Source organism: Sinohyriopsis cumingii, chromosome 14, assembly GCF_028554795.1.
Source record: "Sinohyriopsis cumingii isolate HCF-2022 chromosome 14, ASM2855479v2, whole genome shotgun sequence".
Classification (NCBI taxonomy): Eukaryota; Metazoa; Mollusca; class Bivalvia; order Unionida; family Unionidae; genus Sinohyriopsis; species Sinohyriopsis cumingii.
In genome coordinates, this window is record NC_142974.1 from 128,460,653 (window position 1) to 128,521,957 (window position 61,305).

General features: G+C 37.0%; 1 protein-coding gene across 1 annotated transcript; it reads left to right on the plus strand.

Moving 5' to 3' along the window:
- Window positions 1–39,285: 39,285 nt before the first annotated feature.
- LOC149784825 (uncharacterized) lies at window positions 39,286–45,204 on the plus strand. The gene has a single exon (XM_089932827.1). The coding sequence runs from the start codon at window positions 39,779–39,781 to the stop codon at window positions 42,089–42,091; it is 2,313 nt and encodes a 770-aa protein (XP_089788953.1). The 5' UTR covers window positions 39,286–39,778; the 3' UTR covers window positions 42,092–45,204.
- The last annotated feature ends 16,101 nt before the right edge of the window (window positions 45,205–61,305 follow it).

The window sequence follows — 61,305 nt, forward strand, 5'->3', positions numbered from 1 at the left end:
TATTCTGTGCCGAGGAGCCGTTCCGTTGCTTCATCCTAACATTAAAGTCTTGCAAAACCCCTTGTTCACTTTCAGCTGTTCTTTCTGTTTCTAGTTTAACACCATTTCTCAGTGAAGGGTATGCTAAACATGGTGGACAATATAGCTGGTGGGGGAAGAACCCTGGAGGACACACGGTACTAATTATACGGAAGAACCCTGTAAACGCCCAGTACGAACAACTGACTAACAGGAAGCTAACGGCAGCTTTCCCACATGCCCGCACGGACCAGACTAGAGCCTTCAATCCACATGGACAGAGATGAGATGGCAATGATCGATGAGGCTTTAAACTACTGGGCCACCTGGGACCCAATACAGATTAGACCCTTCTCATTTAACAATTAGACCGTATGGCCTGTCCCAAAAATGTGGCATCTAATATGCTTGATAGAAACGTTGAACCCATTGGCTAAATGTTATATTTTTTTGAAGTTCTTTAAAGACACTGGCAAAATATTGATACTAAGCTCCCAGCTGAGCCTCATATTGGTTGAGTCCCTCTTCAGCAGAATGTGAATGGGTGTTAAGTGACCAATTGTATCATACAGGGGACCGATCATTTAACGTTTCTAGATCGGTTGGGTGTGTCAAAATAACTGAAGTAGAACAAAATTTAGTTATCTCAGGTAAATGAATTTTTAGTCAAGGCATGTGATCTTATAATGAGACTTGCCCAAGGACCATGTTTGATAAATTATTCGAACAATGGAGCAACTGGAAAATCGTTGACATCAGGACATTAAAGAAAGAATTGTTTTATGTGAAGTATGTTGAGAGGCAAATAAACACTTGTCAAAAGTTGACTGACGCATATTTCCTTTCATATTTATGCACAGCAATTTCAGTCTGAACATTGAATCGCATAATTTCACATTCGAGTGTTTTTGTGCAGGATGTATTATCCTGTGCGTCTTCAAATCACCTTTCTGTTTATACATGTTTACACAACTTCACACAGGAATGGTTTATTTTGTAAAATGTAGCCTCGTGCATGATACATTTACCACTGTGTAAAAATATTTTATTGCCAACTTCACATTTGAATGATTTTTCTCCAGTATGTATTCTTGTGTACATCTAAAATGTACCATACTGTGTAAACATTTTAATGCAAACTTCACATTTGAAGGTTTTACTCCAGTATGAGTTCGAATGTACATCTTCAATTTCCCAAATCGCTTGAACATTTTATGACAGATTTTACATTCAAATGATGTATCATTATGTATCATCATGTGGCTCTTCGTATCAGTCGATACATTTGAGCACAAACTTCACATTTGAATGGTTTATCATCCTTATGTATCCTCATGTGTAGTTTTAAATTACCATGATGCATACACATTTTATCATAGACTTCACATTCAAATGTTTTATGTCCAGCATGTACAATAAAGTGCCTCTTTAAATTACTTAACATTTTATCACAAACGTCATATTTCAATGGTTATTCTTCAGTATGTGTTCTAGTGTGTATCTTTAAATTGCCACAGTGTGTAAACAGTTTATCACTAACTTCACATTTGAATGGGTTTTCTCCAGTATAAGTTCTCATATTCCTCTTCAAGTGTCCACATCGTTTGAATATTTCATGACATATTTTACATTCAAATGATGTATCTGCAGTATGTATCCTAATGTGGCTCTTTAAATCACTATTCCGCTTATACATCTTAGCACAAATTTCATATTGTAATGGTCTATCTCCAGTATGTATACTCAGATGCATATGACTTTAAAATTTCCATTTACCTCTTTATTTTCTTTTCTGTATTTTTCCCAGTTTGCATTTCTCTTTCTCTTTTTCTTACTGTGTTTCTATCATTTCTTTGTGAAGCTTAATTGTTTCGACTCTATTTTTCATGGGTTTTTCTCAAATTTAAGTTCCGTTCATCCAGTTTCCGAGCCAGATTGCGATGTACTAATCAAATCCAAACCGTTTCTATCAAACGTTTTCATATCCGTCAAATACCGGATGAAAATATATTTTAGTTTTTGTTTCTCCAAAGATGTGTAATCGTCTGATATAGAATAATGTCTCGCAACCTCAGAGGACTCATCATTTCGCGAGGAATTTATAATTTCCAGTTTAAGATTTCAATTAAGATTGTCCACTTTAATTCACCATGTAAGAACGAGCAGTATTCACTGTGTAAAATCAAAATATCAGGGTCTAAGAAAATGTCCAAACGTAATGAATTTAAATTTCAAAAAGAATTTTAATTTCACTGACGTTTTCCTGCAATTTGTATCCGGAACCAAGCCCAATTTCTTTTACGACTCATTATCCTTAGACTAAGTAAAGGACAAGGCAAAATCAGCTTTTCTATGAGCTTAACAGCTCACTTGAATCTCACGATAAACAATATATTAACATTTTAGAGGAACGTAGAGAAACTTTAATTCAATCCCAATTTATGCGAGAAATACTGTCACAAGTCCAAAATGATAGAGTGGTGCAAACAAATTCCTAGTCCTGAAGTACCAGCAGTCTTCGAATATCACATTGGTACTGTGAATAACATCTTTACATGAATTCACAACAATTTTAAAATGTTGCTTTAGTGCAGACCGTTCTTTAAGCACTTTGTAATTCCAATAGTATAAATAAATAGTTGTTCTCAAACTATGTCCCAAACACAACAGTATATAAACCTTTAGACTCAACAGAAAAGGAAAACTCGCAATCGGAACAACTAGGTAAGTTTTCACCTCCCCCTCTCTCAATATATATATATATATATATATATATATATATATATATATATAGAGAGAGAGAGAGAGAGAGAGAGAGAGAGAGAGAGAGAGAGAGAGAGACGGCTTCGGTGGCAAAAGTGGTTAGCGTGTCTGACTCTGATGCATGACGTCGTCTTTTTCCAGAGTTTGGAGTCCTTGCCTCCACAATTTGAATTCCCAATGAGTACCCTAAGATTAGGGAGATGAAGTGGCTACATCTTTATCCTATGTCCACATTTCTCAAAATGATTTCTCATTAAATACGAATGTAGTTACCCTGGTATGCATCAATGGCCAAATAATCTGTCTCTGTCTCTCGTTCTCTGTCTGTCTGTCTGTCTGTCTCTCTCTCTCTCCTAAGACGCAATAACGGTAAGTGACATACGTGGCAACACAACTCACCAGAATTAATCATCCAATCAGAAAGTATGCCAAACTCGTAGACAGATTTATTACCAAGGCTGAAACAAAACGTTGCATCTATCCAATTTATAATCCTATCTAAATATGGAATCAACAGACATGTTGTTGTTATTGTTGTTGTAGGGTTTAACGCCATTTTTCAGCACACGATAGGCTATACATGGCGGCCAGTATTAATGGTGGAGGAAGAACCCGGGAAATCCCCGGAAAGAACCACCGACCCTCGAGAAGCTACTGGCAAGCTTTCTCACATACCCACATTGGCCGAATCCGAGACTCGAACCCACACAGACAGAGGTGAGATGTCAACAGTCATGTACCAAATCGAAACAGAAGATAAAAATAAACGTAGCAGAGATACGTAATTGATATTCAACACAGCTAAATAACTAATATCGAATGAAGATAAGTAATTAACATTCAATGCAGGGACGAAACTTGAAAACGTGTCCATTTGTTTGTGTGAGAACTGGAATTTTTTTAGGAAATGGTCATACACTAAGTTCCAATGTGGCTGATTTTCTCCAGGACACTCAGCTTAATTTCCTCTTGTTTTTATCTGATAACTGTATAGTATATATAACACCGACTACAAATATCTCAACTTCCTCTCTATATCACTCACATCCGTGTTTATTGAAGGCGCTCGTGACAATGTATCATAAACAATTCTTTTCCAGGTATATAAATAAGACGACGATCGTACCCCTGGATTCGAAGTCGTAATCGTTGAATTCGTGGATGACTCTCGTTGAAACCCTTGGAAATATTGCAAATAGTGGTTTATGATCACTTTCAATTTGAGCTGTTTGACCATATATACTGATGATATCTTTTACATCGAAATGCCAACCCAAGTGTTTCTATTTTAATCGGTTTTGTGGCGTTCTACGAACGTTCTGTTATGAGTTGGGGTGGGGTGCTCCCAATATTTATTTGAATTACTATGGAATTCCCACCCTGGCTCGTTTGTAGGAAGTGAAATTAGTGATAGAGAGAGGCAAAGCTCCGAGCCCCCAGTCAGCAATGCCGACAATCAAATTATTGAGAACACAAAGGTGAAATTCAAAGAATAACAATTTAATACAATTGAAACGATATTAATTTCTCAACCAATCTTCTTCCTCTCGACCATGTAACAACCTATTTCATCACGTGGTTATAGTGTGAGATGGCTTTCCCCTGTATTTGGTTTCTACTCATCTGTGCTCTACTCTGCCAATTCCTTTCCTCCTTCCGGCGTTTCCGTACTGCGATTCTTCCTATCCTCTTCCTGTTTGGTCTCCTTTTCTCCTCAACCTTCTCTCTCTCTTTCTCCAGCAACTAGGCTTGTTCTCTGCCTACTGCCTTGTTCTATTCTGTCTCTCTGAGACTCGGGACTTCACTACCCGGTAGTTCTGTCCCCAAAAGCTTCCTGCGAAAAACACAGGGACTTTAGCATGTTTCGTTAGCCATCTCGCTCACACTAAATCAACAATCAATCATCAGATAAAGGCTATCTACATCTTCGGTCACGCATTCGTGCACATCGAAAACCACACACGTTCTTATAGAAAACAACGTTGCAATAAAGAGCGGTAGCCTACTTCTTATACAGACATCACTAAATTGCGTCACATTAATATATTCTTAATCTCATTATTCTGAACAATATCACAACAATCAGACGCATTTCTGTACATTACACTCTCACACGTGTACACAACTATTCAAATATTATTTAAATTTACACACTGCAACCATTTCCAAAGTTACAATTTAATTCAACAATTGCAAAATCTAGAACATCACATAAATAAATACACTAGTTTACCACGAAGTAACCAGATAGCGAATTACAATATTAATTCTGACTACGAGCTAGCAATCTACATAATCATAGCTCATTTCTCAAGTACGCATGTAAATTAAACAATATAATGTACTAGGGTAGTTCTACGTACTAACAATTCTAGTAAGTAAAGATACATATTGCACATAATTACAATGCCGTAACATTCTGCAACAATCGAGCAAATAACTCACTGAACTTTACGAAGCCTTCTGTCCTTGAATGTACCAAGTTTTTTTCACGCCAATTCACGAGTGGATTCCTCGGAGTTATTGCTACAACTTCTCAGCACGATGCTTCACAATGACTAACTCGTTCCCAGCCCAAATGGCTGTTAAATTCTGGTTCGAATTGATGGCCCCACCCTTCCTCAGTTCCGATTAGATATCAATTCTACCCAAGTCGGTCCAGATTAACAGACGTGCCTCAGGCCATCTGTCAAAGCGGGGAGATTTACAACAGCATCGAAGGTCCTTTGTTCTAGAACAAAGCTTCCAACGTCTACATGTTAGTTTTGACACCTAACGATGCGGGGCTCTAGTACAAACACGAATCGCTTCGATACCGCAGGGTCTAATTATACCCATGACTGCTAACCCACTCCTTTGTTCCTGACTTACGTAATCGCGTACAGGCAAACGTGACACCCCCCCCCCCACGATTGAGAATAAAATCGGGATTTTATTCAACAAAATTACTTCAAATGCAAATGCGCGTTACTACGCGTAATAAAATAACAAAATTATAGCGTCACTACACGCTGACTACGGACACGAATATACACACAACATACGGTTAGCTACAGAGCGATCTATGACATTTCAGCGCTCCTACTCATGAAATCAGCGCCTACGTTCTCGGTTCCTTTTACGTATCTAATCTGCATCTGGTACTGCTGTAAGAACAGCGACCATCGCATTCGACAATTTCGCCTGCGCGAGATAGGCGAGAGGTTGGTGGTCAGTTTCCAATATGAACCTGCGCCCGTACAAGAACCGCTCGAACAGTGATATGCCGAACACGATTCCAAGGCATTCCCTCTCCGATACGGAGTAGTTCTTCTCTGCAGCAGACAATTTCCGTCTGCCGTACGCGACATGTACCGATTCCCGTGCGACTACGCGGGTTATATCGGTCCGATTAAGTCCATCGCGACGCATCGAAATGGTTCATCGATAAGGAGGGTACTCCCCAAGGGGACGGGTCGATGATCCGTTTTCGGTGCCATTCTCTGACACTTGTCACAGGAGAGACAGAATCGCTTGACATCTCCCTGGCCCCCTGCGCGAGTTTTAACACTTCGCCTCGCTTCTCTTTCGGCACGACGACTTGCTTAAAGTGTTTACTGCCTTTCCTGGCGTGGCGATACAAGCTCCTCTTCTTGTACGCAAATTTCACCGCGCCATTCGGAGTTTCTTTCTCCGTTAATTCTGCAGCGTATTTGTTCAACTGCGCCAGAGTTGCGTCCTCCTGCTGAAGCTTCCTCAATTCGGCCGGAAGAAAGTTACTGACCGGTGTCGACGTAACTTCTATCTGCATCGCTTTCGTCTGTCGACTCTTGGACCTGGTTTCCACAGCACTCACCGGCATCGGTGTGCAGGTTTCGGGATTCGGATGTGGCAACACATAACGACATCCCAGTATGACGTCATGTGATAATCCAACGTCTACATGTTAGTTTTGAGACCTAACGATGCGGGGCTCTAGTACAAACACGAATCGCTTCGATAGCCGCAGGGTCTAATTATACCCATGACTGCTAACCCATTCCTTTGTTCCTGACTTACGTAATCGGGGACAGGCAAACGTGACAGGTGCATAACGAATTTCTGTGTCAATAACAACTCTAGAAGCATTAGCGACTGCCAGTCATTTCTCACCATGGTTTTGCAAACATACAGCACCAAGTCCATTTTTTACTTGCGCTGGTAAAATTCTGATCTCCTTTGCACAGTCATAACATTGCAATACTTGTTCACTTCTACTAGATTATTAAGATCTTTGAAAACATGTTCATAATTTTGAGTCCAATTCCATTTTGTCTTTGTCTAATAGAGATCTCAGTATTGTTGTACAACTCGATAGGTCAGACACAAATCTTGGCTGGTAGTTGATCAGACCTATATATCTCTGCAAGAGTTTTTTCATGTTGGTAACTCCATACCTTGTATGGCTTTTACTTTTCTTTGATCTGGCTTCATGCCATCTTTTGATACAACATGACCTAAAAATGTTCGTTCTGGGACACTAACAATGCACTTTTCTTTATGTTGCTTCATCTTGACCGTTTTGGCTTTGTCAAAGCTTGTCTTAGGCGTGAATCATGTTCCATCTGGTCTTTTCCATATCATCCAATGACGTATCAATTCTTTCATGTTTTCAAAAAATGTATTAATTGTTATGTGATAAATATCTAGGGTACTGTATATTCCAGGCGGTGGTCGTTAAGTAACGATATTTCCCAAAAAGGTGTTTTAACGAGTTGAATCTGTCAAAACCTATTTGAAGCATCTAACTTTGTAAACACGTTTGCTCCTGCAAAGCCTGGCATAATTTCTCCACGTGTTGGAAGTTTGAAATGTTCTCTTCGGATAGCTTTATTCAGATTCCGTGGATCTAAACAAATCCTTAAATTTCCCTTTTGCTTGTGAACAATTACAAGTGAGTTAACTCAATCAGCAGGCTCTTCCACATTCTTTATTGCAATAAGAACTTCCATTTCCTCAAGTTCTACTTTCAAATTATCATGAAATCATGAAGTGCAAATATTACTTCTCTGCATGCTTCAACAACTGCTTCTGCATCTTCTCTTAGCTTGATATTAATCTTGTTTGGCAAGCATCCAAGACCATCAAACAGATCTACATATTCCTCAAACATATCCGTCTTAGTTTTATTTTCTTGATTATTTTTCTACGGTATGTGCACGTTTGACTAATTTCATTGTGTCACAAGTACTACGTTTAAGAATAGGTCTGACATTAGTGTAACACTAATGTCAGACATAAGTAACTTATGATAAATTGGGGTGTGTACAGGTAATGTTTGTGTCTTAGTTCTAGCACTCACTAACTTCTTAGTAGTATGTTTCCTCCGTGATTTATAATTAGATTACACGTGTCAAAATATGTTTAAAATCACAAGTACTTTCAACTCGATTAAAAGTTAACAGTGACAGGACAAGGACAGTTTTGAAATGTTGCACCTTATAATTTATTTAATCTGAGATTATGACTTTTTCCCCTCTAAATTGCGATTCGAAAATAGTTGACTTTTGAAAAAAACGAACAAAGAATATGAAAAAGAAATGACTGTTAAACAAAGAACCCTGTTTTCACATTACGTTTATATAAATCGTGGACCGAAAAGCCTAGCACATAATTTGCAGAGTACGCAATGGGACGAGTACATTAGGGTCGATTTGGGTAGGTCGAGTTCGTTATGGTCCAAGAATGTTAGTGGGCAGATTCTGCTATGGTCTAAATCGTCCTGGAACCCTTTACAAATCACTTGCCCAGGCCTACAATTGATTTTGCGCAGGCATGGGGACGAATACTTTTGTAATCATCATCGATTATAATCAATTACAGAGTGAGCTGTAATTACAATCGTTGAATTCTGAAGCGCTATAATTGTAATCTAATTGTCCTCATCGGGAGTTTAATTGCATAGGGTAATCATAATTATAAATGATTCCAACCAGGAAATTACTAGTTATATTCGTAATCAATATAAGAATAACAAATGTTTCCATAAATTAAAGACCATAAATATTGACTGCAACAATAAGGAATGGGTAAACAATTGTCAATAAACATTTAGAAAGTTAAAATCCTTATGTTTCTCTGTTATACAATGTATGATACATGCCCCGAACATAATAACATAATAAGGAAATACAAGCAGACATAATTATTCCCCTGTAATCATAAGCATGAAGGCGTAATAGTAATAATAAGTGCCAAACAATTCGCAATTGTAATAATATTTGTAATCAAGCAACTATAATTATCCCCATAGTGAACTTTAAGGAAGTGATTGAAAACGATTCTTGATTAAGGATAGTTGATTAAGTATTTTTAAAAATCTGCAATTACAATAATGTAATCGAGTTACTCTGTAAACATTCATTACAAGGAACAGCTTCAACTGCGTTCTTTTATAGTAATATCGCCAAAGTACACTGCATAGAAATTCGATATTCTTTAAAAACGTACAAATAATGACATTAATATATCAGAAAATTATCTCCTTCAAAATAAATAATGCATAAAAACAGTATTAGATGCAGATATGCATACGGAGAAATAGAATGCAAAATTCAAATAAGAGAATGAAAACACACACAGAAACACACGCGCACGCACATCTTTGTTCATATTTCATCCTATTTTAATATGCTCGGGTCTCATTTCTCACTGTTCTGTTCGAAATTCAAGTCTAGCTTCACCCCTGCATCACATAGATATGTTTGAATTTATTTAACTATCAATGCATTGCATAGTCAGCATGCGAAAGAGACAGATTGTGATTATTCATGCTGTTCAAGTGAATATTAATTAAACGTAATCAAGAAATTAATGAGAAAATAATTAGGACTGTTTCACCATTCATTGGTTACATGCTTCGCTTTGTTCACTCAAAGTGTATAATTTTTGATAGGATGAGCAGACAATCTTCCTAATGTGGAATGATCTACAGATGCGGCTCAGCTGGGAGCTTAGTAATAATAATTTACCTGTGTCTTTCATGAGCTTCCAAATGAAAATGGAGTATTCAGTCAGTGGGGTCAAGGTCTCTTGCAAGTAAATTAGATTACACTTGTTACTTGTGAAGTGGATGTCCAATCTAAATCTAGAGGGACAAGCTTGACTTGAATTTTAGGATGAAATGACTGTTCACTTTTGGATAGGACGAAGAGAAGCGAGAGCTGAAAATGGAGATGTGGGTGTAAAGAAGAAATACACAATAAAGCTATGTATAACTATATATTTTGTCTTAACTTTTGTACATGATTGTTAAATGTAAGGGTGATGTATAAACAAACACATTATGTAGCCAAATTTTGTCCAGGATTGTAGATTATACTTTAGGATAATGATCATTTATAAACAACATGTTTACATTTGTTTCTGAGTTCAAAACAGTTTTTTCCCTAGGAAAAAGCAACAAATTTCAGAATATCATCTGCTAGGTAAAACCAATCGCAAGGACGCAAACCCAATATTGACTAAGGGTCCCTTGCAATGAAATATGGGGCTTGGAGAGGCATCATATTTAGTGAGAATGGGGTCTATTGAGTCCACAACTGCAGCAGCCAAGGCGACGAGCACTGGGGATAACAATAATATTCAGAGTCCTAGACACTGAGGATTGGCGCATTGAAGCGAGTCGGACCCTATCAGCGATTCCCATCTCTACTAATTCTTGGGGAGAAGATATATGGAATCGATGGAACGTGTGTGGAGCTCGACATGGGAGGTGTGGCCACTAGGTGTTCTGGCGAAAAATAAATATTTTCATACCCACAAAATCGCTAGAAAAGACATACTAGACATTTTGACAAACATTTGTATTTGTACGTGTTTGTCTGTGCACATCATTACCCACTAAAATCTATTTCCATTATTGAAAATCGTGAGTTTGTATGTAATGGTACAGTAGTTACTCTATAAAGATTTATTAACTTTGCGCGCAAGCACGAGTGTGTGTGTGATGTAAGTTTGGTGTATGTATGTGCTAGTCTGTCTGTTCCGGAACAAAATTAATTTCTCTTATCCAATGGTGTGCTTTAATTGAGTATAGTGTGCTTGTATACATAAAGTAGAGAGAGAATTCCTTTTAGGTCCGCGTGATACGTATTTTCGATTTATTTATTTTTACCTTGTTTGTGATATCTATTTTGTGCTATGGATGCTTTTGTTCATGTACGTAATTTATGCATATGATGAAGACTTCACCCGCAAAGCCTTCAATCGGCTGTCCGAACGTTAATTTTAAGGGTTATTATTAACCAAATGCGTCATTATCCTAAGGGTTCCATTTTGGCTTGGAAACCCATTTTGTCTCGTTATGTACACCTGTACCAAGATTTCTAAATTACAAGATAGGACAATTTTCAACTTTTATTTGGATTGACTCTAATTATGATTGCGGCTGACACAGAATTGGCAATAGGTAAAGAACTATAGTATAACAGGGAAGAATTTGATTTTGTATACCTAACCCATTTCGGTAACCGTTCTGGTCGAAGTTTTGCCACCCATCTGATACGTATTTTCCCTTCCTCTTCGACATGCAAAGATGAGTATGTGGGCCCAATCCCACTGGTCTAATAACCAAATGCCCCGAAAATCATATACCCACGGAACTGGGATGGCGCCTTATGTGTGGTGGGTGCCTTATGTGCGATACAGACTGTATGATGTGAGTATGTATTGTGGTTCAATTTCCACTTATCTTAAAAATGATGTCACATGGGGCTTTATTATCCCGAAAACTAGACCAAATAAGTAGAATACACTGCATGCCTAAATGCGTGTTCGGGTGTGGTTCTGATCTCAGCGATACAATCGCACGAAAATAGGCCACCTTTTGTGGACATAAACAAGTCGTGCATTTTGGTGTATATGGCTCTTATATAAATTAAGTAAGTTAGTAAGTTGTATCATCATCATTCGATGTAGTCATCTACTAACAGAATACTGAACAGTATTATTATCAGCAAATACAGTCAGAGATGCTGACATTATTCCCACTCCAAGCCCCTAATACGATAAGCGGGCTTCACCTCTATGTTGATACAGGTGAAGTCTTTGCGACCAGGCAAATTTACATTGCTTTTGCTGATTTTTGAGAGTACTGCAAATGGTTTCGTTTGGAGAAATGTGTCCCAAAGAAGACCGTCACTAAAAAGATCAACGGAGGCAGCATATTACAACTTCGCATCCCATGTGTCGGTTTTTGTATTTTGGGGTATTCATTATTTATATACGTACTAGAGCTCAGCAGTTTCGTATTTGTGCATAGGGTTAGAATTTTAAAGAAGAAGAATTTTTCCTGGCTTCCTAGCTATATAAGTGTTGATATGATCTAAGAAAGACAACTGTTACTCTCTATTCTGTAGTGGTCTTGAAGGAGTTACCTTCGTGTGTGTTGATTAAACACGTGACTTGTGTATTCGTCTACGAGCTATTCTTTTGAAGATATCACCACTTATAATGATACAAGCATGCTATCAACATGGTGTCAGCGGTGAACGCATATCCTGATAACGTCTGCAACGTTGATTTTCGCTGGATAAACGCACAGAGTTGAAGAAACTCCGAAAATTTGACCAAGCCAGGTCGCGAAAATAGATCACATTTAATTGAACATTCGTCCCGATTTGATTCGTTCGACATGGCGGACTCGTTAAAGCCACCTGGGACTTTAGATATTACTGAAGGAAACATAAGTGAAAACTTCAAGAGATGGAAGCGACAGATAGAAATATATTTGACCGCTAGTGGTTCCCAAAACAAAGACAAGACCGTTCGAACCAGCATCATTTTACACTGTGCAGGACCGAAGGTAATTGACATTTATGACCAGTTTGTATGGGCAAATCAAGATGACAAAAACGATCCAGACAAAGTTCTGCAACAGATTGAAGCCTACTGTAATCCACGGAGGAATGAAGTTCTTGAAACCCACAGGTTCTGGTGTGTGAAATATGATGACTTTACATCGTTCGAACATTTCCTTACCGAAGTTAGGAGAAGAGCAGAGTCGTGCAATTTCAAAGAAAAAGACAGAATGATAAGAGATAAAATTGTACTCAGCACAAGTGGTAAGCTCCAAGAATTGTTGTTGAGAGAAGAAAAACTTGAACTTGACAAGTGTCTTCAAACTTGCCGAGCATTTGAACAGTCAAATAGACATGTGCAAGAAATCAGACAAGACAAAGTACATGATTCGGTGAACAAAGTTGATAACGCGAAACCACGATCACAAGCAGGTGTATCTGGTACTGGATTGGTAAGACCGAAACTTAAGTGCGGTTTCTGTGGACTGTTTCATGAACGAAGCAAAGAAAAATGTCCAGCCTGGGGAAAGAGATGTAACAACTGTGGTGTAAAGAACCATTTCAAATCATGCTGCAAGAAAGTGCAAACAGTTGACCAAAATGACAAGCCCGAAGAAGCTACAGAAGAAGAATTCTGGCTTAACTACATTGACAGTTCGATCAATTCAAAGGCAAAAGCCAAAATGATTGTAAATGACTGTGATGTAACATTTCACATTGACACTGGGGCCCAGGTAAATACAATCCAACAGAGATTTGTCCGAAAATCTCAGAGAATACAGAAAGTGTCACATCTCAGAATGTGGAACAAGTCAACAGCGAAATCCTTAGGGGAGGCAACTCTGACAGTGACAAACCCAGTGAACAATGAAACTTATAACGTAACTTTTGTAATTGTGCCAAATGAGCTAGATTGCTTGCTAGGTTTGAAAGCGGTTCAAGAACTGAAACTGGTCACAATTAACACCGATAATTTTATCGGAAGCGTCAAACGCCACCTCGGAGATCTTGGTGAAGTGAACCTCAGACTCACAGATGATGCAAAACCCAGGGCATTGCCAGCTCGCAACATACCGCTGGCAGTGAGAACTGAGGTGAAAGAACAAATTGACCTACTGACAGAACGCGGCATTTTAATACCAGTTACAGAACCAACTGAATGGGTTAGCCAGATGGCAATTACAAAGAAGAGCAATGGATCGTGGAGGATATGTTTAGATCCTCAACCGCTGAACAAAGTGTTAGTGAGAGAACGATATAGACTTCCAACTTTTGATGACGTAGTTCCAGAATTACATAATGCCAAAGTATTCACGAAACTCGATGTGCAAGAAGCATATTGGCATATTAGACTTGATGAAAAATCCAGTCTACTTACTACTATGATAACACCGTTTGGAAGATACAGATGGGCTCGACTACCGTTCGGACTGAATGTATCCAGTGAAATATTTCAGCGGAAACTGAATGAAGCTCTTAGCGACCTTGAAGGCATATTTACAATTGCGGATGATATTATCATCGTTGGTTGTGGTGATAATGAAATAGCAGCTCAGAAAGACAATGATGAAAAGCTGGCAAAGCTTTACAAACGCTGTGAAGAGAGGCACATTGTTTTGAATGAAGGAAAGAAGGATATGGGCCCTGAAATCACTTTCCATGGACACAGAATCACGCCACAAGGTATCAAGCCAGATAACGATAAAATCAAAGCTGTTCTTGAAATGATTGCTCCGACGGACGTTACTGAAATCAAACGATTTTGTGGATTGGTACAGTATATGGCTAAATTTGTGCCAAATCTGTCTGAGACTCTTGAACCATTGAGAAACCTGACTAGAAAGAACACACCGTGGAAATGGACAAAACAATGCACGGAAGCTTTTGAAAGAGTGAAACAACTGTTAAAGCAAACAGATGTGTTAGCAATCTACGATCCAAATAAGGACTTGGTACTACAAGTTGATAGTAGTAAAGATGGCCTAGGAGCTGCTCTGCTGCAAGATGGACACCCACTTGAGTTTGCATCAAGATCTTTGAAACCAGCTGAAAGGAACTGGGCACAAATAGAAAAAGAAGCGCTTGCAGTATTGTATGGGCTAGAGAGGTTCGATCAGTACACATATGGTCGCCCAGTGATTGTTGAAAACGACCATAAACCTCTGGAAACCATCCTGAAGAAACCACTCAGTCAAGCACCAAAGCGGCTACAAGACATTCTAATGAAGATGTTTAGATACAATGTTACGTTTCGGTACGTCAAAGGATCTGAATTAATCATTGCGGACACACTAAGTCGTGCTTATAGTTTGTCAGATGACACTGAACTGACTAGGCTGAAAGTATGTGAGGTCGAAATGTTTGATAAAATTCCGGATGCGCGAATTACAGAAATCAGGAGAGAAACTGCCAAAGACACAACTTGTCAGTTGTTGATTGACCGTATTATAGAAGGATGGCCCAAAAACAAAAATGACCTAAAGCCCGAAGTGAGACCTTATTTCTCTATCAGAGACACACTGAGCTTTTATGACGGTATAATACTGAAAGGGGAAGCTGTTTTAATTCCAAAAGCTTGGAGAGGACAAATTAAAGAACGTTTACATAGTGCCCACCTTGGCTTTGACAGTATGGTTAGGAGAGCACGAGGAACCGTTTTCTGGCTGGGAATGAATCAAGAAATAAGACAATTAGCAGACAATTGTGAACACTGCATGGAGAGAAAGCCAAAACTCCAGAAAGAGCCCCTGCGGCAACATGATGACGGCAACTACCCATGGGAGAAAATTGGGTTAGACTTGTTTGAAATACAGGGTAGAAACTATTTGCTGGCGATTGATTATTACTCAAATTTTATAGACGTTGATTTACTCACCACAACATCATCAAGTCAAGTCATTATCAAACTCAAGAAGCAGTTTGCGCAATTTGGAATACCTAGAATAATCATCAGCGATGGTGGACCACAATTTACGTCTGACGAATTCAGTCAGTTCACGAAACAGTGGGGTATTCAACATCACGTGACTTCTCCTCATCACCCAAAGTCAAATGGCAAAGCCGAAGCCGGTGTGAAGATTATAAAAGGCATGATGGTTAAATGCCTGAACTCTAGGACTGATCAGTACGAAGCACTGCTAGAACTAAGGAATACTCCAAGACAGGACACTGGTCTAAGTCCGGCCCAAATGATGTTTGGGAGAGAAACAAGATCAATGCTACCTTTGGTTCAAAAGAAGTCGCCCAGAAACAAGAAGCGAGATGCTAGGAAGGACTGTATCAAGAAAAGTTATGACCGCAGTGCTAGAATTAAACTAAAACTTGAAAACAGTCAGCCTGTATATTTCCGACACAAACCAGATAAACCCTGGAGAAAAGGTGTTATTACAGAATCAAACGACCGAAACTGTATTGTAACTTCAACGGATGGTGTTCAATACAAGAGAAATAGTGAACACATAAGACCGACATCAATCCCAGTACAAATCCGCGATAAATCACCGGAAAGAACAACTGTACAGGAGCAAACGGCTGACACGCATGTAAAGGAACCTGATCAGAGGCGTCCCGTACCAGAGTCGACATGCCTGGAATCAGCGACTACACCAGTTATAAGACCCAGGCGCGAAGTGAAGACGCCAACCTATCTCAAAGACTATGTGAGGTTTTGAGTCAGTTTTATGCAGTTGTGAGGGACATAATAATCCCCTGTAGTGATCTAGAAATGTTTTCAAGTGTTACAGTTATTGTTAGCTAAATTAGTTGAATTTATTTGCATTGCATTTTGATGACTGCATAGTATAAAATCCTGTCTTCTTTAAATCATTTTCAGTTAAAGTCTAGTCAATAATTTTTATCTAAGTCAAAAAATCCAAAGCCAGTACTTTTTGTAACTGTAAATTTTATAACCTGTTAACTTGTTCATAAATTGATGTTTTGTTTAGATCTCAGTTAGTTTCGTTAGAGAAAAAGGGATGTTGATATGATCTAAGAAAGACAACTGTTACTCTCTATTCTGTAGTGGTCTTGAAGGAGTTACCTTCGTGTGTGTTGATTAAACACGTGACTTGTGTATTCGTCTACGAGCTATTCTTTTGAAGATATCACCACTTATAATGATACAAGCATGCTATCAACAATAAGAAAGACTTTCTATATCTTAAGTGTAATTCAAAGAACCATTAATTCCCTTTATGTTGGTGTGTGATTGATGGGTGTAATATGGATTACAGAGTATACAGCTTGGCCATACTCCAGATGTGCTGTTTTAAAAAAACTGCTAGCTCTACTTGGTTATTTTTTTACTTCTTGGATTTCAGAGCTACAATTGAAAAACTGATAACATTTCTTTTACATTTTGTATGTTGGCAATTCATTCATTGCACTTTCAGAAAATGGTATTGTTAACTAGGAAAAATTAATTTTCCCTGTTTTAATAGCTGCTTAAGATAGTGTTCTTTAGGGTGTAACAGACAGTTTTTATGCACAAATTTAATGTTGCATAGACCTACCTAATATAGAAATTCATAAAAAATAAAATATATTAGTGAGGTCAAAAGGGTCAATATTTTTGGATAGGTATAAAAAAGCAAAAGAAAAGAATATGGTTCACTTTTCCTGACAAGTCAATGAAATTTAAAGATTAAAAGTTGATTTAGCCCAACCCCAAATTTATAAATGTATTTTTCATGTAAAAAGGACACTGTTGCGATCAAATTCACAAACATATCCATATATTTAATTATTACACCATAATTGCTCAAAACGTCACACCACATCATTGAGTTAAGAAATGTGACAGGGGCCAATTTACGAAACTGCCCCTTCCACCTTAAGACTAATTTGAGCACAAGAGACTGGTAATTTTAGTTACCGATGTGCTTAGATCATGTATAATTTCAGCACGAACAATGTCCAAAGAATTGCCAGCCACATTAGATCAAAACGTAAGATAACGATTTGACAATATTCTCTCCACTGTGCATGTTTCAACTGCAAACAACTTCACCTTACATCACTCTCTCAAAAGTACATAATAACTGATAAGCTGTATCTGGACGTTTCGGCCCAGAACATTTCACCCCACTTCAACGAACATTTCGCCCCACTTCAATGGATATTTTGCCCCACTTCAATGGACATTTCGTTCCACTTCAATGGACATTTCGCCCCAATTGGTACATGGACGTTTCGCTCCATTGACGTTTCAACCCAGGACATTTCGCCCCACATCAATAGATATTTCATTTCATACCCATAATACCCCCCACCTCTCTCTCTGTCTCTGTCTCTCTCTCTGTCTCTGTCTCTCTCTCTCCTCCGTTCTTATAAAAAGGTATCACCATTACAGTACACAATTGTCCCTACACGGCTGAGTGAAGAATCATAGGTATGTATGTATGTATGTATCTCTGTGTGTGTGTGTGTGTGTGTGTGTGTGTGTGTATTTGGACTTAATTACAGCCAGGTAGCTTTTTTGATTTTCATAGTTAAATAATCTACTAGATGTGGTTAGTATCAATGTAGCTAAGTTGCAGCCAGGGTTTTGAGCAAGTCACGGAGGCTTTTATGAAAAGAAAATTAAAATTTAGCACCAATATTCTGGCATTCGCTAATAACAGAAACAATGACATCATTAAAACAACGTTTGATCTTAGTTTATCAAAATCAAAAAGACTAATACTGATGATGGTTTTTCTATAGTCAATGGCTAACGAGCGTTGTTGTTTATACGTCTTCAAAGATCAGATTAATTGCACTGAGCTTTAAAATAACAATTATGATTTTTCAAGTGCATTGTAGCACGGGCTGAACCCTTGACCTCATTCCTCACCTCATGGAGGAATATTATGTAATTATTAATCCCTCCAGTGGCTAAAAAGCTATCTAACACTTTGAAAACTAACAAAATAACCAACAACTAAATTAATGGATTAAAAAAAAATATTTAACAGACTAGACCGTTTTTTCCCTCCCGCTTCCTGGGGACAGGGAACCGGCATGCTGGCAAAGTATGGGACATAGACGCTGCAGAGCCTCACGTGAAGTGAACAGGTCTACAGCAGAGCCCCATAAAAGCCAACATGCAAAAGACAATGCTGGGATAATAAACTTAATAGTCATCTAAAACTCGATTGATGCGAACTATAATTCGCATAAATCGGCTATGCGTCATACCACTTGGCCTGGTGTGTGGAAGGAAACTTCCAATAAGCACGAGGCGCAAGCCCAAATGTAAAACGTAGCATAGACGATGCATGGCCGAAATAACCTCGTGGTGGGTGAGAGCTGATGTCATTTCCCCAGCTTTGGAGAAATTCGGTATCGGGCACACTGCCCAAATGGTATGTATCAAGAATAAGACGGGCAATATCTGCACCAGATATACCGCGGAAATTTACAACTAAATTCTCTGGCCACTCTAAGGTAGATGTCTGTAGATACCGTTCAAGACGGCATACGAAGATATGTCCACAAATTAAGAGATGCATTGTAATACCTAATAAAGGTAAATGCGGCTCTTTATATAGGGCATAGCCTTTTTACCCCCAAATCAATCCGAGGGAAAATAAGAGTCGACACACCATATTCGTATATATAAAACACAAGGTTTTCTTTTTACCTTGACTTAAGACACCGACTCTTATTTCATCTCTGATAAATTCGGCCAAAATTATGGAAATTGAAACAAGGACAGAGTGAAAAGTCCTTATAAAAAACAAAAAAATTTTATTGTTTTTTTTTTCTTCTCTTCTCGCTCTCCCTTCTGAAATAAAGAAGAATATGATGGAAAACCTAAGTCAAATGAATTTGGTACAGACGCTGTCCTTACAAATATATCTATATCATACACATAATATAGCAAAATACACATAACAAACACAGGACGTAGGGGACCTCTATCAAAGGTCATTTTAACTTTTAAGGGGAGGGACTTCGAGTTAGGTAAATGGAACCTGACTCGGAAAAAACAACCCTGTAGAAAACACTAGCGACCAAAATAATAAATAAATTCTAAATCTAATAAATGTCTGATCAAAATTCCGTTATAATAGAAAACACACAAACATATCTATGGGGAAACATGTACGCATAAAACACATTTTTTGGCAAGTGGGGGGCATCTGTCTGGTGCCTCCCTAAAAAAAGAACAATGTCGTTGTGCATTTAATGCAGAAAACCTGTTGCCCATCGTCAGCAAGCCATAGGCTGATGTATATGGCAACATAGTCTGTGGAAATACTGGTAGGCTTTTTTATTTATTTATTTATGTATTTATTTATTTATGTATTTATTTATTTATTGCAATACATATTACGGGCATTCCGCAATTGAACGTCCATTACACTATTTTTGTTTTTTTATAATAATTGTATGCATCTAGTGTCCTTTTCTTGCAGGATATTGTTTGCATTTCAATATCTCCAAAGTCTTTAAAAATAAATTTTATCACAAAACTTCAATGGAATGAACTGAATCATCGGAAGAAAAGATTTACATTTACAGGTCTAACAAGCTGTACGTATAGTCATCTTAGACGTGGAAAGATATCCCTTCAGTCTGTGTGTCATTAGAAATAAAACATTTTAAGAATAGAGACATACAATAGCAGCTGGTTCCCATTCACATTAGATGTACTTAAGCCACGGTTAAATACAAATTGCGATCGAAACGTGGAACGCTGTATTCTATTCACAAATGCTGGAAGATTATTAGTAGCACTAGCACCTGTCCAGATAAATCATTCTGCCGTACAAATAAACTAAAGAAAATCCAAATACATCAAAAGAAAATAATGTTTCTCATCTAAATATTTCGTTGTTTTTCTTGTGCTCACTACTTTCATTCTAGTGAACTAGCTCCTTTTCAGTTTAGATGTAACACGTTAACGTTCTCAAGTGCACTTTTATAATGTTCTATTATTGTATGCTCATTTTTGTTTCCATTAACATTGGATTGTCAGAATCGTGCAGTATTTTACGATATTGCACTCACATGTAGTTCATATTACACTCATGTTCACGACACGCGTGCCCAATGGTGCATTAGGAACTGCTTTATAAACAAAATCATGTACACTCGACTAAAAGACGCTTTACGGTTCGGTTCATTAAACTTGTTTCTGAATGAATTAAAACATACGTTTCTTGGACTGCCGCTTACCAGCTGCTTTGCAATATTCCGCGTTAACATTGTTGATGTAATGTTTTGGTTTTAGGTTAGAGATAGATGCTAGACAGGTCATGCTATTGCTGGGTTCCTACATATAACATGCATAGACAAGGCACAAACGTGTCTTTTCTAGCTGGTAATAAGAATGGCAAAACTATACCTAGAGTTTTAAATCATGAATTTCCTACAAATGTACTTTCTTAGTTTGCAAAACTGAATTACATGAGCCTCGTAATGCGTTCTAACGCTCTCGAAATTATACTGTAATTTAGACTATATTCCAAGTGCAGTTATATCCTCCTTACCGCACTCAAGATGAAATAAACATTAGATTCCATAGCCTTTTTTGATAATTACAATTAATAGACTTCATATTTTTCCCATATTATGATTCAAAACATGCAACGACAGAACAGAAACACACTTGATGCTCCATCTACTTCATGCAGTATTGAAACAGAGAAATCCAGACATTATCACGAAATTTAACAAAGCGCCATACCAGATGTGTATTGGTAGACAGTCTCTGACGGTATACAAGACACGAGGCACCGGATAAACATCGTATTAAAGTGACCATTCCAAAAGGTACTTCTGTGATACATGGAGGAAAGGTGTGTCATGCTTTCATTACGGTGGTGGAAGTTATAAATATCTAACTAACTAACGCATATTAAGGTTAGGGTGTTGTCATTAGTTTCCCCGAGAATTAAGTGTTTGTGATATTTATGCCGATCAGTGCTTTGATGATTGAGGTAAGATAACATACTGGAGATAACCCATTCAAATGTGAATCATACTGTGAAGAAATATATACGCGCAGAATAATTTGAAGAGGCAAAATAGAATACATAGATGAAATGAACCAGTCTAATGTGAAATTGGTGGTAAAATGTTCAAGCAGAGCAATGATTTGAAGTGGCATGGGATGATGTCCAGGCAGGGAATGCAAGATATGATACAAAATGGAGACAGACCATTCAAATATGAAGTTTGTGATAAGCTGTTCATGCATTATGGTACTTTGAAGATACACATGAGGATACATTCTGGAGATAAATTATTCAAAAGTGGTGTTTGCGATAAAACGTTTATCATCATTAACTGATTTAATAGGCACATGAAAATAAACACCGGAGAAAACATATTCAAATGTGACGTTTGTGATAAATGTTCAGGTGTAATGGTGTTTTGAAGACACAGATGAGGACAGATACTGGAGAAAAACGATTCAAATGTGACATTTGTGATACAATGTTCATGCATAATGGTGCTTTGAAGATACACACGAGGACACATACTGAAAACAAATCTTTCAAATGTAAAGTTTGTGATAAAGTGTTTACAGAGAAAGGTGGTATGAAGATGCACACATTGATACATACTGCAAAGAATAGTAATTTAAAGAGGCACATGAGGATGCACACTGGAGAGAAACCATTCAAATGTGACGTTTGTGATAAAATGTTTACGCAGAATGGTACCATAAAATGCACATGAGAATACATACTGGAGAAAAACCATTTAAATGTGAAGTTTGCGATGTAATGTTTAGGCATAATTGTGCACAGAATAAACACATGGTCATGCATACTACGGATATTAGTGAATAAACAGTGAAAGAATAAACATTTTAGTTTTAGTTCCGACGATTTGCTTTAAAATTCAGCACTTCATTGTGACTATTGATTTATGTATATTATATATATATATTATTTTTATATATATTTTGGCATATATGCTATTAAGTATGACCATTAAATTATCTTGACGTTGGGAGTTGGGTTAAATAATTAGGACCTAAATAGCTTGAGAGAAATGTTATTCAAAATGAACAAAGAATTTGTTAGACACAGGCCAAGGGCAAAGGACTTTGAAAAATCATAAGCTGAGGATGAAATTCTGTGTACAGGAATTGACGTAATTATTTTACTGGTATTTAGACCCGATGTTGAAATTGCTGTGCAATAAATATCAAAAGAAACTAACTAAAATTACTTGTGTTTATTTGCCTCTGAAAATATTTCACATGAAACAATGCTGTCCTTCAAATGCCCACGTCAACCTTTGTCCACTTGCTCCATTATTCAAATACTTTATCAAACAGTGTACATGGGCAATTATTTTTTAAAGGGTAAATGGAGATCTTGGCCTATAGTGGAGATGGCCAACAACAAAGCTGGGCCAGAACAGATGCGACCCATACACATTTAATTAAGAACTTTCCCACAACATACTCTGCTCATACAGTCTGCCCACAACAAAAAGTCGGCCTTATCATTCATCTTGTTTAGCTTAGTAACACTTTTTGTTGTTGAACAATAAATAGCTACACTAATGTTTTTTTCTCATCATTTTTATCTTTGTAATACTTTTTGTTATTGTACATGAAAGATTTGAATGAAACGTGATATTTACTAATTAGTTAATCATTAATGATTATGCAAACTTATGGGGCTGGATATTTTGTAAATGGGTGTTTTGGGTAAAACATAATTATAAATGAAGTAACATTTCATCTGCTGTTATATTTATCTATTTAAAACTATATATTGTGTGTTGAACTTTTGTCCATTGCTTGTGGATTGTAGGGTTCTTTTATACATAACATTACATTTTTTTGTCTATTATTGTTAGTTATTAGATGATGTAGAAACAATTATTACATAGCTATGACTGTAGATTTTATGCTAGGATAATAATCATTTGTAAACATCATGTTTACTTCAATTTCTTTTCAGCACAAAGTTTTTCCCTTGAAAATAGGTGTATCTGATATTGCAAATGAGCTTTTGATCCACATCGTGATCATCGTATTGTGCCTTAATTTTTGTAATCTGTGGATGAGTTAAAAGAGTCTCTATTAATTTCTACTTTAGGTTAAGAATCTAAAATCATAGTTTAATTCAGATATAATTTGAGAGGAATCATTTATTTAAATATTATTTATTTGAATCACAAAGTGATCATTTACATTTTGGATTAAATCACTATTTTGAAATGATTGTAAATTCATTCAAAGAAATTCAGGATTGTTTGAGGTAAACGACATGAATGAGAAAGTCTTTGTGTTTTAATCAGAATGGCTCTAGTTTTATCATCATTCATCTGCATCTTGTTATATGTCATCCATGATTTCACATGGGAAATGCACATCTCTACACCTTGGATGGTAGCAACAACTTCAGTTGGATAGCTAGACTTTTATAGTTGCGTGTCATCAGCGTGCATTCGACGAGACACTGGATGATGATCTATGACACTTGAGAGTGCCTGAGTGTAAAGAATGAAGAGAACAGGTCCAAGAACAGACCCCTGTAGAAAACCACAACATAGATCAACTGGGATGGAGGGTATTCCATTTTCGGACACAATTTGTGTCCTGTTACAAATACATGCTGTTGCCAAATACATGGAGACAGTAAGTAATATATCATGGTCTATTTGTTTTTCAAATGCTGCAGACAAGTCAAGGAGGGTGAGGATTGTGATCTTTCCGCTATCCAAAGAAGAGAGAAGGTCATTAACTATTTTCAGAAGAGTAGTTTCAGTACTGTGGCAAGGGTGATATGCAGACTGTACATTGCTAAAAAGACTTGTTGAATTCAGATGAGATACAAGTTGGCATATATCAACTTTTGCGAAGATTTCGTCATGAAGGGGAGATAAGAAACTGGACGGTCGTTCTTTAAAATGTTATAGTCGAGTTTTAGTTTTATAAACATTTGCTTTACAATGGCAGGTTTGAAAAATGATTGGAATTCCCCGGATGAGAGAGAGGTTTAAGAACATGGCAATATTGGATATAAGCACTCAAGCGGCAGAAATGTCGGAATCGGATCAAGTTGATATGATTGGTGCACTCTTCATCACGATTCTATGTACTAAATCCATAGAGACCGGTTCAAATGCTGCTAACGGTTGCCGCTGAAATTCTGTTTCGCAAGTGTATGGTGACGACGAATCAATTGAAATTGTGTTATCAAGCTTATCTCAAATAGTTTGTACTTTGTCACGGAAGACATTTGCAAAGAGATCCAGAAGATCGACTGGAGAGAAGGTAGTTAGAAGTAGTGTACATATATTCATTGGCATTAGATTGTTAATAATCTCGAAAAGCTCTTTGTAGCTGAAGTTTTCGCTGACCTTAGTACTGTAGTGGGCTGATTTCGTTGCATTGACTATGTTTGTGACTTTCTTCTTAGCGGCTTGATAGTTGTGCTTAAGAATAGTGAAACTGGTCAAAAGCCAAAGCCAGCTTTACGTCTGATTCATTTACCATCGCGAAGCTGGTTCCTAACACTGCTATACCAATGAGAACACCTATTAAATGACACTCTGCACTTGGTTGCTGGGGCATGTTTGTCAAGCAAAAAACGCAGGCAGTTATCATGTTGTTCTACTGAGGTAACCAGGTCGTTATGTTTGCTTGGGTGTCATGCATTAGTTGGGTTCTATTGATCATACGGAGGTTTCTTTAGTAGCAAATAAAGGTGGAGGATTAGGGACTGATACGTGAAAATGGCATATAATGCAGATGGTTAGGGTGTCCGCCTCAGATGAGTGACATCCTTTTCCAGAGTTTGGAGTCGTTGACTCCACTATTTGAATTCCCAGCAAGTACCCTAAGATTAGGGAACGCAGTGGCTATATCTTCATCCGATGTCGACAATTCTCAAAGTGATTTCTCATTAAATACAAATGTAGTTACCCTGGTATGTATCAATGACACCCATCTCTCTGTCTCTGTCTGTCTCCGTCTCTATCTCTCTCTCTCTCTCTCTCTGTCTCTGTCTATGTCGCTGTCTGTCTGTCTGTCTATCTCTCTCCTAAGACACAATATGGTAAGTGACCTACGTGGCAACACAACTCATCTGAATTAATCATCCGATCAGAAATTATTCGAAACTCGTAGAAAGATTTTTTCCAAGACTGAAACATAAACTTGCATCTATCCTATTTATAATCCTATCTAAATATGGAATCTACAGTCACGTATCAGAAGCGAAATAGAAGATAAAGATATACATACAAATAGAAGTAATTGATATTCAACATAGCTACATAACTAATATCTCATGAAGATAAGTAATTAATTTTCAATACAACTGTCCTGCTTAATTGATGCAATGCTTCAAGGTCATTGACTCTAGATTACACGGTTAATCTCATTTTTCACGTGCATAAACAGTGCATTATATTCCGTAGAGTCAGGATATATGGCATTTCAGTGATCTATAAAGCTTTGAATATGTAATATTGCATTCATCTAAGACCATATGTCTAACCTTGCAAGACTTATTATCATTAGTCACCGATAAAAAGGCATTTATAGAGTAGTATTTGAAGTGATGATTTGCATAGTTTATAATGATATGTTGCATAGTTTCTAGTGATATGTTGCATACTTTCTAGTGATACGTTGCATAGCTTGCAGTGATACATTTCATAATTTGTAAAGATACATTGTAGAGTTTCAAGTAATATATTTCATAGTTTGTAGTGACACGTTGCATAGTTTGCAATGATGCATTGCAAAGATTGTAGTAGCTTGTAATGACACATTGCATACTTTGCAGTGATGCACTGCATAATTGTTGTGATGTATTGCATAGTTTGCAGTAATATATGACATAGTTTGCATTATTGCATTTCAGACTTTGTAGCAATACATTAAATAGGTTTTAGTGATACATTGTATAGTTTGTAGTGATACACTGCATACTATTATATTTACTATTCATTATTTTCTTAATATCCTCCTAGTCTGTTTTCTCCTTTATTGTCTGCCCTTACTCACTACACTGCTCTTCTTCTTCTTATATTCTTCCTACATTATCATTTCTTCCTCGATAATTTTATCTCCCTCTTCCTCATTCATATACCTCCCCATTTTATTCAGTTCTTTCGCATTTATTCTCCATTCTCACCTTATCGTTCCACACCCTATATCGACAATACCCCTATTTCTACAGAATCGTAAACTCACAGTTCTCGAGAGAATGTAGTTCTCATTGACGTCACAAACCTAACATTTGTTTACATTGATCAGCATCGAGTCACACAAACAGAAACATTTGAAGGAAATCCTATTATTCTCATTTGTGAAATTAAACAAAGATACATATCATTAAATAAACTGGGAACACGGATTCAGTTGAAGTATGTTTCTTTAACGAAGGGAATTAAACCATACTATTACTAAAGTTGTAGTTTAGATAACAAAATAAATGTAGGCCAAAGAAATCTTGAAAACATTCCATTTGTTTGTATGAGAATTTGAATTTATTAGAAAAAGATATTACTATGAAGTTCCAATCTGGGTGGGTTTCTTCAGGACACATGGCTTTTTCTGCGGGCCATCAGTTATTGCCAGTATCTATTCGAGTTTTCATTGCTCTGTCTGTAGCGATCTCAAGCTTAATTTTCTCTTGGTTTCTATCTGATACCTGTAGAGTAGATATAACACCATCTACAAATACCTCAATTTCCTTCTCTGTATCGCTCAGCTCCGTGCTTCTTGAAGGCGCTTGTGACAATGTATCAGCTGTAAACAGTTCTTTTCCAGGCGTATAAAACAAAATGAAGATCGTAGCTCTGGATTCGAAGTCGTAATCGTTGAATTCGTTAAGGTCTGTCATTGAATCCCTTGGAAAATATTGCAAGTAGTGGTTTATGATCAGTTTCTATTCAACCGAATGATACCATACGGGGACAAAAGTGCAATCATTAGCGGACTATGTCCCCCAACTTTGAAATGTTTGGTACCCTAATAGTCAAAACATATTTACGGGCAACTAAATATAAAAAAACAACTTTGTTTATGTGTTAATTAACAAAACAGGCTTAATTAATTTACGTTTAAAAATATTTAGAGCTTAGTTAGTCACATTTGAAAAATAAATAGAATCTTTGAAAAGTCGTATATATTTGCTTCTTCTGGAAACAGCGACCTTTTGGGTACCTTTAATCTTTTAACATTTTCTGTTATACAATCTGTATATAACATGGTCAATTTTTTATCATAGTATAAAAAGACGACAGATATTTAAATCCAAAGTGACAATTGAAAAGTCTTCGTCGTAGAAGAACTGTTCTAAATATGTTATTTCGCAGAAGGTGAACAAAACTTGGTCAGAGTAAAAAACTATTCGTCTTCCACTGTCAAATATTGCACTCATGCGTACTAGGCTAGCACAGCTTTAAAGCAAAATGGTGGCACACGGTATTGCAGATGTTGTGCTCCCTTGGACGCAGATTTTAGCCCTGGCGAAAGAATGGTATGTACCGTGTAAATGACATGCATCTTCTAATTTTATTGTTTTAAGTTTCGAATAAGTTTTGATTGTTAATAGTGATGGATACAATGCCATTTGATGTCATTCACACACGCGCGGCAGATGTTCCGAAGCCTTAGCCCAAGAGTTTAAACATGCTTTAAACTAAAGTATTTTTGAAAATCACCATTCTCTTTGATATAATTATTAAATTGAACTGCCAAACCCATTACAAAAGCGTCCTAGCTTAAGCGCTGGTAGCCGGGTAATTTACAAGCTTACATTCTATACTGGAGCAACCGGCTACTGTTGGGGAAATAAACACCTGTTACTTTCAAATATGTATGGAACGACCTATGAGTTAAATAAATTAATATTTGTTTTATTGTCAAATAAGTGTATACTGTTCATGGAGCACAGAGGGGTCGATCCTTTGCAATAAGCCTGCACCATTGCCAAATCATGGTCCTTAGTGTACCGTCAACGATTAATGCCTGAAAACACCCTGGCTGTCACCAGTCATCAAACAACCAACTTTGCCAAGCATCAGTACTCAGTCAAATCCCTATGCTGGCTACATTACTTGTGCGACGAGGAAGACAAATGGATCCAACATGCTCGCAACGGAGGAGGCGAAAAGACTATCGGAACGTATTCGGTGGATGGCTGGGACTTACAAAACCTCAAGATCGTGTACGAGTTTAACGGTTGCTTATTGCACGCATGTCCCCTCTGTTACCCTCAACGTGGCACTCTAATCAGTTTTTACAACGGACCATGGAATACTTATACCAAGCCACTTGTCAGCGACGCTTGAAGTTAGAACAGCAAGGATACCAAGTGGTGGAAATGTAGGAACACAAGTACGATCACGGTTTGAAAACCGATCCTGTGCTTAAACGCAGCGTGGAAAGTTGCAAGCTGGTTGACCCCCTGAATCCGAGGGACAGTTTGTACGGAGGACGGAAAAATGCCACCTGTTTGCTGTACCACGCTGATGAAGAGAAAGGAGAAGAAATCAGATACTTGGATATGTGTTCGCTGTATCCTTACGTATGCAAATATTGTCGCTTTCCTGCAGGGCACCCTCAATTGCTGACGGAATACAATGACCTGGACAAAATTCGACAATACGAAGGCTTGTACCATCCCGTGTTACCTCACCATTACCAAGGAAAACTGATGTTTCCCTTGTGCCGTACTTGTGTCGAAATGTGTAACCAAGATCAGCCTTGTCAGCACACCCTTGACGGGAACTTGGGTCAGTATGAAATTGTTTAAAGCTCTGGACATGGGATACCAACTGTTAGAAGTGTAAAAACTTTACCACTTTCCCAAGACACAAAAATACCACTAGGTCGACTAGACTCAAGCCGGCATTTTCGCAGACTACGTGGATGCTTTTTCGAAACTGAGACAAGAAGCCAGCGGCTATCCTTCCTGGTGTCAGACTCCCGAAGACAAAATGAAATTCAAAGAGAAATACTGGGAGCAGAAAGGCATCACTTTAGACCACATCGAGAAAAACGAAGGAAGGCGATCGTTTTCCAAATTAATGTTAAATTGCTTGTTGGGTAAAATGGCACAACGCCCGCGTTTACCTAAGACGGAGTATCTGATAGAACCTTCCCGGTACGTCCAGACGATTCACGACAAAACCAAATATATGAAACACGTGGAAGTCGTTCGTGAGGATTTGGTCTTAATCAATTACGAAGAAGATCTGGATTTTGTAGAAGCCGACAACTTTGGAAATGTCATCATTGCGGCTCACGTGACAGCCCATGATCGCTTAAAATCGTGCGAAGATTTAGAACTGTTAGGTGATCGTGACATGTACTTTGACACGAACAGTTGCATCTACACCGATCGCACGGGTCAGCATCACCCTGGCATCGAAGTAGATCTTTTAGTTGCCTGAACTGACGAACACCCCGACGAGAAGATTTTAAGTTTCGTTTGTGGTGGTCCTATAAATTACGGCTAGTTTAAACCACTGGTACCTAAATGCTATAAGAAGACTGATTTATTTGAAAACGTTCCAATGGTCAGACATTATTCAATTGGACAAGGACAAGAAGACTTTTGTGTCTACTCATCCTACTACTTACATGTTGACCATTCTACACAGAGTACCAGAGGAAGAGTTAGTGGATTACCAAAATCTTTTAAGTGATCGAATTTCGTCTCTAGAGGAACATTTTCTACGATGTGTAGTGTGTGATCTAGAGACTAAAAATTTGGTTTAGCTACTGGAGTACAATCAGTTTTGTGTAGAAAGTACACTTATTACCTCCGACAAAAGCGGGTATAAAAAATGCCACAACTTTTATCATAAGTGATACAACAGATTCCGCGGAAGGAACTCAATGACTCTATTCAGACAGTGGACGATTACAAACACTTATTACGAGAAATGTGTCCACTGAATTGGGGTCGACGTCTGGTGTGTGTTTTAGTGACTTGTTTTCTGGGATTTCGTTTACCAGCCGATTCCTTGTAGACTCTTTGCGAACAGTACTTGCCACCAAAAAACATGAAAGTGGTCCCTTTAAATGCCCACGAGAGACTCATTCTGCTCAAAACCTTGCGTTTTCATCTGGATACTTCTCGAGCTCTACGGGAAAAAAAGATTCGGCAACTTTTTGCTACCGATGATGTGTATGACGATGTGTGTGTAGCTTGTGACTTACACCCTCATTGGACAGATGTACGTGAGGGGAAAAATTGGGGTTTTGAGGCTTGGACAAAAGAAGTGCCCCATTATGCTAAAGAGTTGTGATCCTCCATTCAAACGTCCAAGGATAAAAAGTCACTTTTAAACCCGATTACCACTTTTTGTAACACCATACGATTCGTTGAGGTGGACAATCGATCAAATGATGTTTATGTTCGATCAAACGTTTGACAAATTCGGTTTTGCCTGCACGCCTAAGACCAGCAATTAACAGGTTAAAGGGATGGCGAAGATACAAGGCCTCCCAGCTGGCACGATCTAAGTGTTCATGGATGACTTTGAATGTGAAGGAAGAGGGAGCATGGACAGCAGAGGTAGCCTTAGTGTAGGGAATGTCACTTTTAACATGATGACAGACAAGACAAAAGTTTGCATACTTTTTTTCAGGGCACGTTTATTGAATTTTTAAAAATAAACATGAAAGAGAAAAATACATAAAAGCCAAATGGTTAAGTACAACGATAAAATACACAAAACGATCAAAGTGGAATGTAAACAAGTCTCTGTACAACATGTTGTTGGTTACCAAGATATCTTAGGGATAGTGTGTAATGTTCTTACAGGTTCTACATTGGGTAATGTAACACAGGTGTCCTCCAGGAATGTCCATGAAAGTCTTGTCCTAAAGGGAGTGGTTGTCCTCGGTGACGGGTTCTTCAAGCACCGTCACTAACACGGCGTACAGTCGCTTGCAAGAAAGTCAAGGTGATTCCATCGTATTTGTGGAAGGCATTCCTATCGAAGACGACGGAATCGTGTCTGACCCCAGTCAAACCCATCTGGTCATTTTCGACATGTTAGGAGAAGACAAAGAAGAAATTAATCTGTGGTCTACGCGCAAAGGGCGTCATCATAATGCCAGTTTATTTACATTACCCAAAAATTTGTTTCAACGATTTAAAGACCATCGCACCATCAGTCTGAATGCTCATTACGTGGTCTTGTTTAAAAGCCCTAGAGATAAATCGCAAGTGCAAGTCTTAGCCAAGTAGTTAGGAACACATTGGCTAACTCATGCGTACGATGATGCCACTCAAACCGCACACGCCTATTTACTCGTCCATTTGGAACCCACTACCCCCGATTATTTGCGATTTCGTACCCATTTGTTCACCAATGGTGTCACGACGGAAGCTTTGTCCTGTACATGTCTCCGTCGTCGACTTAAAAAGAAAATCTTTAAAAACCTCGGACACTTTGGAGCTGTCTCACACACCATCAACATGACGTCCATTCAGTCTCATCTTCCCGTCAAAATGATTCGTGCCTTGTACGGCATCGGTAGCGAAATAAAATCCACAAATACGTGCTCGTGTCTTAGAAGCCATTCTCAAAGAAGTCTTACGATGGTATGCGGTGACAGCACGTCAATTACCACAACGCATCATTCAGATTCCTCATCAAACCAAACGCGTTTGTGACAGAAACAAAGCAGCCTTGACACGAATAGCCGATCGCTGCATCGACACTAAAACCAAAAATCAAATCATTTTGAAACTTGGAGGGAGCGGTTCTCTACGAGTTGTCATCATTCACTCCCACTTAAAATGTGATCTAAAGTTCCCAAAGTTCTCCCCGAGAAAAAAGCCACTCCCAAAAAGCCAAACGAAGCTCAAAGAAGAAAAAGAGCAACGGTGTTAAGACCAGGTCACAGCCCCAGAAAAAGAAAAAGAAAAGTCCTTAGAAAAAGAAAATCCCACAGAAAATAAATTCTACCCGCAAGAGAGACACTTGGGCCATTACGCAACCTTACATTCGCAAACCACGACCTGCAACACGGCGACCAAGTATCCGGTAGCCTTAGGTTCAGCCACTTCTCCGTTGCTGGTGACGCCTGCCAAACCCAATTTGACACCCATTCTTTCTCAGTTGATGAAACAATGGAAACTCGCGTCTCCAAAACTTCACCTCCAGTGGTGACATTCCCCGCCTCTTTAGCTGCAGTGGCAGCTGCTCACAAGGTACCTTCTCCCAAAATGAAAGTCAAAGAGAGATCGGGCATGTTACAGGGTTTACTGGATTTATCCAAGCAAGAACTGTCTCGACTTAGTCGGTTGCGAAGCCCTCCACGACGCGTGATGCCTGTCATCAAGTTGATGCGACGGAAAGACAATCAGTGGCGACGCGTTCCAGTATAAAAAAAGCCTGAGAAAAAGCATGGTATCAGTGTTTTTGTGCTCGTGAAGAGCCAAAGATGTCACCCACCAGAAAATAACCCTTTTCTAGGCCCAAAGGAAAGAAAAGGAAAGGACCGCCTCTTCGTTTAGTCAAACATGGGGACATGTTGTCTGTCCTGCCCAAAGCTTCTCCACTCATGCGGGAAAAAAAATAATTAAAACTGATTCCAAAGATATCATCTATATCGTGTGCAAAAGATCTCAGACGTGACCCTTGAAATCTAATGGAAGGACGAACACTGGATTTAGTGCCTAACAAACGATGGATGGAATACCATCGTTGGCAAGAACAATGGACCCCGCATTTGCCTCCTAATCCAAATTTGACCGATATTTCCTTTTTGCAACACGAATTGCAGACATATATGGATCGCCACGAATTGTCCGAAACAGAAAAACCACTAGAGTATGGTCAATTCTTGCAATGACTACAACTCTTTCACCACTCTGAAAGATTTTAAAACCTTGCTGGAAAGTCCATCACCCACGCCATCACCACCAATCCCAGTGGTCATGAGAGACGCAATCCCACGAAAGCCCGAGGAAGAAGAGGTTCGAGAAGTCTTTCAAACGCCGTCCGAATCTACCATTCCTAGTGAGATTGCAGACCCCTTCGCCCACACCCCAACGAAAAGAAATGAAAGCTTCTGTTAAAAAATGATGTCCACACCTCCTTCGACAGAAGTGAAAAAGAAAGAAGGGAAAGAAGAAGTGAAAAAGTACAGAAGATCAAAGCCATTTCATTACCACCACCTCCTTCGATTTCTACTCATGTGGCCCATAGGACACGTAAATCCGTGTTCAAACTACCCTTTTTCCCCGTCCAAAGTAGCATCAGCGATGAGTGGGTGACTTATTAAAATATGAAGAAGGTGTTGGCCAACATTTACTACAATCCATCCCATCCGTCAGGTTAGGGAGGAGTTCAGAAATTGTATCTTGCTGCCAAAGCTCGACTGAAAAGTCTCCGTTTACCTCAAATGCAACAATGGTTAGAAGAACAAGCTACCTACACTTTACACAAACCCATTCGACGAAAATTTTCCAGAAGTCGCACTCGAGCGGAGGGCATCGATCATCAATGGCAAGCCGATTTATCCGATGTCTCTCATTTGGCCAGCTACAATCGTGGCTACAAATATTTGTTTTTTGTCATTTATATCTTTTCCAAATTTGCATGGGTCGTGCCATTGACTTACAAATCGAGCAGTGAGTTAGTGTGAGCCGTCCATCTGGTGTTGGAACAAAGCGGTCGTCACCCTCCTCGATGGCAAAGTGACAAAGGCCCCGAATTTCTGAACCAAGCTTTCCAAAAAGAATTAAAGAAACGTGATATTCATTTTGTCACCACCAGGAAACCCGAAACCAAAGCCAGCATCGTTGAACGTTTTCAACGTACCTTAAAAAAACACGCATGTGGAGATTGGATGCGCATTGGCAAAACCAGACGCACTTTCGTCAAAGGTTACTTACCCAAGTGGACCACCGAATTTGTTCGTGTCACTGGACGAGTGCATGGTCGTCATCCTGCCGTCTATAAATTGGAAGACATGAACGGGGAAGTGTTAAAAGGAACGCTTTATTTGTCCGAGTTACAACGCGTCACCAAAAATGAACACGACGTGTACGACATCGAAAGCATTCTCGAACGCAGATACCGTAAAGTGGGAAAACGACGTGTTAAAGAAATAAAAGTGCATTGGAAAGGATATCTTCCAAATTTTGATTCTTGGATCGACGCTTTGCAAGTCATCGACTATAAAAAGAAGAGACTATCATGCCCTTCCATACAGCCTCATCTACCACTACCACTGCAGCGACCATCCATCACCCAGTTCTTCTCTGCAAGATCTACAAAAGCAAGCCTTGTGGGTGTAGTGTGGAGAACGTGTGCTTAAAAAGCAAATCGTCTTTTTCTGTCAAATCTTTGTGGTGTATTGTGTCATCGGTGCGGTCATCGCCAATTTGAGTTTGCAACAAGGAAACAAACAATTGTGGACCATTTTATCGAGCAGTTGCATCGGTTACATTCTTCCCAATCCTTCCTTGAAATTCTCTTCGAAAGGCAACAACGGGAATCTTGCGTCCAGTGTCAGCCACCACTCTAACAACAACAATCACATTTTGGGCGGAGACACTCCTTCTGACTTCAAGCGACCCCTCGGACAACAACAGAACTCTGGAATTATGAACCACAACAACCAATTTTACTTAACCATACCCAGTGACAGTTCCATGGGGGTGTTTCCCTATAACACGTTGTGTTGTTACACGGCCAAATTACCTCAGACCATCCCATTAGATCACGAAGTCCATTGGGATGCGGCTTTGATGGAAATGATTTACCCTACACAAATCAAAAACATAACTGAAAAGCAAAACACTTTCCAGTTCGAAATCCTGAATGCCCAATTGCAAGAAGAAATAAATAAAATCGGGTTTTCAGGTGACACCAAGTCAGCAAGCAATTCATCTTTTAGTATCTACACGTTGAAAATTTCTTCAGGTTATTATTTTAGTGGTGAACATTTGGTGCACACCATTGCGGACAGAGCCAAAAGAAGTGTTAAGATTGAGTATCATAAAGTGGCTCGTCGCCTCATGATCAAATTTAAGGATATCGACACATTGCCCCTCAGGTTTGATATTAGTTTGTTTGAAGTTTTGGGTGGATATCCACATATGGTAGCACAAAAGTTTGATCCCAGAATCAACAGTAATATAGATTTTTACAGGGCTTTTGGAAACCCAGTAGAACTGAACGAAGGACTCAATTTGATCTTTGTGTACTCCAACGTGGTGGAGTATAACGTGGTGGGATACACCTCCGTACCGTTACTGCGTGTCATTCCTTTCAAAATGGATAGAATTACAGCCGATGACCAGGAAGGTGGAAATACCTATCACGTTTACCGTCAGTTTGTACATATACACTATTTACCTGTCAGCGTGTCGTATTTCGACACTGTCAACATTACTATAAAAGGAGATCTGGGACAAAATATTCCATTCTCCAAAGGGAAAATAACGGTGAAGCTCCATTTTCAAAAACGATTCTCTAACGAATTCTAAGTCATGTATCCAGTGTACCGAGGCTTTTCTCGACATCGATGACATGGTTTAGGAGATATATTGAAATCAGCCTTTCGTTCGGTTGCTCCGGTGTTGAACCGATGGTAACACGAGGATTGGACACTTTGAAAGATGCCGCATTGACGCACGGTAAAGACTTTCTCCAAAATGTCATCATCGACAAACAAACCCCAATAGAAACTTTCTTGAGAGCAGACAAAAATGTCTTACTTCAAACTGGCAAAGACAGTTTGGGCCGACGAGAAATTCCTATAAATGCCCCGAACGCTACTGAGTCAGGCATTCCTGGCAGAAAGAGACGAAGAAAACACTCCTTCAGAAAATTTCACATTCCTAACGATAGAAAGACAAAGAAAATAAGAACTGCTCGAAACTTAAACGTTTTTGATTTTTAAATCCTACAAAATATGATGCACCTAGAGTCTTGCGCCTGTTCCAAGTCGGCACTGGATCTGTTTGTCATGCCACCTACTATGATGACAATGCAAGGTTCCCAATGGGTCGAATTTCATCCCACCTCCTCTGTCAAAGACTCAGGGTCAGCTCCCATCGAGTTTGTACTTGATAGTGATCTACACGTCCACAGACGTCCCGATATCAAGGACGAAGATAAAGTAGCCCTCGTCAACAATTTTATGAACTCCTTCTTCAGTGGAGTAGATTTGTATTTGAATAACAAACTGGTTAGTAGAAGTATGGACACGTGCACTTACAGAGCGTACCTGGAGAATCTCTTGACGTACGGAAAAGAGGCCAAGAACACCCATCTGGAAGCTTGTGTAGTATGAAAACCTGACAAGCGGGCAAGTTTGCCGATACCGATTTGATTACAGATAAAGACCCCAACCACAATGCGGGATTCAATGCCCGACGAAACAAAATCAAAGGCCCCAACAAAACTTTGGAACTGATGGATCGTTTGCCTTTAGACATGTGGTTGCAAGCGACGTATCTGCTGAACGGTGTGGATTTCCGCCTGAGACTGAATCTTAGCAGTGCCGTTTACCATTTGATCAGTGCTGCTGTCTATTACAAAATCATCATCCAAGAAGCATGACTACGTGCGACATGTGGAAGTGTTACCTAAAGTGGGAAACGACATCAGTCACACTTTGAGCAGAACGACTGCCAAGTATCCGATACGACGCGTGGAAATGAAAACTTTCACCATTACCGCGGGACAGAAATCCATGATCGAAGATCATCTGTTCCAAAGACAGTTACCCAAACGTTTGATCCTTGGTATCGTCAAAAAATACAGGCTTCTATGGAGCCTTCGAGGAAAATCCTTTTGAGTTTCAGCACTACAATGTGTCCAAGATCGAAGTTAGTCGCGATGGCAAGACCTTGTGTACCAGACCTTTCGAACCTGACTTTAGTAAGGAGAAAGAGAATTACTTGAGATCGTACTTGTCCCTATATTCGCGTCGAGCAGAGCAAGAGGTAACACAACAGCGGTGGAAAGCAGAACTGCACAGAGCGCACAAAGCGAGTCAAGGGTCACAAAAAGATGGCTGCCGGCTATTGCAGTAATCCACGCACCAGCACTGAAAGCCATTAGAGCCATTGGTCTTCAACAGGCAGCTAATTGGAGCTTACGAGCTGGAGCGAGACGATCAACATTATTACTTGTCTGGGAAACCAGTAATGAGGAAGGCCATTTAATCGACGAGAAGGAAGACTTATACTTCGTTAAACGGACTTCACGTAATAATAGGCAACTTAGGCAGAGAAGGAAACTAGACCCGAAACAGGTGACTAGCCACTCTACCACGCCTTTTACGAGACCGAATGAAACAGAAGGTCACCTTCACCAGAAAAAGACGCCCCTATTAACTGGAACAACCACCACCACCACCATCTCTACCCAGACCAATGAAATACAACCAATACAAAGGGCGGCGACCACCAAGGAAGCTTTTACAATGACAACACTTATAGAAGAGCAGCAGTTTGAACCAGTCGGGGAATTACCACCACCACCACCACCACAACTTTCACCGATGTTGAAAAGCATCAGAAAAACGACTATAACACCAATTATTCAAACTGTGAAGTCGAAGAAGAAGCTGAAACTAACTCCATCACCGCCACCACCACCTCTACAATCCGTATCACCCAATTTTCACCAACTTTATCTGACAAATCGGAGTCTGCAAATCCAGTTACATCTCCACCCAAACCAGCAACCCAGCAGACCCAAAGGTGGGCAAACACAGTCTGTACGAGGCAAACAGACATATTGCCTGGGGATACTCAGAGGATTATGGTTTAACTAACATTTGGTACAACAGAGATGAAGCCGCTCTCTTTTTGGAAGAACTGAACACCCTTATATTAAACAAATGGGAAGAAGAAATAACCACCATCACCAAGCCAAGCAGATCTAAAGTAAAAAAAAAAAACCACTGACTGCTTTCAAAAGGAGAGGTGAATCACTCCAAGAATGACCACTAAAACTAGCAGTCATGATCGCCACCATAGTGAGAGTACATCACGGGCTGGAATCAGCAAACATAGCTTACGAGGTTCGAATGCAAGACTGGATTCTGAAAGACCTAATCGAACCAGGCCCACCAACAGACCGCCCCGGAGACGATATTCACCGCCAAAAAACTTCATCAATCAGGGTGGAGAACCATACACAGACGTACCACCAAAACAGTCCTTCTAAGGGCTAACAATTTGCCTCTTATCTAATAGGAAAACCTAAATTGGCTTGTTTTCCCTCTTTGAATTTACCAAAAAACCTACAAATTCGAACCATTGGACCACCGCTCAAAATTAACAACTACCAAAAACCTAACAGTGACAAAACTTTTAAATGTCGCTTAGACATATTACATTAAAATAGGGAAATAGGGAATTCGTTTATGTACACCTCGTACTAGATAAGATAGAACAGTTAGGGATAGGAAATTTATTAGACTAGTATGATTTGAACAAACTGCACAGGTGGCTTACACAATATTGGTATTTTATTGTCCATTAGCACAACTGGACTTAATTTGAAATAAGTACGGGCTGGCGTTTCGGGAAGTAAACAACATCCATGGCTGGCTTGTCGAGCACCTTGCCTCCTTCACCACGCTCGGATTTCGTACACGTGGCAAGATGTGGAACGATTTCCACTTGCCACACGACCAGGTGTCCTAATGTGACGTCATCGCTGCCGACCAATCGCAGCGGACGTTACATACTGCTTGGGTTGACACCTGGGGCGAACTTAATGCAGACTGAATGTATACTAACATGAGTGCGTGCTTTCACTGTTCCCACTCATGTAAGAGCCTTACATTAGGTTGTTAAGAACAGAATGTTTCTACAATCTAACGGCTACAATCAATAAGTTCTCTGTGAGAACATAAATGCCTGGGGGATGTGGCACCATTCCTTCCCTCAGGAGTAATCAAAAAGGTGCCTGTGGCATCATTAAACAGAGGTACATGTCTATTGCAGACGCACACCTCTATAATGCAACGCAACAACAACAACAACAAATTAATGTTTGTTACTTAAAAATGTTCATCCAGAATGCTGATTTAAAAGTGCACATGAGAATACACACTGGAGACAGACCATTCAAGTGTGAAATTTGTGAGCACATGTTTACAGAGAGTAGTGTTTTAAAGATGCACATGGAAATACACACTGGAGAAAAACCATTTAATTGTAAAGTTTGTGGGAAAATGTTTATGCGGACTTTTAATTTTTAAGGTGCACATGAGATTACATACTGGAGAAAAATCATTCAAATGTGAAGTTTGTGAGAAAATGTTTAGACAGAATGGTCACTTAAAGGTGCACATGAGAATACATACTGGAGAAAAACCATTTAAATGTGAAATTTGTGAGAAAATGTTTACGCAGAATAAAGATTTAAAGGTGCACATGAGAGTACATGCTGGAGAAAAACCATTTAAATGTGAAGTTTGTGAGAAAATGTTCACGCAAGATGGTACTTTAAAGGTGCACATGAGAAAACACGATGGAATAAACCCATTCAAATGTGGTATTTGTGGGAAAATGTTTATGCAGAATAACGATTTAAAGGTGCACATGAGAATACATACTGGAGACAGACCATTCAAATGTGAAATTTGTGAACAAATGTTTACACAGAGTAGTGTTTTAAAGATGCACATGAGAGTTCATACTGGAGAAAAACCATTTAATTGTGAAGTTTGTGGGAAAAAATTTGCGCACAATTTTAATTTAAAGGTACACATGAGACTACATACTGGAGAAAAACCATTCAAATGCGAAGTATGCGAGAAAATGTTTATGCAGAATGGTAAATTAAAAGTGCACATGAGAATACATACTGGAGAAAAACCATTCAAATGTGAAGTTTGTGAGAAAATGTTTACGCAGAATAGTGTTTTAAACATGCACGTGAAAATACATACTGGGGAAAAATCATTTAAATGTGAAATTTGTGAGAAAATGTTTATGCAGAATAAAGATTTAAATGTGCACATGAGGGTACATACTGGAGAAAAACCATTTAAATGTGAAATTTGTGAGAAAATGTTTACGCAAGATGGTACTTTAAAGGCGCACATGAGAAAACACAATGGAATAAAACCATTCAAATGTGATGTTTGTGGGAAAATGTTTATGCAGAATAAAGATTTAAAGGTGCACATGAGAATACATACTGGAGACAAACCATTCAAATGTGAAATTTGTGAGCAAATGTTTACACAGAGTAGTGTTTTAAAGATGCACATGAGAGTTCATACTGGAGAAAAACCATTTAATTGTGAAGTTTGTGGGAAAAAATTTGCGCACAATTTTAATTTAAAGGTACATATGAGACTGCATACTGGAGAAAAACCATTCAAATGCGAAGTATGTGAGAAAATGTTTATGCAGAATGGTAAATTAAAGGTGCACATGAGAAAACACAGTGGTGAAAAACCATTCAAATGTGAAGTTTGTGAGAAAATGTTTACACAGAATAGTGTTTTAAAGATGCACGTGAAAATACATACTGGAGAAAAACCATTCAAATGTGAAATTTGTGAGAAAATGTTTATGCTGAATAAAGCTTTAAATGTGCATATGAGAGTACATACTGGAGAAAAACCATTTAAATGTGAAGTTTGTGAGAAAATGTTTACGCAAGATGGTACTTTAAAGGCGCACATGAGAAAACACAATGGAATAAAACCATTCAAATGTGATGTTTGTGGGAAAATGTTTATGCAGAATAAAGATTTAAAGGTGCACATGAGAATACATACTGGAGACAAACCATTCAAATGTGAAATTTGTGAGCAAATGTTTACACAGAGTAGTGTTTTAAAGATGCACATGAGAGTTCATACTGGAGAAAAACCATTTAATTGTGAAGTTTGTGGGAAAAAATTTGCGCACAATTTTAATTTAAAGGTACATATGAGACTGCATACTGGAGAAAAACCATTCAAATGCGAAGTATGTGAGAAAATGTTTATGCAGAATGGTAAATTAAAGGTGCACATGAGAAAACACAGTGGTGAAAAACCATTCAAATGTGAAGTTTGTGAGAAAATGTTTACACAGAATAGTGTTCTAAAGATGCACGTGAAAATACATACTGGAGAAAAACCATTCAAATGTGAAATTTGTGAGAAAATGTTTATGCTGAATAAAGCTTTAAATGTGCATATGAGAGTACATACTGGAGAAAAACCATTTAAATGTGAAGTTTGTGAGAAAATGTTTACGCAGGATGGTACTTTAAAGGCGCACATGAGAAAACATAATGGAGTAAAACCATTCAAATGTGATGTTTGTGGGAAACAGTATATGCAGAATAAAGATTTAAAGGTGCACATGAGAATACATACTGGAGACAGACCATTCAGATGTGAAATTTGTGAGCAAACGTTTACACAAACTAGTGTTTTAAAGATGCACATGAGAGTTCATACTGGAGAAAAACCATTTAAATGCGAAGTATGTGAGAAAATGTTTATGCAGAATAAAGATTTAAAGATGCACATGAGAATACATACTGGAGAAAAACCATTTAAATGTGACGTTTGAGAATTGTTTAGCACAGAATGGTACTTTAAAGCTGTACATGAGAAAACTTACTGGAGAAATACTATTTAAATGTGAAGATTGTGAGAAAATATTTACACAGTATAGTAATTTAAAGGTACAAACGAGAATACATACTGGAGTAAAACCATTTAAATGTGAAGTTTGTCAGAAAATGTTTATGCAGACTAGAGATTTAAAGATGCTGTTGAGAAGCCATTTAAACGTGAAGATTGCGATAAAATGTTTAGTGATAATATTTCGCTGAAAAACACATGGTCCTGCATACTACAGATATGATTGAATAAACTGTCAAAGCAAAAACATTTCAATTTTACTTCCAAAGATTTGCTTTAAACAGTAATTGTGTCTATTGATTTCTGTATATTATTTATATATATATATATTTTGGCATATGTGCTATTAAGTATGACCATTAAATTTTCTTGCTGTTGGGAGGTGGGTTAGAAAAGTATCATAGCCTGAAATCGCTTAAAAGAAATGGTCTTCACAATACCCAAAGATTTTTTTTTAACTTAGAAAGGCGGCCCCGGTGGTCTAAAGTGCTCTCCATTGCGGATCACTGCCATCTCACCTCTGTCTGCGCGTATGTTCGAGTCTAGGATTCAGCCAATGTGGGTATGTGAGAAAGCATGGCAGTAGCTTCTCGTTGGTCGGGGGTTCTTACCGGGGTTTTCCAGGGTTCTTCCTCCACCATTAATTCTGGCCGCCATGCATAGCCTATCATATGCTGAAAAATGGCGTTAAACCCAACAACAACAACAACATTAGACTTAGAAAAGTCACAAGATGAGGATGAAATTCTATGTACAGGAATGGACATAGTTATCATACTGGAGAAAAACCATTCAAATGTAAAGTGTGTAGCAAAATGTTTACAAGGAATGGTATTTTAAAGATGCACATGAGATTACATACTGGAGAACAAATGTGAAGTTTGTGAGCAAATATTTATGCAGAATAGATGCACTTGAGAATACATACTAGGGAGAAATTATTTAAATGTGAAGTTTGCAATAAAATGTTTAGGCATAATAGTGCATTGCAAAATCACATGTTCATGCATACTGTCGATACTAGTGTAGTGATTAAACAGTCAAAGCTTTCACATTTCAGTTTCATTTTAAATAGTAGTTACTATTGATTTCTGTGTATTTTTATATATATATATATATATATATATATATATATATATATATATATATATATATATATATATTGGCATTAGTGCTATTAAGTATGACCTTTAAGTTTTCTTGATGTTGGGAGGTGGGTTAGAAAAATATCATAGTCTGAAATAGTTTAAGAGAAATGGTCTTCACAATACCTAAAGAATTGTTCTTAAATAGGCCAAAGGCAATGGATTTTGAAAAGTGACAAGCTGAGGAGGAAATTTTATATACAGGAATGGACATAATTATTTTACTGATATTTAGACATAATGCTCAAACTGCTGTGCAATAAATATCAAAAGAAACTAAAATTAACTCAAGTTTATTTGCCTCTGAAAAAATATTTCACATGAAACAATCATATCCTTCATGTGATGATGTCAACCATTATCCACTTGCTCCTGTGACTGTGTTCAAATAATTTATCAAAAATTATCCGATGGCAATTCTCTTTTAAAGGGTAACTGGAGATCTTGGCCTATAATGGAGTTGGCCAATAACAAAATTGGGCCAGTACAGATTCGATCCATACAAATTTAATTAAGAAATTTCCCCATAACATTCACTGCTCATTACAAAGTATAAAATTCTGTGTACAGGAATGGACAGAAATATTTTACTGGTATTTAGACACGATGTTAAAATTACTGTGCAATAAATATCAAAAGAAACTAACTAAAATTAACTTGTGTTTATTTGCCTCTGAAAATATTTCACATGAAACAATGCTGTCCTTCATATGCCCACGTTAACCTTTGTCCACTTGCTCCATTATTCAAATAATTTATCAAACAGTGTACATGGGCAATTATCTTTTAAGGGGTAAATGGAGATCTTGGCCTTTAATGGAGTTGGCCAATAACAAAGCTGGGCTAGAACAGATGCAACCCATACACATTTAATTAAGAACATTCCCCATAACGTACTCTGCTCATTACAGAGTCTGCCCACAACAAAAAGTTGGCCTTACCATTCATCTTGTTTGGCTTAGTAACACTTTTTTGGTTGTTGAACAATAAATAGCTAACCATGTTCATTCTGGATTAATGTTTGTATTTTTTCGTTATGTTTGGCTTTGTAACACTTGTTTTTAAACACAAAGGATTTGAATGATTACTTACTGATTAGTTAATCATTGATTATTATGCAAACTTTAGAGGTTGAATATTTTGGAAATGGATGTTTTGAGTAGAAAAAATTATAAATAAATTGGCATTTAATCTGTTATATTTATCTATTTAAAACTATATAATGTATGTTGAGCTTTTGTCCACGATTGTGGATTGTAAGGGTTATAGCATAACATTACAATGTTATTTTCATCCATGATTGTTAATTATATGATGTTTAAAACATTATTTCATAGTTACTTTTAGCTGATGACTGTAGATTGTACTCTAAGATAGTAATCATTTGTAAACATCTTGTTTACATCAAATTTTTTTTCAGGAAAAAGTGTTTCCCTTGAAAATAGGTGTACCTAATTTTTGTCATGTTGTTTACTAAATTTGAAGTAAAAGACCTGACATGGTTTACAACTTAGAATGTTCTGGAAATGAGCTTTTGACCCACATCATGATAACCTTTAATTTTGTTATCTGAGGATGAGTACAAGAGAAACAATAATTTCTACTTTAAGTTAAGTATCTTAAATCATAGTTGAATTCAGATATAATTTCATAGCAGTCATTTATTTAAATAATTTTAATTTGAATCACAATGAGCTCATTGACATTTTGGGTTAAAGCACTATTTTGAATTCATTCAAGGAGATTCTTGATTATATCATTGGTATACATCAAGACCATTGACACATAAGCACATTCAAAACTTGAATTCATTTGGATCACTGTACTTTTTTATACTTTTAATGGAATATTTGGTATTTCGTTCACAATGCTGTACATTCCTTTTCAGTTTTCACTTTTGTGTTCAATAGAAATAAATTATTAGTTGAATTTTACAAATTTTATGTTTTACTTTATATGTCTTCCTTAGTTTATAACCAATATGTATATTTAGAAACTTGCCAGTAGTTCCCCGTGGTTCTGTGGTTCTTACCAGGGTCTTCACAGGTTCTTTCTCCACCAGTGTTACTTGTTTGTGTGAATAACCTATTTTGTGCAGAGAATTGGCATTAAATCCAAACCAACAACAATGACAGCAACCATAGTCATAATAACCAGTCTCTCAAGGAATCTAAAACAAGTCAATTCCAGTCTCTTAACTACAATTATATGATGTAAATTATACAGCTGAGAGAGACAGACAGACTAAGTGAGAGAGTCTGAGTGGTGGAATGAAGGACTCCATAGTCTGGAAAAGGTTGGGTTCCCAGAAGAAGAAAATAAAATGGAATCTCAGTCTAAAGTCATGATACCCATCTATCATCAGCTTTGAAATGATGGTTCCTACAAGAAGAAACTAAATTGAAATCCCTATTCTAAAGTTAGGATATCCATCAGCCATCATTTAGCTTTGAAATGGTACATAAATTATAAGGTGCAAAGGAAGTCACTGCAGCTCAGTTGGTAGAACATTGAATTAATCAGCATACGTTAAAGATGTTAATAACCTTGCAATTAAATCCTGGAGATAGGCACTTACCTCCAGTTTTGGTAGCATGTTATTGCAGATATCTTAAAAGAGCTCCTACAACTAGGAAAAATAATTCAAAGCCGGATATAAATGCTGTAGAAATGAAGAAAGCATAGAGCTCCACTGTTAGCAATAGTACTTTGTCTAATTAATAAATACATTGAAGTGAATAAACAGGGGTAGGATTATATGAGGCCTGAATTTGAGTTAAAATAGTATTAAAGGAATATGGTACTTCTATGCACGGGAATGTTCATCTGTAATCAGATAATTGTTTCTTTGATATCTCTATTTTGGTATTCTTGCATCATTTAACTTCATATCTGTAATCTCTCATTTTCGTTTCTCAATTTGTTAACTAAGGTAAGGAGGTTGTAATCACTGAATGCAGCAATCGGAGAAAGGGTTGAATCAATGTACACCTCAATTTGTTGCAAAGCCAAAATTAAACCTAAGCACTTCTGGATAGTGGACTAATTTCTCTAGTGGTTGAATGTTTAGTAAAATAGCACACTGGATGGTCCATGCCATGTTTTTCTTCTCGAGTTAAAACTCCACAAACCCCTACATCACACTTGCATCAAGAGACATTTCAAATGATTGGCTGAAATCTGGAGCTAAAAGAACTGGTACACGTTTATATGTAGCCTTTATTTTTTCTAAAACATCCTAATATTTTTCAGACTAAAAAAAGTTAGTTTTCTTACTCGTCAAATTGGTCAGGGCTCAACAATTATGGAAATATTTGAGCAAAATTTGCGAAAATATCCAGCCGTACCCTAATATCGCATCAGTTGCTTTCTACAGCTAATCGCTGGGGAATTATAGATTTAAGACAACCTTAACATCAATAGCTCTGATTTGGCCATGTCCAACAATATGTATATAATTAAGTCATCGATGCTCGCACCATAGCTATCCCAAACGTTAACATGTCAATAAAGGGTTGAATGTGTAGGGAGAATTGTACACATAAAAATGGCATCAATTTATGTTCATGAAGTCCACCTGGTGTTGCAATGCCGTAATTTCGTTTGCACTTTCTGGGAGTGGAATTTACCAAAATCCTTCCAAAAGGTCAAAGTTAGGTTCATATGATGCTTTTCCAATTTTGCCAATCCACTAATCGCATCCTGCTATTGGAAATATATCTGTTTTATTATTATGTTCACATCTCTATAATCAGTATACATACAGAAAGTATTATGTGGTCTCAAAGACAATAATACACCTTTAACTCCAGTTACTTTAAATGGGCCCCATAAAACTTTTTCCAGCAAATATTGACTTTCCGTTTCCGATCATTCCTGCTTGAGAGGATGTATCGTGTAAGGATGTTGTTTCACAGGTGTAGAAAATGTACAATCTCAACATCTTGTTGGATTTTATTTAATCATTTTGGAGCATCTGTAAAAAGAAGTGCTCATATTCACATGATAATTGTTTTAGTTCACTCTATTCTTCATGCTGTAAATAGGAACGTTTCTGGTCCGGATTATTGAATATTTCTGAATTCTGCATATTAATTAAACCAAAGTCACTACAATCCATGTGCACGAATTCATTTAAATTATCCATGTATGCGACAGGCACATCTAAAGTGATTGACTGATTATCAGAGATATGTCTATCAATATGCTCCTTTACCAAAGTGATATTACAAATTTGTTGCTTTTTTCACCTTCCAGAAATGTTAACATAATTTGAGTCGCAATGTTTTTTTCAGCTGTAATAATTAGAAGCTGTATGCACAGGAGCGCCAGAATTTTGTCACCATGTTGAAAACTTCTTTCTTTTGTATTTCTATCATACCTTCATTTCATTGATCATTGTAGAGTGAATATTTCTGTATGCTGCTTCACACGCCTTTGACAGATTATATTTAAAATCAGAGACATAACCAATATAATTAATCTTTGAATCTTCAGTTGAAAGAAGTTTCTCTTTCAATAACATTTATGGACCACACGCAGCATGTTCAAAAACGTGTTGAAAATGAATATAACATAACGGTTCTTAAAATAATTCCCTAACAGCAAACAACAGCAAATAAACACCGTAAGCCTAATCTTTTCCAGTATCAAGAAATATGACAGAATTATGTGTTATAAAGTCGGATGAAATCTATCCAAAACCCATTGACTTTGAAGGTAATAGGAAAATATAGCTAAATTGTTGCATGCGTAAGTCATGCATAACTTTTTGTAATTTCCAGATGTAAAATTTGACCCTCGATGAGATTGCACAGATTAAGAATGTCCGCAAAGTGTAAAAAAAAAGGAACGTTATGAAAACATTTACTATTATTTTATTATTAAAATTCCTTAGATGAACTGCTTCGATAAATTTTGCCGACGCAATCATTATGGCCAACAAATGCTGTTTGCCTGACATCGTCTTATGTAAAGGATCGATACAGTCTACCGTTTATTCAACTAAATATTTCGTTAAATGCAGGAATATGTTGTGGCTGAAATTTATGTATCCTCTGAATGGGTTTTTGTACCATTTGACAAGTGTGACAAGATCACTTTGACAAGTGTAACAAGATCTGTATTATATAGAAACATCTCTTTCAATTTGAGTGTGTGTGTGTGTGTGTGTGTGTGTGACCTAGGATCATCAATTTCATACCTCACTAACCGCTCATCAATAGCGGGTACCTCAAGTGGTCTTCGTTTTCTCATAAGGATACCATTTGTCTCATAAAACAACAAACTGGTTCTGGTGTGTTTTCAATGTTTGATTTAGCTCTCTGTAACAAACACGAGGTCTCAGAATCTTGTTCCAATTAAACAATGAGCGATTGTCTTCTGTCACTCTAATTAACATTGAGGAAATGATTAGGGTCACTGATATCAATGACCCTTAAATGATGAATACCGGGAGCAAGAGTTGCCGTATCTAAAGACTTACCTATAAATGTTTGATGTAAAATAATAATTTCCGGATCAACACCATTGTCATGAACTCTTTTCGACTAGTTCTTGTAATTGAACAAGCAGGATATATCAGGGATTTAAATTTCAATACGATCAACTTTTTGATGTAAAGAAACTGCTCAGTTACAAGTAAATTAACCACAGTGTTATCTTCTTTGACTTTGCCTAACAATAAACAAACACAATAAGTGGGCAAAGACCTATCTGTTCCGATAGTCACTGGTTATGTAACTATGTCTGTTGACACAATTTCACAATGTAGAGGAACATTAACAAAGTCGTATTTTTCTCCCTTGGTAATTTCAAAATACACAATCGCTCATTACCCTGTACCTATCAATGTTCATTGTTTCTAATAGGAACATCAATGTACGTGTAAGTAATATTATATACATGTATACACATCAATAAAAGATAACGTTCCACTATACGCTCTTTATTTATTTATTTGCAACGCTCACATATTCTATAATATATTCCATAGGTGAAGAGTGTAGCGAAGCAGCATAAATATACATCCGCTGCTACGATCGTCGATAGTTATACATGAATTAGTGCCAAAGGATGGTCACTTTCTGCCCGAACCAGCGTTCTTAATTAGAGATGCAAATCTGACCTGCCAGAAAATGCGGCCAAATGAGCAGCGCGACTTAGAATTTGTTTTAAGTAGCACAAGTCATTTTGTATTAATATTGTGTCTTTTTGCACCAGGCCCTTCAATATGTATTATTTCCTTGTTTAACTTCTTTCAGTTGGATGAGTCACAGTTTCCCGACAAATTTCCTCGGAAAGACCTTCATGGTGGTAGTAAACGTCTCATTTTATTGGCCACTGACAAACAACGAGAAGTTTTGGGGAGAGCCAAGATCTGGTACGTAGATGCCACCTTTAAAATAATCAGGGACCCGTTTAAGGAGTTGTTTTCCGTGCACGTCTTTGTCAAGAATGACGAACAGGAAACAAACCAGCTGCCACTGGCGTTGGCTTTTATGTCAGGACGAAGAAAACAGGATTGCAAGAAGTTAAATATTCATTTTTTTTTTCATTTTATAAGGATTTATTTAAAGGTAGATTTGAGGTTAAGTCAATTATTATGTTACTTGCAATGTCTTTTAATAAAATGTTTTCCAAAAGCATTCCTGCATGTTATATCATCATAATCGAATTGGTACGATGATACTATTGTTATCGCATTTAACGCAGTTTATTGTTATAATAATAATAATAATAATAATAATAATATTATTATTATTATTATTATTATTATTATTATTATTATTTCATGTTGTAATGTTGCATATTAAAGTAATTTATCTCGGTCTTCTTCATTGTTTGTAATTAGGTATTCAAAGCGTTGAAGCTACTTGTCCCGTCTCCTCCCACTGTAAAAGGGATTGTTGCAGACTTCGAAGCAGGTTAGTAGTAGTAGTAGTATAAGTAATAAATAGTAGTAGTGGTTTTAGTTGTTGCTGCTCTCGTAATATTAATATAACGAATTTTGTTATTCTTCTCCAATTATTAGACAACGAATTATATTTTGTATTTTTACCGATGAACTATTTTCTAGATTCTAGCTAGCTGTAGCCATTTTATACATTTGTATACCCTCTTTTCATGTTAGCTTTCGGTATTATTTCATTGTACCTTAAAACTGGAACATAGTTGCTAACAATTATGTATGTATATTACTTAACACACGGACAGACTTCTTCATTATCATCACATTATATTTTTATTTATTTAGGTATCTGGCTTGCTTTCCGGCGTGTGTATCCAGAGTGCCTATCCACGGCGTGTGTATCCAGAAGTGCCTATCCACGGCATGTGTATCCAGAAGTGCCTATACACGGCGTGTATATCCAGGAGTGCCTATCCACGGTGTGTGTATCCAGGAATGCCTATCCACGGCTGTGCATTTCATCTGGGGCAAGCCATGTGGCGAAAACTGCAGGAATTGGGGTTGAGAACAACCTACATTCAAGAAAAGTGTTCATCAGTTTTGCAGGAAGGTATACTTAATATCGGCACTCTAATGAATTTGCAAATTTGTGTTTTGAATCACATATTTGTCATTGTAACGTGTTATCTTATTAATAAATTGCTTTTATTTTGTGTCTCTTTTTCTGGTGATGGGGCTACCATTTTTTGCCTGCATAACATATAGCCCCTGCATCTGTCCGTCTTAAGAATCAGTCCAAGATGATTCCACTGTTATACAGTTGGGTTGACTATGTAGAGTCAACCTGGATTACGAACATTACATTCCCGGTTGACTCATGGTCTGTGTTCAGAAAATATGTTCGAACCAACAACGCTGTAGAGGGTTGGCATCGTAGTATCAACGCAAAAGCCGGCAAAGCCAATCTTCCTTTCTATGTGATAGCCTCTTATACGACGAAGCTACTTCAGTTGTTACACAGATTCAATTGGTATCAAAAAAAAGCTGAGAAGATTCCAGAAAGAAAACATATCAAAAAATGCAGGCGAGAATATTCTCGGTGTGGGAAGTGTACCAGAACGGCGTTTTCTCCTCCTTAAATTACTGAAACGTTTCAGCAGCATATACGGCCTGACAACTGACTGACGAGGCAATTTAATTGCGTTATTATACAATGATTTTCAAATCTGAAACCAGAAATGCATAGTGTAATTGAGTTTTCTTCATGTATGTAATAAACTCTGGAATGTACATTTCGGAATAATGTTGTTAGTCTTTTGTTGGCGCTCAGAATTAAGAGGTTAGTGTTAGGACTGGTCGGCCTGGTGTCAGAATAATGTGACTGGGTGGGAATCATACTACATTTCTGCGGTATGATGCCCCAGCGCTAGACATCACTATAAACTGTCACACTGCAGACATCGTAGCGATATGACTGAAAAATTGTTAAAGCTACGTTAAAAATCCAAATCACACACACTGTAAGAAACTTTTTCGAGCTATTCTTTCGTCTTACTGAGACATCTCCTTTAATCATTCATTGGAGTGTAATTTTTATTGTTCTACTCTAGAAAAAATATATGCCGTATTACATAGGGTGCTGTATTAAATACGTTTCAATACTGGCAGAATCAAAGCATGCATACGTATCTTCGATTATTTAAATAATTAAATATGTTTTAAAACAACGAAGTAAATATATGTAAAATGCAATGCCAAACAAAATCTCTCTCTCTCTCTCTCCGCGATTATTTATGTGGAGGATAACAAAAGTGACCAAAACTGTGCACAAGTATGCTAACGCTTCCGGCAATCTCCCATAGGGGGCGCTCACCAATTAATATGTACTTAAGAGAGTGACGTATGTAAGGTGAAGTAGTTTGCATTTAAAACATGCACAATGGAGAGAATGTTGGCATACCTATATGCTACAGTAATGTAATGTGGATTATATTTCTTTGGATATTGTACTCTTGGAAATTTTACATGATTTAAGCACACTGCTAACTAAAATGACTGCTCCCTTGTGTTAAAAAATCAGCCTGAATTAGTCTAAAGTACACTATACATAGCAGCTATTAAAATAGGGAAAATGAATTTTGCCAGACTAGACAATACCAGCTTCTGAACGTGCAATGAATGAATTACCAAATATGTAAAATGTAAAAAAAGTTATCGGCTCTTTTTTATATAATTTACCTCTGAAGTTCAGGAAGTGAAAATGACCAAGTAGAGCTAGCACTTTTTTGAAAGGTTCACATTTGAAGTAAGGCCAAGCTGTATACTCTAGAACCCATAGTACACCCATCAATCATACATCAAAATAAAGGGAATTAAAGGTTCTTTTAATTATACCTAAGATATACAAGGTCTTTTTTTAAATAGCCAGTACAACCAGTGAGGAAAGCCAGGGAAATTCTTTTTCTTTAAAATCTTAACCCTATGGAAAATGCGAAACTGTATAGCGCCACCATAAGGAATCGGGTCACAATTAATACTTCCAGTTCAGTACCCAGGAATGTAGTTCTAGTCTATTTTTAGAACATATTTTCCTCTCTCATTATGGTGGTGATAGAATAGTTTTATTTATGCATTTCTGGTAGGGATTTAAAGATAACTGTTTATTTTTGATAATATGAGCTCAGGGTGTTGTTGTCTGTGTGTATTTCTGCGACAGTGCACAGTGAGTAATAAGGCCTTGGTGATGATCCGGAAGTGAAATCTGTGTTCTGTTTACATGATGCTATGTTGATAGTCCAGCATCTCAATAAAGAGCAGGTCAACCTTTGACAAGAACTTCACCGTGAAGTCATCTTTGAAGGTATTTTAGATTAACATATGATTTATATTGATTGTCACACAGTGGAAAGGTCAGTACTGAAAAACAAATGTAGAGAACATATAGTAAAATTAATTGTGTTCTATGTCCATAAAATGGCCTGGCGGCCCGTATAATATACAATGTTCAGCACCTTTAAAAGCAGGCGACAAAAATTGAAATTAACACCAGTATTGGGCCTTTGAGAAGAGAAACTTACACAAACAACAATGTTTTATCTGCATTCAGCCCCATTATTAAAAGATCGCAAAATGTATATTTGTTTTGAGAGGATAAACATTTGTAATTATTCAGTCACATTAGTTATTACAAAAAAAAAATACCAAGAAATATGACAAGTGTTTGTTAATTGAAACTATACAATAATAATGGACTTATTCAGTTATTTAAACCTGGCCAATGTTTTCTTGTTCTTTTACTGGCAATGTGATTTTTTTAAAATTCCGTTTTGTACATAGATGCTATTATACACTGAAAACAATACAATTGCTGTAATTATTTGTGTTTGGTAAATTTTTTGCCCGGATATGCTTTTCTCATGCAATTTGTAAGTTAGGGAAAATATTAGGGCTAGAGAGGGAGCTGTAAATATGACAATACTGTATATTTGACGTTGTAAATTAATTGGTGCGAAACAACCAGCACCTTGGGTACGAAACGATCAGCTCCTTGGGTACTAAACAACCAATTTATACTGGGTACGAAACGACTTGGGTACGGAATGCCCATTGAGTCATACATACGTGAAATGAACCAGTCCAACGTAAAATTGGTGGTAAAATGTTCAAGCAGAACAACGATTTGAAGTGGCATGACATTTAAAACAGCACATTAGAATACATACTAGAGAACGTCCATTCAAATGTGAAGTATGTGATAAAATGTTTGCACACAATAATAATTTAAAACGGCACACGAGAATGCATACTGGAGAAAAACATTCATATCTGAAGTTTGTGAGAAATGTTTACACAGAAAACTGATTTAAAGGTGCACATGAGAATACATAATTGAGAAAAAACACTCAAGTGTGAAGTTTGGAAGAAAAATGTTGACACATTATTGATTTGAAGATCCACACGAAGATGCATACTGAAGAAAAAACATTCAAATGTGATGTTTGTGAAAAAATGTTCTTCCAAAATGCTGATTTAAAAGTGCACATGAGAATACATACTGGAGAGAAACCATTTAAATGTGAAGTTTGTGACAAAATGTTTAGTCAGAATGGCAATTTAAAGATGCACATGAGAATACATACTGGAGAAAAACCATTCGAATGTGAAGTTTGTCAGAAAATGTTTACGCAGAATAGTTATTTAAAGGTGCACATGAAAATACATACTGGAGATGAAACATTCAAATGTGATGTTTGTGAGAAAATGTTTATGCAGAATAAAGATTTAAAGGTGCATATGAGAATACATACTGGAGAAAAACCATTTAAATGTGAAGTTTGTGAGAAAATGTTTACGCAAAATGGTACTTTAAAGGTGCACATGAGAATACATAATGGAATAAAACCATTTAAATGTGATGTTTGTGGGAAAATGTTTATGCAGAATAAAGATTTAAAGGTGCACATGAGAATACATACTGGAGACAGACCATTCAAATGTGAAATTTGTGAGCAAATGTTTACACAAAGTAGTGTTTTAAAGATGCACATGAGAGTTCATACTGGAGAGAAACCATTTAATTGTAAAGTTTGTGGGAAAATGTTTATGCGGAATTTTAATTTAAAGGTACACATGAGATTACATACTGGAGAAAAACCATTTAAATGTGAAGTTTGTGAGAAAATGTTTATGCAGAATGGTGACTTAAAGGTGCACATGAGCAAACATAGTGGAGAAAAACCATTCAAATGTGAAGTTTGTGAGAAAATGTTTGCGCAGAATAGTGTTTTAAAGATGCACATGAAAATACATACTGGAGAAAAACCATTTAAATGTGAATTTTGTGAGAAATGTTTTACACAGAATGGTACTTTAAAGGTGCACATGAGAAAACATGCTGGAGAAATACTATTTAAATGTGAAGTTTGTGAGAAAATGTTTACACAGTATAGTAATTTAAATGTGCACATGAGAATACATACTGGAGAAAAACCATTTAAATGTGAAGTTTGTGAGAAAATGTTTACGCAGAATGGTAATTTGAAGATGCACATGAGAAAACATACTGGAGACAAACCATTCAAATGTCAAGTTTGTCAGAAAATGTTTATGCAGACTAGAGATTTAAAGATGCACTTGAGAATACATACTGGAGAGAAACCATTTAAATGTGAAGATTGCGATAAAATGTTTAGACATAATAGTTCACTGAAAAAACACATGGTTCAGCATACTACAGATATGATTTAATAAACTGTCAAAGGATAAACATTTCAGTTGTAGTTCCGAAGATTTGCTTTAGACAGTAATTGTGACTATTGATTTCTTTATACAGCTGTATTATTTATATATATTTTGGCATATTTGCTATTAAATATGAACATTAAATTTTCTTGATGTTGAGATGTGGGTTTAAAAAATATCATAGCCTCAGACAGCTTGAGAGAAATGGTCTTCACAATATCCAAAGCATTTTTTTTTTAGACAGGCCAAGGGCAATGGACAAGCTGAGCATGACAGTCTTTGTACAGGAATGGACATAGTTATGATATTGGAGAATAACTATTTAAAAATGTGGAGTTTGTGAGCAAATGTTTACGCAGAATAGTAATCTAAAGATGCACATGAGAATGCATACTGGAGCGAAATCATTTAAATGTAAAGTTTGCAATAAAATGTTTAGGCATAATAGTGCAGTGAAAAATCACATGTTCTTGCATACTGTGGATACTAGTGTAGTGATTAAACAGTCAAAGCATACACATTTCAGTTTTAGTTCCTAAGATTTGCTTTAAATAGTAATTGTGACTATTGATTTCTGTATGTTATTTATATGTATATTTTGGCATTATTCAATTTATTGCTATTAAGTATGACCATTACATTTTCTTGATGTTGGGAGGTGGGTTAGAAAAATATCATGGCCTGAAATAGCTTGAGAGAAATGGTCTTCACAATACCCAAAGAATTTTATTTTAGAGAGGCCAAGGGCAATGGATTTTGAAAAGTGACAAGCTGAGGAGGAAATTTTATATACAGGAATGGACAGTTATTTTACTGGTATTTAGACACAATGTTGAAATTGCTGTGCAATAAATATCAAAAGAAACTAAAATTAACTCATGTTTATTTGCCTCTGAAAATATTTTACATGAAACAATCATATCTTTCATGTGCTGATGTCAATCGTTATCCACTTGCTCCTGTGTTCAAATAATTTATCAAACATTGTCCAATGGCAATTCTCTTTTAAACGGTAACTGGAGATCTCTGCCTATAATGGAGTTGGCCAATAAGAAATCTGGGCCAGTACAGATTTGACCCATACAAATTTAATTAAGAAATTTCCTCATAGCACTCTCTGCTCATTACAGAGTATGCCCACAACAAAAGGTCTGCCTTCCCATTGATCTTGTGTAGCTTAGCAACACTTGTTGCTGTTGAACAATAAATAGCAAACTATGTTCATTCTGGACTAATGTTTGTATTGTTTTCATCATATTTGGCTTTGTAACACTTGTTGTTATTGAACATGAAGGATTTGAATGAAACATTTTACTTACTAATTAGATAATCATTAATTATTATGCAAACATTAGGGGTTGGATATTTTGTAGATGTGTGTTTTGAATAAAACAGTTACAAATGAATTAGCATTTAATCTGATGATACATTTATCTATTTCAAACTACATGTATATAGTATGTTGAACATTTGTCCATGATTGTGGATTGTAAGGGTTATAACATAACATTACATTGTTATTTTCATCCATGATTGTTAATTATATGATGTTTAAAGCATTATTTCATAGGTACTTTTTGCTGATGACTGTAGATGATACTCTAAGATAATAATCATTTGTAAACATCTTGTTTACTTCGATTTCTTTTCAGGAAAAAGTATTCCCCTTGAAAATAGTTGTACCTGATTTTTGTCATGTTCTTTACTAAACCTGAAGTAAAAGACCTGACCTTGTTTACAACTTAGAATGTTCTGGAAGTGAGCTCTTGAACAAACTCATGATCACCTTTAATTTTGGTATCTGTGGATGAGTTCAAGAGAAACAATTAATTACTACTTTAAGTTAAGTATCTTACATCCTAGTTGAATTCAGATATAATTTGATAGGAGTCATTTATTTAAATTTGTTTAATATGAATCACAATGAGCTCATTGACATTTTGGGTTAAATCACTATTTTGAAATTATTCATTCAAAGAGATTCTGGATTATATCATTGGGATACATCAAGACCATTGACACATCAGTACATTCAAGACTTGAATCCATTTGGATCACTGTACTTTTTAAAAAAATTTTAATAGAAGATTTGACATTTAGTTCACAATACTGTACATTCCTTTTAAGTGTCACTTTTTTGTATTCAAGAGAGAAATAAATTATTAGTTGAATTTTACAAAACTTGTATGTTTTACTTTTTTCTCTTCCTTAGTTTAAGACCAATATGTGTATTGAGAAACCTGCTAGTAGTTCCCCATGGTTCGGTGGTTCTTACCAGGGTCTTCACAAGTTCTTTCTCCACCAGTTGTAATGGTTTCCATGAATAACCTATCTTGTGCAGAGAATTGGCATTAAATCCAAAGCAACAACAATGACAGCAACCATAGTCATAACAGCCAGTCTCTCAAGGAATCTAAAACAAGTCAACTCCAGTCTCCTAATTACAGTCATATGATGTAAATTATACAGCTGAGAGAGAGAGAGACAGACAGACTGAGTGAGAGAGTCTGAGTGAGTGGTGGAATGAAGGATTCCACAGCCTGGAAACGATTGGGTTCCAAGAAGAAAATAAAATGGAATCTCAATCTAAAGTCATGATACTCATCTATCATCAGCTTTGAAATGATGGTTCCCACAAGAAAAAACTAAATTGGAGTCCCAATTCTAAAGTTAGGATATCCATCAGCCATCATTTAGCCTTGAAATGGTACATAAAGTATAAGGTGCAAGGGAAGTCATTGCAGCTCAGTTGGTAGGACATTGAATTAATCAGCATACGTTAAAGATGTTAATAACCTTGCAATTAAATCCTGGAGATAGGCACTTACCTCCAGTTTTGGTAACATGTTATTGCAGATATCTTAAAAGAGCTCCTACAACTAGGAAAAATAATTCAAAGCCGGACATAAATGCTGTAGAAAAGAAGAAAGCATAGCTCCACTGTTAGCAATAGTACTTTGTCTAATTAATAAATACATTGAAAAGAATAACCAGGGGTAGGATTATATGAGGCCTGAATTTGAGTTAAAATAGCATTAAAGGAATATGGTACTTCTATGCACAAGAAAGTTCATCTGTAATCAGATTATTGTTTCTTTGATACGTCTATTTCGGTATTCTTGTATCATTTAACTTCATATATGTAATCTCTCATTTTCGTTTCTCATTTTGTTAACTAAGGTAAGGACGTTGTAATCACTAAATGCAGCAATCGGAGAAAGGGTTGAATCAATGTACACCTCAATTTGTTGCTAAACCAAAATTAAACCTAAGCACTTCTGGATAGTAGAATAATTTCTCTAGTGGTAGAATGTTTAGTGAAATAGCACACTGGATGGCCCATGCCAGGTTTTTCTTCTCGAGTTAATACTCCATAAACCCCTACATCACAACTGCATCAAGAGATGTATCAAATGATTGCTTGAAATCTGGAGCTAAATGAACTGTTGCACTTTTAAATATAGCCTTTATTTTTTTCTAAACCATCTTGATATTTTTCAGACTAATAAAAGCTAGTTTTCTTATTCATCAAATTGGTCAAGGCTCAACAATTATGGAAATATTTGAGTAAAATTTGCGAAAATATCCAGCTGTAGCCAAATATCGCATCATTTGCTTTCTACTTCTTAGCACTAGATAGTCTTAACCTTAACGTCAATAGCTCTAACTTGACCATGTCCAACAATACGTACAACAAGCATGGCATTACTGACTTTCGCTTAAATTAATGTAAACTTTGCTTTTTTCAGTTGACCAAAGAATGTCTGCATGGTTTCCATGCGGTTTGTCTAAATGTATATAATGACGTCATCGATGCACGCAACATAACTATCTATTCCAAACGTTAACATGTCAATAAAGGGTTGAATGTGCAGAGAGAATTGTACATAGAAAAAAATGGCATCAATTCATGTTTATATAGTCCACATGGTGTTGCAATGCTGTAATTTCGTTTGCTTTTTCTGGGAGTGGAATTTACCAAAATCCTTTCAAAAGGTCAACATTAGGCTCATATGTTGCTTTTCCAATTTTGACTTCTATTGGAAACAGATCTGTTTTATTATTATGTTCACATCTCTATAATCAGTATACATCCGGAAGGTATTATATGGTCTCAAGGACAAGAATACACTTTTAACTCCAGTTACTTTAAATGGCCCCCAAAAAATCATTTTCCAACAAATATTGACTTTCCGTTTCCGATCATTCCTGCTTTAGAGGATGTATTATGTCAGGATGTTGTTTCACAGGTGTAGAAAATCTACAATCTCAATATCATGGTAGATTTTATTTATTCGTTTTGGAACAACTGTAAATAAGTGCTCATATTCACATGAAAATTGTTTTAGTTCACTCGTTTCCTAATTCTGTTAATAGGAAAGTTTCTGGTCCGGATTATCGAATATTTCTGAATTCTGTTGATTCATTAAAGCAAAGTGACTACAATCCGTGTGCACGAATTCATTTACATTATCCATGTATGCGACAGGCACAACTAAAATGATTGACTGATTATCAGATATTTGTATCTCAATATACTTCTTTAACAGAGCGACATTACACATTTCTTGCTGTTTTCACCTTCCAGAAGTGTTAATATAATTTGAGTTGCAATGTATTTTTCAGCTGTATAAGGACAATGCTACTTAGGCAGAAGATAAGTTTGATTTATACGCAGGAGCGCCAGAATTTTGTCACCCGTTGAAAACTCATTGATTTTGCATTTCTATCACACCTTCATTTCATTGATGATTGTAGAGTGAAGATGAATGCATGCTGCTTCACACGCCTTTGACAGATTATATTTAAAATCAGAGACAACATTAAGATGATTAATCTCTAAATCTTCGATTGAAAGAAGTTTCTCTTTCAATATCATTTATGGACCACGTACAATGTGTTCAAGAACGTTTTGAAGATGACTAAAACATAACGGTTCTTGAAATGATTCCCTAACATCAAAACAACAAATATACACAGTAAGCCTAATCTTTTCCAGTGTCAAGAAATATGACAGAATTATGTGTTTTAATGTCGGATGAAATCTACCCAAAGCCCAATGACTTTGAAGGTGATAGGAAAAGATAGATAAATTGTTGCATGCATAAGTCATGCATAACTTCTTGTAATTTTCAGATGAACCATGTGACCCTCGGTCAGATTGCACAGCTTTATGAGGTCCGTAGAGTGTAGAAAAATGAACATTATGAAAACATTCATTATCCTTTTCTTATTAAAATTCCTTATAGGAATTGCTTCGAGAAATTTTGTTGACGCACTGAACGGTAGTGAATAGAGATGTGTTTGTGTTCCATAATTCCTGCCATTTATTGGCAACGAGTGTTTTAGATATGCTATACAGTTCACATATGCTATAATCTAGGTTGATGTGGGTGGTTTCGTTCAGTTTTTGTTTAGCTGTCATATCTGCCATATCGTTACCTGGTATGTTAATGTGGGATGGTATCCACGTAAATTCTACTTGTAAGTTATTATTGTTTAGTTTTTTTTAAGCAATAGATTGGTTTGCCAAAGATAGTTTTCTCTTGATTTGGTGCTGTTATTAAGTATTGAGTTTATGACGCTTAGCGAGTGACTTATTATTACCGCTTGGGGTAATTTGTTTTCTTCAATCTCTTTGAGGACTTCAAGGATGGACCAGAATTCAGCTGCGAGAAGGACGACCGCTTTGACTTTATATATGTATAGCACGGACGTGAAGGAAAGCATTCCTTACATTCATTACACATATTATCTACTATCCACACAGAGGTGAGGAGCAAAAAACTAACCAAATATACTATCCACACAGGAGAAGGAGATAAACCCAAAATATATTATCAA

Bases quoted from the DNA above. Each gene is read 5' to 3' on its own strand.
- LOC149784825 (XM_089932827.1), top strand. From the start codon at position 39,779: ATGAGATTACATACTGGAGAAAAATCATTCAAATGTGAAGTTTGTGAG.